The sequence below is a fragment of the Amblyomma maculatum genome, chromosome 1, assembly GCF_055883805.1.
Source record: "Amblyomma maculatum isolate TAMU_Amacu chromosome 1, ASM5588380v1, whole genome shotgun sequence".
Classification (NCBI taxonomy): domain Eukaryota; kingdom Metazoa; phylum Arthropoda; class Arachnida; order Ixodida; family Ixodidae; genus Amblyomma; species Amblyomma maculatum.
Genome location: NC_139344.1, coordinates 116,990,632 through 117,062,720, shown reverse-complemented (window position 1 = coordinate 117,062,720; position 72,089 = coordinate 116,990,632). Strand labels below are relative to the sequence as shown.

The 72,089-nt window shown below is 43.9% G+C and overlaps 2 protein-coding genes across 3 annotated transcripts in view; both read right to left on the bottom strand.

Moving 5' to 3' along the window:
• Nucleotides 1-15,074: 15,074 nt before the first annotated feature.
• Nucleotides 15,075-53,951, bottom strand: Nubpl (NUBP iron-sulfur cluster assembly factor, mitochondrial). Of its 2 annotated transcripts, XM_084588857.1 has the most exons (11): nucleotides 53,807-53,951; nucleotides 49,801-49,954; nucleotides 49,674-49,708; nucleotides 47,790-47,880; nucleotides 35,891-35,930; nucleotides 35,327-35,417; nucleotides 27,882-27,975; nucleotides 27,230-27,436; nucleotides 22,463-22,545; nucleotides 21,391-21,464; nucleotides 15,075-17,399 (listed from the first exon to the last, which is right to left on the bottom strand). In XM_084588857.1, exons 1-11 carry the CDS (start codon nucleotides 53,930-53,932, stop codon nucleotides 17,393-17,395), a joined length of 1,002 nt encoding a protein of 333 aa, XP_084444983.1. In that variant the 5' UTR covers nucleotides 53,933-53,951; the 3' UTR covers nucleotides 15,075-17,392. The 2 variants fall into 2 exon arrangements, with proteins under 2 accessions (XP_084444983.1, XP_084444984.1); XM_084588858.1 differs by lacking the exon at nucleotides 21,391-21,464.
• A 14,476-nt stretch (nucleotides 53,952-68,427) lies between these two features.
• Atf6 (bZIP_ATF6 domain-containing protein ATf6) overlaps nucleotides 68,428-72,089 on the bottom strand; it is an 80,430-nt gene continuing 76,768 nt past the window's right edge. Inside the window, 1 exon segment of the mRNA XM_084588856.1 lies at nucleotides 68,428-71,426. Within this exon segment, the coding sequence (XP_084444982.1) occupies nucleotides 71,137-71,426 (290 nt within the window). The 3' untranslated portion in view covers nucleotides 68,428-71,136.

Genomic DNA, 72,089 nt, shown 5'->3' with positions numbered 1-72,089 from the left:
GACCCCCGTAAGCTACAAGCAGATCAATCAAGGGGAAATGAGGGTGCTCGTTATAATACATGAAGGAAAGAAGCCAACAGTCGGCGAGGCCAAGGAAAGCGTTGGGGATGGTAATTCATGTCTTTTTTTTTATGTTTACTTGGATAATCACAGAAATTAGTAATGTAATCTGTTAAGGAGAAAGATAATTAGACACAAAGTAGAAGAAAAAACAACGTGCCGATGGTGGGATCCGAACCCACGACCTCCGAATAACGCGTCCGGTGCTCTTCCAACTGAGCTACATCGGCCGCTGTCCCCCCTGCTACTTTCTTGGGTATTTATGTTGTCTGTATACGAACCTTGAGAGTGTTCACCAGCGCCACCCTCAGCCATAGCGGCGGACGTGGGACGTCCTTTGTTACCGCCTGCGTCACGTAGAACGTGATCAAGAGCGAGGGCGAAAGCTGTGCTAGAACCCTCTTACGCTACCTATGGCTTCAAGACTGCCAGAACCGAGACCCCCGTAAGCTACAAGCAGATCAATCAAGGGGAAATGAGGGTGCTCGTTATAATACATGAAGGAAAGAAGCCAACAGTCGGCGAGGCCAAGGAAAGCGTTGGGGATGGTAATTCATGTCTTTTTTTTTTTATGTTTACTTGGATAATCACAGAAATTAGTAATGTAATCTGTTAAGGAGAAAGATAATTAGACACAAAGTAGAAGAAAAAACAACGTGCCGATGGTGGGATCCGAACCCACGACCTCCGAATAACGCGTCCGGTGCTCTTCCAACTGAGCTACATCGGCCGCTGTCCCCCCTGCTACTTTCTTGGGTATTTATGTTGTCTGTATACGAACCTTGAGAGTGTTCACCAGCGCCACCCTCAGCCATAGCGGCGGACGTGGGACGTCCTTTGTTACCGCCTCGCCTTTGTTGGCCTCGCCGACTGTTGGCTTCTTTCCTTCATGTATTATAACGAGCACCCTCATTTCCCCTTGATTGATCTGCTTGTAGCTTACGGGGGTCTCGGTTCTGGCAGTCTTGAAGCCATAGGTAGCGTAAGAGGGTTCTAACACAGCTTTCGCCCTCGCTCTTGATCACGTTCTACGTGACGCAGGCGGTAACAAAGGACGTCCCACGTCCGCCGCTATGGCTGAGGGTGGCGCTGGTGAACACTCTCAAGGTTCGTATACAGACAACATAAATACCCAAGAAAGTAGCAGGGGGGACAGCGGCCGATGTAGCTCAGTTGGAAGAGCACCGGACGCGTTATTCGGAGGTCGTGGGTTCGGATCCCACCATCGGCACGTTGTTTTTTCTTCTACTTTGTGTCTAATTATCTTTCTCCTTAACAGATTACATTACTAATTTCTGTGATTATCCAAGTAAACATAAAAAAAAAAAGACATGAATTACCATCCCCAACGCTTTCCTTGGCCTCGCCGACTGTTGGCTTCTTTCCTTCATATATATATATATATATATATATATATATATATATATATATATATATATATATATATATATATATATATATATATATATATATTACAGGTAAGCCATTATCCATATATGAAAGCCCGTGGCCGTATGTTGTAAGCCACTCATAAATCACAGGCCGAGCGCATTGTGAAGTCTCCAAAACATAATGCATGACGACAAGACTGCCGGGATTATAGGATTACCACGGTGAGGATTACAGTGCAAAATTCGAGTGGACGGTTCCCGTCCTTCCTGTAAATCTATCACCGCCACACTAAGCATACTACTGCAGCAAAAGCAACTTCAAAGGACAACAAAAATTATATAGAAAAAAGTCCGCACAAAAACAACCACGTGATGGGGCAGCAGTTTCAGCGCTCCCAGACGACCGATCAAACAACGAAATACGTTTACCTCTGCAACGCTGTCCCGGACGGGGTTTGGCGTTTTGCGATGGTTTCAAGAACTGTTTACGCGCTATAGAAAGGGGGCGGACGCTGTTTTTCACGGAAGGAAGCTCTCCTAAACAGTCACTATCGGGCGCACCGTGCATGATGACGCGTCGCATTTTGAAGTAGCGTGGCGTAAATATGCCATTCCTATTAGGTATGTGTCCTACTCATCGAATGAAGCTCGAACGCTCAATGCTACCCAAGAAAAAAAAAACTCGGCCTTGGGCAAATTTGCTGCGGTACACTTTCACCGCGAAGAAAAATACCATCCTCATGTTCGCTCGCATTTACACCTTACGACAATCGCTGCTAGCGCATACCTGTCTTCTTTTTTCTTTAAGCAAGCTTGCCATAAGGCATTTTATAGAAACTCGTGTAAATTATTTTCCGTGAGGAACCGGAGCAGGCTCTTATCGTTGTCGGTGAGCCATTTAGAAAAGTCCTCTTCCCTTGTTGTGGTTAGTCCCACTTCGCGCAGAATCTATGTCCTTGATGCCCTTGTCACTGCACAAGTCCATAGCAGGTGGCGAACATCCACTTCTGCACTTGGTGTGGAACACCTCGGACATGTGGTTGGTCCGATGTCTACTTGAGATTCCCATCGGCATGTTACCGAAGGGGTAAGGGCCGCCCCAGCTCTTATCCTTCTAAGGGAAACCTCCTCCAATCTCGTTACGTTATGAGGGAGGGGGAATGCATATTTTGTCACCACTGCATAACGCGAAACCCCGTTCGGGGCAGCGTAGCAGAGAAAAGTCAACTTCATTATTTGACTGATCGTCTGGGAGCGTTGAAATCGTCCCGTTACCACGTGGTTGTTTTTGTATTTTGCGGGCATTATTCGATGGATTCAGTCTAATAAGTACATTAAAGCTACGTAAATCGTAGGTTGACGGAAACAATGCAAATAGTCGCCTTTTGAGGCGATCTACAACTTTTATATTGTCACTTTGTTCCTCAAGCCAATAAATAGAGAGACAATTTTTCCTCAATAATCGTTCACATTAGAAGATGAAAAAAAAAAATGCTGCAGACAAAGATAGCCGACTCTCAACAGCCCTCAGTAGATTTCATGGGGCTAGGGCACACCATATTTTGTAAAACCTTTGTTACATTTATTATTCGGCAAGGATAACCGAGGGGGTATAACAATCGCCATTTAATACATAAGGAAACAATTAAGAAACTAATTCCTTTACTGCATCATTCACCAACCTCATTTGTAGGTTACAGGAGATTCATATTGCCGCGAAACCTTCAAAACTGTATTTGTTGTTTTTTAACAGCCGCCGGCATGCGGGCTTATCACTGTGATCCTGCACGGGTATCAATTCTGCATTCTTTGTTTGTTAATGCTCGATGTCGCGAGTCGCACCTTTATCAGTTCCGTTGTAGCGCAAGACGCAACGAGATCTGTCTCGAAGATTCCGGCCACTCGTGTGTCTTTCTACAATGTTCCAGCTTAGGCTGGTAGCAGTTTGCAACGTTATCTAGATTGTTCCGAGCAGCCTTTAAATTGAGCGTTGACGAGTGCGACGGGCATTCTTTGTTCGAGGATCGACGAGCACGTTTGTTGCTATCGCCGCCGCCGAGTTGCTTAGTTCTTTTGCGGGCGCAAGTCAGCCCAGTAAAGAGCTTCTTCAGTGCCATCGACCTTGTCACAATCACGTGACATCTAGCGAAGACTCTAGCCTTGTTCCTGTCGCCCTGGGGGAACAGCCAGCAGGTCACGGAGCCAGTCGCCGACTTCGAGGGCTACAACCCGAACACGGTCTGCTGCCTCACCCCGTTCGACTCCGGAAGGCATCAACTTTGGAAATGGCCCAGTCAACTGCACCAGTCGTCTTCGTGCAGCCCAGGGAGCCCCACATCTTCCAAGGATTGCTCAGTGAAGATGCGGAAGACTGGATGGACCTTTTCAAACGTGTGGCAGAATTCAACGGCTGGAACGACGCCGCGAAACTCCGGCAACTCTACTTTGTTCTTCAAGGACATGCCTGAGTTTGGCTCAAAAATCATAAAGAAGCTATGAAGGATGGGGAGATTTTCAAGGAAGCGTTTTTGACTGCCTTTGCAAGTTCTATCTGAAAGGAAAGAGTTCAGGCCCTCCTCAAATCAAGAGTTCAACTCCTTAACGAGCCAGTCCTGGCGTACGTTTAGGAGATGAAGCGCCTCTTTCGCCGCGCCGACCCTAACATGACCGAAGGTGAGAGAGTCAAATTTTTAATGCGAGGCGTTAAATAGTCGCTTTTTGCATGTCTTGTCTGAAATCCGCCAAAACCCGTGGCGGAATTTGAAACGGAAACGTCTACCATCGAGAAAACGTTGGACACCCGGATGCGCCACTACGAGCGACCACTTCAGCCGGACTACTCAAGCCACTACCCCAGAGCATCTGCAAGCGGAAAAAACCTTCGGGACCTCATCCGGGAGATCGTGCGAGAGGAGCTCCGCCGATTGATGCCACCATCGCAACAACCCCAAGTGGCGACGCTCGCGGACGTCGTCGTGCAGAAGTCCAGCAGGCGCTGGGTGTTCCATCTCAAGAGGCAACAGCGATGAACTACGCTGCTGCATTACGTCGCCCTGCGCCCCGACGTGATGACTTTCCGAACCGTCGCCGCTACCGTCCTGTTCCTGAAAGCTGCCCCTTGGCCCCCGCCCGCCAAGCCTACCAACGACCCCCAAGCCCCAGGAAATGCGACGCCTGGAGGACAGCAAACAACCGGTCATTATGCCTCCACTGCGGCGAGACCGGCCACATTCTGCACCACTGCCCGTACCGACGAATCGGTCTCCGCAGATTTGCAGTCAACGCTCCACGACCACGTCCAGATGAACGACCGCAAGAAATCGACAACTATCTGCGTAGCGGTGAGATAGCGCCACCAAGCCGTCGGTTCAGGTCTCCATCACCGTACAGGGCCCGCTTTGCGTCGCCAGGCTGCAACTACGATGAGAGTGTACGCGGAAGGTCTCCAAGCCCGCACAGGGGAAAATAAATAGAGCAACCTTTGGAGGTGAGGTTGCTCAATGGCGAAAAGACGAACATCCTCCACCGCCGACGACCACTAACGACGACACAGCCATTTCACCGCCGCTCCACACGACGACATCGACGACAACACGACCAGAGTGCAAGCCGGCACCGCCGCCTAGCGAAGTATAAAGACGGTATGCCCCGGTCATGACATGAAGAAACGACAGAGCCGAGATCGAACACCAAGGCCCACGTGCAATGCGAGGACACGAACAAGTGACCTTGAAGTTGATGTCGACGGTCGCAGAGTCACTGCCCTTGTAGACACCGGAGCTGACTATTCTGTCATCAGTGAACCGTTAGCCTCCCATCTCAGGAAAGTTGCAACCACTTGGGATGGCCCGCTGATTCGCACCGCAGGTGGCAACCTGATCACTCCATCGGGATGATGTACTGCAAGAATAACCGTAAATGGGCGTACTTACCGCACCAGCTTTGTGGTCTCGCAGCAGTGCTCCCGCGACGTGATTTTAGGCATGGACTTCCTAAATGAACATAGGGCTATCATCGACCTGCGATCCAAGCTCATCAAGCTCTCTGCAGACAAAGCCATTCCTGCTACGACGACTTCGACACAACACATCGCTCTAAACGTCCTCGATGGAGAATTAACGGCCCGGTCAAGCGTCGCAGTCTGCGTAGGTAGCGCAAACATCGAAACCGCTGAAGGCATCGTCGAAGAAAATATCCAATTCCTCTTGGAACGAGGTGTCGGCATCGCAAGACGCATCGCGAAATTCCGGAGAGGTCAAGCTCAGGTGCTGGTAAAAAACTTCAACGAAGAATACCGGCATCTCAACAAGGGCACGACGACCGCTTTTCTCGACGAATTAGCGGATCTCAAAGATGTATTCGCCCTCCACGACCAAACCCTGGAAGACGCAGCAGACAAATTCCGTCAACCCACATTTGACATCAACCCGGCATTGACCCACAGCAGGAAAGACCAGATTCTCAGTCTTCGTCGAAGCTACTGGGAGTGCTTCTCGTCATCATCGAAGGTACGACAAACACCACTGGCCAAGCACTGCATTTTAACGGACGAACACGCCCGACCTCTGCGCCAAAGCCCCTATCGTGTATCGCCGCGAGAACGCCAAGTCATACGCGATCAAGTTGAGGAAATGCTACGTGATGACGTAATCCAGCCATCGAAGAGCCCCTGGGCGGCACCAGTCATTTTGGTGAAGAAGAAAGACGGCACACTTCGCTTCTGCGTTGCTTACCGTCGCTTGAATAGTATAACTAAGAAGGATGTCTATCCGCTTCCCCGCATCGACGACACTCTCGACCGGCTCTGCAATGCAAGGTACTTCTCATCGATGGACCTGAAGAGCGGATACTGGCAAATTGAGGTCGACGAAAGAGATCGCGAGAAGACCGCATTCATCACACCGAACGGTCTTTCTCAGTTCAAGGTGATGCCATTTGGCCTCTGCTCCGCACCAGCCACATTTCAACGAGTAATGGACACAGTCCTGGCAGGCTTGAAGTAGCAAATTTGTTTGGTATATTTGGACGACGTTGTTGTCTTCTCGTCAAACTTTGAAGACCACCTAAAACGACTGCAGACAGTGCTGGAAGCTATCAAGTCATCGGGACTAACGCTAAAAGCAGAGAAGTGTCACTTCGCCTACAAAGAACTGCGGTTCCTAGGTCACATCGTTAGCAAGGATGGTGTTCGCCCAGACCAGGAGAAAACAGCTGCAATCGCACAATTCCCACCGCCTGCCGACAAAAAAGCTGTGCGCCGATTCCTTGGGCTGTGCGCTTATTATCGATGATTTGTCACAACCTTTTCGGCATCGCCGAACCGTTGACGCAGCTTACAAAGGGTGACGTACCTTTTAAATGGGAAGCGCCGCAAGGATCGAGAAGCCTTTGACGAACTCAAGCGCCGCCTGCAGTGCCCTCCTGCACTTGGCCACTTTGATGAAAACGCCAAGACCGAAATTCACACCGACGCGAGCAGTGTGGGCCTAGGAGCCGTTCTCGTTCAGAAGAGTGCCGGACAGGAGCAAGTAATCACCTACGCTAGCAGGTCCCTCACAAAAGCCGAAGTCACGACCGAGAAGGAGTGCCTCGCGATCATCTGGGCTACTTCTAAGTTTCGTCCATACCTATACGGCCGACCATTCAAGGTGGTAAGCGACCATCACGCGCTCTGCTGGCTGGCTAATTTGAAAGATCCCTCCGGCCGCCTTGCCAGATGGAGCCTACGACTTCAAGAATTCGACTTGACTGTAGTCTATAAGTCGGGCCGGAAGCATTCCGACGCAGACTGCTTATCACGCGCTCCCGTCGACGCTCCCCCGAAGGACGATGACGACGACGCCTTTTTGGGACCGGTAAGTGCCAGCAGTCTCGCAGAACAACAGCAATCAGACCCTGAGCTGAAAGCGCTAGCCGATTACCTAGAAGGAAAGACTGCTTCCCCTCCTGGTGTGTCCAGGCGACATTAATCTTCGTTCGCGTTAAAGGGCCACTGTCCAGGGAAGGCCATTTTAAGCAAAGGAGCCCAGTGTTTCGATCAGGTACCGGAGATTGTCTGTGCAAAATACTACAGTGACACGCGCGCCGCAAAGCATCGAAAATACAATTCAAAGCTCTCATGCTCTCCTTTGCGAAGCCAGCTTCCCAGTTTCCTTCGCTGGCCCGACGGGCCACAGTAACGACGTACGTACCGTGAACGACGTCCATTGGTCCGTCTCGCTGACTGAAAAGAGAAGGATGGGTGTCTACCGCTCGCTGCGCGCTTTTCCCTCGCCACGGCCAGACTGAATCCAGCGGCGCGCGCTCCCTCGGCCGGTTTTTTTTTTCTTTTTCTTTTTTTTTTTTTGCGCTCGCGGAGTGCCACGCCCCACCTCCCGCCAAACGCGGAGGAAGGGGAATTTGTCTTGCGGAGGCTAGACGACCTCGGGCAGGAGAGTGAAAGATCTTTGCGAGGGAACGGAAGGAGAGAAGCATGACAAAATCGGGTGATTGCGGTGGCTGTAACTGCGTTATTAGTTTCTCTTTTCAAAAGCATTTTGCGGCCTTGCGTTCTAGGGGTGAATTCTCACAGTCAACGGGGAAGAAAATATTTTCGACCGGAGGGTGGACAGTGGGCCTTTAAGCAATGGCCTCCTCGTGAAGAACTTCGCACCCATCAGGACTGCGCAACTTCTTGTAGTGCCTAAAAACCTCCGGCAGGAAATTTGCAGGCGTTGCATGATGAGCCCACAGCAGGCCATCTCGGATTTGCACGCACGTTGCGTCGAATCCAGAAGTACTACTGGCCGCGACTGCCTGCCGAAGTTGCCCACTACGTGAAGACATGTCGTGATGTGCCAACGACGCAAGACGCCACCCATCAGACCAGCAGGACTACTAAACCCGATTCCGCCCCCAGACCTGCCCTTTCAACAAATTGGGATGGATCTCATCGGCCCCTTTACAGCTTCGTCTATGGGTAACAAGTGGATCATCGTGACCACTGACTACCTTACCCGTTACACTGAAGCAAAAGCACTACCAAATGGTACCGCGGCAGAAGTCGCCAAATTTTTTGTCGAACAAATTCTTTTGCGACACGGCGCCCAGAAGTGCTCATCACGGACAGGGGAACGGCGTTTACGGCAGCATTGACGCAAGCCATCCTGGAATACAGTCATACAAGCCATTGACGAACAACTGCGTACCATCCCCAGACCAATGGCCTAACCCTCTTTACACGGCCGGCTTAACCACGGTTACGCTTAACCGAGCACGGTTAACCGCCAATCGTGGTTAGCCGTGCTTACACAGCTCGCCGCCAATCTCGGTTACAGCCGCCATTGCCCATAAAGTACAGCCGAAGCGACGCGGTGATCTGCGGAACGAAGCAGCATTTACAAACATTTTATTTATAATGTAGTTTTCAAAGTGCCGTCCGGAAGGCGTCAACAACGCGGGGAAGCCCCGCACGATGGCAGCACCTCATCGACCATCGTAAACATCGCCGCGTTGGCCCCTCCTCCCGCAGACCATACGCGAACGACACGGCGGTTCGCTAGCGCCGACGTCAGAAACAAAGCGTGCTAGATTTATTGGCATCTGGAATACTGAGACGAACATCAGGATTGAATCACTCCTGATCACTGACCAGCGGAAAATTGCTGGCAAGACCGATAACCGCGATACTATCAAGTTTCTGTTCACGACAGCTGCCGCCGGTACATTGCGGCTCACCGTTCTGCTTATACTAGCTCTGCGATTAATGTATCGCCAAAGTTTATCATATCGTTATTTTACGGCAGCAGAATAGGATTCACAATAAAGATGTTTCATGAGTACACCATTTCGACAGCGTTGATCAGTTCCAAAGCGCCGATCGCCGCGGCTTCGAAGAGAAATAATTTAGGCCTATCGACGACTAGGGGGTTACGCACCCCGCCGTAGTTCGCCGCGCTCGCTCGCTACACCGCCGCGGTAAGTGTAACGTACCTCCGCCGGCTCGCAGCATCCCGCGCTGCAAGCGTTGCGAACTTGTGCACTTTCATTATAAAGCTAAGACTGCGCATTTTTTGACGTTCCGCGCTCAGCAACAAGCCGCACAAACGATACTGCAAACACAGGACGGAGTTTAAGTACGCAAACGCTTGGCTGTAGGCCGTAACCGAAGACGCCGGGCGGCACAGTAGACACCAGATATTCAATACGGGCAAACGAGTACACTGCTGAAGCAGACACGCTCGTACACTTCGCACTCGAGTGCCGACGAGTAGCCTCCGTCAACAGACGCCGCCATAACCTCGGTTAACGACGCAAACCGAGGTCGCCAAACTCGGTTTGCGATAACCACGGTTAGGGGTGTAACTGTGGTTTGGTCTGCCGTGTAAATGGGCTAACCACGGTTTCGCGTAACCGCAGTTACGCTAACCGTGGTTAACTCTGCCCGTGTAAAGAGGGTAGCGCCTGAACAAAAAGATTGCGGACATGAACGTCGACGCTGAACACAAGACCTGAGACGCCATCTTGCCGTACGTGATCATCGCCACGGCAGACCAGGAGACGACCAGAGCGACCCCGTTCAAGCTTGTGTACGGCAGGGAGCCCACGACGACGCTTGACGCAATGCTGCCGCACGTAACCAACGAGGGCAACCTTGACGTCGCCGCCTACCCAGCCTACCTGCAGCATATGCAGAGGATCCCGACGACTCGCACAGCGCACTGACAGCCGACGATACAACTTACGACGACGCCACGCAGAGTACAATCCAGGAGACCAAGTGTGGGTTTGGACACCAATTCGCCGTCGCGGATTAAGTGAAAAGTTGTTGCGTCGATACTTTGGGCCGTACAAAATCATTCGCCACGTCGGACCACTAGACTATGAAGTCATTCCCGACGGAACGTCAGCATCACAACGGCGACGCGAACGCCCAGAAATTGTACATGTTGTACGATTGAAGCCATATTACGCGTGTTAAAGAATCTGTGGTGTTTAAACTTTGCATTGTTTATATTTAAGTTGCTTTGTTTTGGAACATCGAGGCTATGTTTTTTTTTTGAGGGGGGAGTAATGCCGCGAAACCTTCAAAACTGTATTTGTTGTTTTTTAACAGCCGCCGGCATACGGCCTTAGCACTCTGATTCTGGATCGCGTATCAGTTCTGTCTTCTTCGTTTGTTAATGCTCGATGTCGCGAGTCGCACCTTTATCAGTTCCGTTGTAGCGCAAGACGCAACGAAATCTGTCTCGAAGATTCCGGCCACTCGTGTGTCTTTCTACAATGTTCCAGCTTGGCCTGGTAGCAGTTTGCGACATTATCTAGATTGTTCTGAGCAGCCTTTCCATTGAGCGTTGACGAGTGCGACGGGCATTCTTTGTTCAACGATCGACGAACACGTTTGTTGCTATCGCCGCCGCCGAGCTGCTTAGTTGATCTTTTGCGGGCACAAGTCAGCCCAATAGAGTTTCTTCAGTGCAATCACAGACTCTTCGTTTGAGTCATCGACCCTGGTCACCACCACGTGACAATATCATCTTCGAGGCAAACATGGTAGATCAAACTGCCATATGACACGCCAAGAGCCACCACAAAGTTTAGACCGTTTAAAATTAACCAAGCGTCCGAGATTTGCGAAACCAGCACTAAAGTATACTGAAATTTCTCCATATTACTATAAAAATAAGCAAGTGTAAACATATCTCAGATTGCATGCAGGAAAATGGGAATGGTTCTTACTGCAGGGCATTTTGGGATGCTAACATGCATCTGCTTGAGTAACAGTAACACCAATATAAAATATACAGAATGACGTATGAGTGTTCCAGCACAAGCATTTCCAATTTAGCAACTTTTATTTATTCATTCATTTTATTCATTTCATTATTTCCCTTCACTTCAGTTTCAATCACCAAATCAGTCTCTATTCATGGAACATAATGCTTAGATACAGTCAACGAAATAATAATCATCATCATCAGCCTGACTATACCCACAGCAGGGCGAAGGCCTCTCCCATATTTCTCCAATTAACCACGGTTCTGTGCTAGCTGCATCCACTTGATCCCTGCGGACCTCATCCGCCCACCTAACTTTCTGCCGCCCCCTGCTACGCTTTCCTTCCCTTGGAATCCAGTTTGTTACCCTAAGCGACCATCGGTTATCCTCTCTTCGCACTACGTGTCCTGCCCATGCCCATTTCTTCTTCTTGATTTCCACTAGAATGTCAGTAACTTGAGTTATTTCTCTGACCCAATCTGCATGCTTCCTATCTCTTAATGTTACCCCTACCATTTTTCGTTCCATAGCCCTCCGTGTTGTCCTCAACTTAAGTAGAACCCTCTTGGTTCGCCTCCACTTTTCAGCCCCATAGGTGAGTACAGGTAAGGTGCAACTGTTGTATACTTTCCTCTTGACCGATACCGGTAAGCTGCTAGTCATAATCTGCGAGCGCTTGCCAAATGCGCTCCATCCCAGTCTTATGCTTCTTGTTATTTCCTTTTCACGGTTCATCTGTGGTTACTACCTGTCCTAAGTAGACATATTCGCCTACTACTTCCAGTGCTTCGCTACCTAACGTAAACTGCTGTTCCTTCCAGAGGCTGTTGAACATTACCTTAGTCTTCTGCATACTGATTTTCAAGCCTGCCTTTCTACTTTTCCTGTCTAGGTCATCAATCATTATTTGCAGTTCATTCCCCGAGTTGCTTAGCAAGGCAATGTCATCAGCAAATCGCAGATTACTGAGGTATTCTCCATCTACCCTTATCCCTAACTGCTCCCATTCCAAGTCTCTAAATACTTCCTCTAAGCAAGCTGTGAATAGTACTGGGGAGATCGTGTCTCCTTGCCTAACACCTTTCTTTATGGGAATTTTGTTATTTTCTTTATGCAGAACTATGATTGCTGTGCAGCCACTATATATATCTTCCAGCACTTTCACATACGGCTCGTTTACCCCCTGATTTCGCAATGCCTGCATCACCGCCGAGGTTTCTACTGAGTCAAATGCTTTTTCATAATCAATGAATGCTATGTATAAGGGCTAGTTATATTCCGAGCATTTTTCTATCACCTGGTTGATGGGATGGATATGATCGATAGTAGAGTACCGTTTCCGAAAACCTGCTTGATCCCTTGCTTGATTGCAGTCTAAGGTTGTCCCGATTTTATTACTGATTACCTTATTAAATACCTTATACGTAACAGACAGTAAGCTGACTGGTCTGTAATTTTAAGGTCCTTAGCATCCCCTTTCTTATGAATAAGGATAATGTTTGCATTCTTCCATGGTTCCGGTATCGTCTATGACACCAGGCACTGCGTATACAGGGTGGCCAGTTTTTCTAGCACTATATCCCCCCCGTCCTTCAACAAATCTACAGTTATCTGATCCTGTCCAGCTGCTTTCCCCCTTTTCATAGTTTCTAATGCTTTCTAGCTCACAGCAATTGGCAATTTTCACAAAACTAAAGCCATGCTGTGCTGGAACCACAAACTACTCTAACAAGGATCAGCAGAGCTCGGAACTGTTTGTTTACTCCTTTGCAAAGGCTTTGCCAGTGCACTCGGATTTCGTCTTAATTTTTGCAGCCAAGGCAGAAAGCTGGGCTAGTTGGTGCGTCATGATTAATTGCCTGTCTTTTTCTTACTCTATGTCCTTACTTCATGACCTAGTGTTTTTAATTAATGAATAATTTCTGCATAAAAGTACCAGCGACTTTCAACCCTTAACGCCAGACTACTGTCGCGCTGCGATCCTGTCGACAGAGAACTCGCCCAGCAGATTCGCACTGTGTACTGTTGATGCTGCATAGCAGGCACAATCGAATATCGTCTCTGGAGAACTGGAGCAAACGAAAAGCTTGAAAGCACTGCAGCACGCCTTTCTTATATGTCAAGATATGAAAAACCCAAAAGGTACCATCCCATTATTTTCCCACTGCCACCAGCCCCAAGAGTAGGAAACTTCGGGGGCAGAAATTGTAGTGACTGTAGACAGGCAAGCCAGTAACAGCATCGATGGTAATGTGTTCCGTTACCAGCAGAACTTTGATTTAATGTCATTATAGTTTTGTTCCCTTTTATGTAAACAAGGGTGATTGCAGCTGGTCCTTTTAACGGTGGTCATGGTACAGCCACAACGCTGACAAAATTGCATCTCGTCATGACTGCAACAAAAGCATCAGCATGTTTTCCCTCTCCTCTCTGCATTTAATACTTTCGCATTGGTGCTGGATTATATTAAGCACTTGTGTCTCACAGTTTACAGAGTAAAACATCAATGTGAAGAAACTCAAATGGGGAGAGATGAGCGCATTTGAGAAAGCGCAAGAAAGTAATGAGGCAGCTCAAGTTAACATAATAGCAAGGTTTAACTGCTAAAACCTATCGGCAAATGATGCTCTATACATCTCATGCCAAGGAATTACAATTTCGGCAGGTGAAAGCAGAAACTGGCACTCGTGTCTACCACACATACCGTCGAGCCTCCAAGGGCACGCCCCGGCTCGATGGTATCACTTGACAGTGCAATGTGTCGGCTTCAGCAGGCTTTTTTTTTTTTTTTTCAGTGGTTTGGCTATCCTATGCAGAGCAAATGAAGTGAAACTTTACATCAGGTGCTGGGTTTCACAACCATTGCTTGTGCTGAAGCCAAGGTGTGCAGAAATAAATACAGGGAACGAGCACATTGCACAAATGCAACATAAAATGCTTGAGTGAAGTGATGGCCACATGTAAATGGTATGGTGGTACAGCTTGCTGGATTAGAATCCAAGCGGATGACTGATTAAAGCAAAGCCATAGTGACCATATTAACATTTGGTGTCCTGCAATTACTTCGCAAAGCTGTGGCACTGATCTTGACATCACTAAAAAATTCATGGGAAAGAGCGATGATGTTGTGTGGTTCCACTTGCACGGTGAACATTTGCAGACACAGGTCAATGATGTCCACTTCATCACTCATTCTGGCTTTACACTGACTAATACAAGTGTTTACCTAAATCTAGGCACTCACCCTCAATGAAACAATGCGATTCAATCGTGCAATCAAGAGAACTTTTATCCCGTCCAGGATAATTATGAAGTCTTTCTTATGGCTGCCATCTTGGTTCAATAATGGTGCTGCTTATAGTTCATCAAAATTGCAAGTATGTTATCTAAATCTGCATTGCAAAAATGGACTTCATATCAACTCTGTTTCTCTGAATGCCAAAGCTGAACCATAGGCAAGAAGTACTGAACTTTTTTCCAGCAAGAAACACAAAGCAATAGAATTCTTTATCACAAGTGCAAAGAAATAGTTTGTACTCTAGCAGACAATGCAATTTAATGCTTTTCATAGCGATACCTCCAGTACGCTGTTCAATACAAAAAAATAACTCTAGAGCCGTCTCATCCTGCGGAGCTTGTTGAATAAGTGCTTCAAGCTCAAAATGCCTGATCTCCACAAGGCAGAATTAAAGAAGGTTAAAAAAGGCACATGACCACGTTTATTTTGCGCCAACTGGCACATGATTTCGAAACGTTTGCCAAAAGCAGGCGAAAAAAAAAGACCGTTGCTTCAATGGCACTGGCAGAGCTCTTTTAATACTCATGCTTTAACTCACAACAGAACAAATAAAGGAACTAGTCCATTAATACAAGACAGAGCACAAATATTTATTTTATAAATTGCCTCTAGAATTCTTTTCATTTTCGTGCATGCTTCAAAAACCTACAAGGTAGCATTTGAGTGCAATGCAAGGAAATGGAGTATTCTAGCAGCTAATGCCATCTTCAGCACCATAATAATGCTTATTGTGATATTGTATAAATGCAAATATGTAGTTTACATGCTGCGTGTGAAACCAAGTTCACATGCTCTTTTGAAAAATAAGCCATGCTCTTTACTCAAACTTTACTTTTGGGCCAGGCTGGCATTAGATCATAACATGTCTCGCACAAGCTTGTTCATATTACCTGACCTTACTGCATAACTCCGTTAATTGCCAGCAATTGTACATTGCATATTCATAATGCACAGCATATTCAGCCATCAAAACTAACCTTATCTGACAGTCCATCATAATGAGCACATATAATACATTTGCCTAATATGAGAGTATATTCACAGAGCACCGAAATGCACACTGAAGAGAATAAAACCAAAGACGTGGCCTTTTCTTGATTTTAGCATTCAGTTATTTGGTCACTTTTCTGATGACTGTCTTTACATTTGACATGCACTTGGCTAAGCAATACCAACAGCACAAAAAAAGCAGATATGGGCTGCTTCAGTAAAGGTGAGCCAGAATTTTCGAAAACCAGGTTTCAAAGCTATAAAAACAGCTTTTGCAGCATTGCAATACTAATGATGGCAGATACCGAGAAACAAGTAAATCATGTTAGCTAGTAAGCTGCATAACTAATTAGATATTAAACTTTTTAACTGTTACCGCTGGGCACCTGATCGCAATGAAAGGTGTGTAACTGGCTTTTAGTAATAAACATCATATTTTAGGATTTTTTGAAACGTGATTACACCCTCGCTGCTATCAGAGGAGATTTTGGCCATCGCATGCCCTTTTCAAAAAAGCACAAAATGAAATGCCCGCGACTACATGCCACTCCGTGGGCCATGTGTCACGTTACCTTCTCTCTCTCTCGTGTGGGCTGAAGCAGACTGCTCTGGAAAGCACCACTGCTATCCCTGGGTGGGCAAGACAGAGGCTGGACAACATGCCCAATCACAAGTCACTAGAATAATTTTTAGCGTGCAGCAATTCTCCTCTCCCCATCACTGAATGTGGACGGTATAAGGCTGTCTCTGCCTAAAGTTACCAGCATAACAATGAGATTTGTGTTGCTCTGTATATTTGTCTGTGCAACAGTATTAAGCTTAGTTAGCACAGCCGGAACACAACATGACATGAAAAGAAACAAGAACAAAAAATTTACATAACTCAGTTTAAGTAGCACCCTGCAGACGTATGCAGGCCATAGAGGGAAGCCCTGGGAGCTCGGAAGAGCACCAGCCTATACAAACTGCCTGCAAATGTTGGTTCTGGCTATCCTGGCAAAGTTTAGCCTCAGCAGCTATGCTCCTTCCATACCAGGTGGTGTGGAGAATAAGACTGTGAATACATGCACCATGGAGTAATACTATAATGGTGAACGTTGTTTTGAGCACACTTTTCAAAAAGCAAGTGCAAAATTTGCTGAGGCGCAGTGCTAAAGATAACCGCATTTTTTTAAATTCTAAAAAGTGATATGGCTGTTACTGACGGCCAGCTACAATCATAAAAAAGTAAAGCTCCTGCAATAAAGCTCCACTCATATTCAGGTCTACCCCTAAGGTTCTTCCACAACAAAAAAAAGTAGTTCTGCAAAAGTGTTTTCTTCTCACCTAAGCAAGAAGCTAATCACAAGACAAAATTAGGTACAAGCTCAAGAATTCCTATCAAAATGGGCTGATTTCAATTACTGTTGTGACTAGTCAACAGAGTACTAATATTATAAGATGTTGCAGGCCCATGACCCTGTTAGGAAGCGTTTTTTTTTTTTCTTTAAGTTGTAGGATCCTACTATATAAACCTTTCATTGCAATCAGGAGGTTCAGAATTTAACATTCAAAATGTTACCACTAAAAATTAGTTAGTTTACTAGTTAACATGATTAACCAGCTTTGCAATGGCCACCAACACTAGCATTATGATGCTGCAGAAGCCATTTCTATAGCTCAAAAAGTAGATTTTTAAAAATTCCAGGTTATCTCAGCTCAAACAGCACATATACAAAACCACTCGCTATTTTATAGAAATTCGCATGGCTTAATTTTCAAAAGTAGGAATATTAGGAACAAATTTGTACTTGTGGCCCCATAGATGGTTAGAACTATCAAAGCACTGCATAGTGCATACAAAGACATGCTCAGACAGTCAGCTTCTGGATAATTTTTTTTGCCATATCCTTGTACACTAAAGCCTGTAAAAGAGTAAAAAGAAAGAAGAAAAGTCATCAATATTCAGGTAGAATAGATCATCCTCATAACCATCACCATTATCATCAGCCAGATCATACCTCTGCAGGATAAAGGTCCCGCCCACATTCTTCCAGTTAGCCCAGTCATGTGCTAGCTGCATCCACTTGACCCCCACAAACTTTTTAATCTGATCCGTCCACCTACTTTCTGTCACCCCCTGCTACGCTTGTTTTCCCTTGGAATCCCCCCCTCTTACCCTTATGCTACATGTAGCGACCAACAGTTGGCCTCTCTTCGCAGGATAGGTAACAGAAGAAACCTCTTCAGGCCTAATTAAAGCACAAAGCACAAACAGTATCAAATGAACTGACATATGGGAATAAGAGCTACTGGAGAAAGGCAACTAAATTATGCCAGACAAAAGTAATATGCTTCGACTTGGCTCACATTTTCTGACTTTGCAAAAGCACATAAATAAAATTTTGCAAGAATCTCTACTTTCAAAAATGTAAGTGATAAAGAAAGCAAGATTGTGCTATGTATTATCCTGAAGAGCATAACCTCACGTCATACACGTTAAACAAACAATGCAGCATAGACATGCTTAAAATTAAGTGTTTGACTGAAGCCCATTTGGTCAAGATGGTGCATGGCAAAAAATGAAGCGCCATCAACCAAAAAAGATGAATGAAATGATGTTTTTGCTCTGAAATGAAAGTGCTGTTCACACTGAAGTTGAAGAAATGCCTTCATTCCCACTGAAGATTTCTAGGTGTACCATGCTCTTTTGTGGGAGTCAAAATGTCCTTTTATCCTTTGGTCTACGCCACTTCAGTTTTATTAGTTCAGCCATTTGGTTAAGAAACCACTGTGATATACCTAGGAATTCTGGGCCAACTTAATCACATATTACTTGAGGTTATACAACTAACTGCTAATAACAGAAATTTTCTCATCCCTTTTATTCCGTACGGCTGTAGCATGAAGTGGACACTTAGACAAGTTTACTCGGGACTAGCATTTCTTTGAACAAAGCGAATCGATGTCATATACAGTATTTACTCGCATAATGCTTGCACCTCCCACATTGGCTATCAGAAATTAGAATTTTTTTTATCGCATAATGATTGCACCACCACAATTATTACTGCCGCGAGAGCCTAGTAGCAAGTGCCATCATTGGAGTGCTAATGAAACTAGCTAGCCTAGTTGTGTGCATGCACTACCAGGCAGTGATAGCGTGCTCAGGCATGTCATTATCACTATAGGTTATGCTCGCTGTGTAGTCTTAGTTCCGACATTTTGTGAGGTATCTCTGACCCTCATTGTCATTACTCCTTCGTTCCATCCGTGTTACCTGTTTTGTTCCACCGTCTACCGTGTTCTTGGTGCCACACTGCGATAGCAACTCCGCTACCAGCAGGCACTTCAGCATCAATGAGTTCTGCGTACGTTACAGGAGATGGCAGCATGAGAAGCTGAAGATGACCAACAAGACGCGCCAGGCCTTCCGTGGTCTAAAGAGGGGAAAGTTTCCCGGCTTTGAAACGCCACTCTTAGAGTACATCCTTGGGTACATCAAGGCCCTATGGGCGAATGACTACGCCGTGTCAACAGAACTGATAAGGAACCAAGTACGCATAATCGCAAGGAAGGAACACATCCCAGTGCAAGGATTTCTGGGCTAGTAACGGGTGGGCCACGCGGTTAATGCTCCGCAATGAAGATAAAGTCGTTGACTTTCATAAATTCATTAGGAATTTGACAGGAGAAAAACTTCTTGCTCTCAGATAGGCAACGCGAACCAAACTCCGCTTAATTTTGACATGCTAGGAGGCAGAACAGGAGAGCATCAGGATGACAGGTGCCAAAAAGCAGAGGTGCATGGTTATGATAGGCGTAACGGTGAATGGCCGGAAGCTGCCACCTTATGTAATTTTTAAGCGCAAGACCCTCTCAAAAGGTAAGCTCCCCCTGGTGTGCACGCACGGGTGCAAGAAATAGGGTGGATGACTGTGGATCTAATGATCAACCTGGATCAAGACTGTGGGGACGGCGACCAGGAGTGCTTCTTTCTGCCGCTCCTTGTCGTGGACAGCTTTCATGGTCACCTCTAAAACTGTTCGGGCCAAGCTGAAAGAACTACGCATGGTCCAGGCTGTTATTCCAGGTGGCCTCAAGTCAATGCTGTAGCCTCTTGGCATATCTTTAAACAAGCCAGTTAACAATAACATTTGGAGGCTGTACGCTGAATGGATGACCAAAGGCAAACGTTCTATGATGCTGGGCAGAAAAATCAGAAGACCGTCTGTGGAACTGCTGTGCAGTTGGATATTGAAGGCATTGGGGCATGATTGCCGCAAACGGGGTCATCACAAGCTTAAAAAAAAAACAACAGGAATTTCGAACACTTTGGACACGACTGAAGACCACCTGGTGTGGGACGACGAGTCATCAGAAACTGAAGCTGAATGTGGAGTAGAGTGCAGCGGTTTTAATGTCGACACAGGCTCGTATCAAGACTTTGATCAATAGGAGAACTGTATGGTCTGCTGTGAACATTATACCATGAAACACAGGGAGTGATGGTAAGGCTGCGTGCGGTAAATAAAGTGCTTTAGCAATTCCTGCTTTTGGTGGCCCTGTACTTTTATAACAAAGGTAAGTTATGCTTGAAAGTAATGTTTTGGTTATATTTACAATAGCTGGCCTAAGATTCCTGATCCACACCAATTTAAATTTGCTTTTAGTGCTCCAAAACACTTGCTTGAAAATTTTCCCCGCATAATTACCGCACTCCTTAACTTCACACCGATATTCCGTGGAAAAATAAGAGTGCAAGCATTATGCGAGTAAATACAGTAATGCATACAGACTCAGAGAGGCATTGGACAAAAAAATAGTTTCCTAACTGCAGCAATGCTGAAGAGCACCGATGTTATGAATAAGTAGGCACTGCTGTTGCATGATGGTTAATGCCGTAGTACCATGCTACTGCTTTCCCACAATGCCTGTTATGAAGAAGAAATGCAGTTTTCTCAGGTGAGAAAGATAGTAGGCCAAGTGTTCACAATGTAGCCTCAAATTATGATTGTTTTCTGCAGTCACTTGTAGCAGGAGTCTGCTTGCATGTCAGAGCTGTGCGTGTGTCCTGTCAAAGAGGTCCTGCAATTACATTTTCCTAAGAGCATGCCCAGGTGCCCACTAATAGACTTGTGTTAAAGGTCGCAAGCTTACCCACACTTTACACTCCACCATCGAAGATTCCTTATGGTCCAACATCTTTGCTTTTTATTAAATTTTTATACAGTGTAGCCGACTTAAAACAATACCAGATATAAGGATATATAGCTTATAATGATCAAATTCTTGGGTTTTATCAGTATTTCCCGTTGCCCCTAGGCCAAAATAAGCCATATATAACGATCGATTATCAGCAGCATAACGGATACAATAGCTTTCTGGTCGGCCGGAAGATGTTTACCATAAAAATTTGTCTGACTTGAGCAAAGTAGAGTTCTGGGCTAGTTGGTAATACATGATAAGTGGGAGGCTTAGCGCGGAACAGACAAGGACAAGAGAGGCACACAGGACGAGCGCTAGCGCTCGTCCTGTGTGCCTCTCTTGTCCTTGTCTGTTACGCACTAAGCCTCCCACTTATCATTTGTCTGACTGTTTGACAAAAAATAATACACTAAGAAGAGAATGATGTAAAAACTCAACATGGGTGCCACAAAAGAAACCTGTGTGGAGAAATCCGCGAGCGGCATTACGTGCAGTTAGGAAATGAGACCTATCGTCACAATCACTGCCTGTCGCCGCAGAAACAGTGCAGCCGTATCATCATCACCATCAACCAATTGTGCATCCGTGGAAGATAGTGCTGACAGAGATGACAGTGCACTAGATCTCGAGATGAAACGGCAGATTCATTGCGATTTTCGGCTGGGTTTAAAAGTTGGAAGCCTCGCGAAATAATATGAGCATTCATACTTTAAGATTTCAACGATCATCAAGGCTTGGGATGTCCTGCAGTTCATCCAGTAGCTGACCGGTTTCATTAGTTCCTGCATGCAAAAAGGACTGCTGCCAGTGTTATGGGAAGCGATTCTAAAAGCGATAGTCAAGATTTAGCAGGTGCTCAAGCGAGCACAAATTTCTGACTGCTTAAAGCATGCTTAAGTTATTTTAAGGCTACTTATGTATCCTGTAATAATGTGTTCAGTACTCTTCACAATTATTTGTGATGATACCGGATTCACTTATCGCTGATAGTAGGCAAGTCTACATGCATGAGAAAATAGGCAGGCATGCTCTATTGTGTTTGTTTGTTTGTTTTTCTTTTTTTTTTTTTGCCAGTTCAAATATAACAAAAAGAGCTATAACGATTCAATTTTCTAGCTTTCTCAATATTGTTATAAGTGGAGAGCATTGTATACTGTGGAAAATTTTCCCGGCTTGTTTTTGGCAAGAATTTTTTCATATGGCAGCCACTAGTTTAAGTTACCAATGATATTAAAACGCTCCAAAAATAAACTATTTGTAAAAGATACTTTTCAGCACAGTTTCTAAAATTCAGGAATGTGGTACAAAGTATCCAACCCTCTCTGAACATGGAATGACATGCTTTGGTGATTCTTTGAGCATCTGATTCTCAAAACGATGGTAACCTTGTCAAATTTGCAAAGTGTTTACTTCAGTCCACAGTTGTAAGGAATCAACAAAAACTGATAAAGTTCCCCAATATAATGATGAAGTCTAATTTCCGCAACCCATACTTGCCACTGTTAGCCTATCGCATCTATTGCTTGCAGTTTTACTGGAAACAGCAGAACGGCGGCCAAGCTCTGTTACTTACGTGAGAAGAAAAAATCGTAAATTTCTGCTGCTACTGCTTCAATATATTCAAATGCTGGCTAAAAGAAAGTTCTCACACAACATATATGCAGCACTGTCAATTGCATTCATATTGTATTTCCTTTAATAATATGTAGGTCTTTTCAGCATTTCATAAAAGCATTTTGAAACAGTAGAGGAAAAAGAAGGAATGCAATTATATACTTGCCTGAGGTGAAGTTGCATTGGACACTACAATCGGTTGGCCATTGTCAGAGCTCTCCCTTATCTCTATGTCAAGTGGAACATCTCCTGGAGGTACAAAAATGAATTATATTCTTTAACTTTATTTAAAATGATTATTTGTAATGATGGTGCTAAATACGCTAGATATAAACATGTGTAACGAGGTCTCATAATGAGCTCATGTTTTCAACATTTGTTTGCTGATTAGCACATAAACAAACATACATGAGGTCAACTTTACACTACTATTTCCCTTTCACCCAAACAGCCCCCACAAAAGTAACATACTTTATGCAGCACGAAGATGCAGGCAGTGCAATGTAAAAATGGCTGTCCACTATTTAGTATGGAAGAAAATGGTTTGCTTTATCCAACAGAAAGAAAACAAAGGTTTGTTAAAATAATGCACCATATACACAAATCATAATATAAGTTTTTTTTTTTTTTTAATCACACTTCTTTATTTTTTACTGAAATAAGGTTTACGACTAGAGGACAGCACGGCTAGCAGTGCTACCACCCTTCTTCATTTTTAACTTCCAGAGTTTTAAGTCTATCTTCTCACTTCCTCTGTAGTGCACATAAGCAATGATTAATTTCAATAAAACCTTAAAGCGTATCACTACCTTAAATAACTAGTTCATTACAGTTTAACTACATCGCATTACTTTGAAAGCATAAAAACAGATATTTAAGAGGCCCAATCTAGGATGTGTTGCTTGATGAATTACATTTGATAGTGAAACAAAGGCTTTCTCAGCCACTTGTGGATGAAATGGATTGATGAACAACCAACCAACAAGAGCACCGGACGCGATATTCGGAGGTCGTGGGTTCGGTTCCCACCATTGGCACGTTGTTTTTTCTTCTACTTTGTGTTTAATTATATTTCCCCTAAACATATTACATTACTAATTTCTGTGATTATCGAAGTAAAAATTAAAAACATACTTAAAGTACCATCCCCAACGCTTTCCTTGGCCTCGCCGACTGTTGGCTTCTTTCCTTCATGTATTATAATGAGCACCCTCATTTCCCCTAACTGATCTGCTTGCAGCCTTGTACCAGGTAGACAATGGCCTGCCACAGCAGAAAATACAGCAATCTCACACAACAATACTTTATGTGACAGAGTATGGTTGCATGGCCCTGGATGTCTCAAAGCTGCCCATAGGCTATGAGAGATGCTGTAGAAAAAAGTGCCAGATTAATTTCAACCACCTAGGGTTCTCTAGCATGCAGGGATATTGCACAGCAATAGATGCTTTTGCATTTTGCCTTCAAGGAAATGCGGCTTCCACGGACAAGATTCAATCCCATGGTCTTAGGCACAGCAGCCAAGTACCATAGCCACTAAGCCGCCAATCAGAATTTCGTAATCACAGCTACCCCTTAAACTGTTTCCTCAAGTGTGAAATTTTAATCCCGCATTAAAAGAACACTGAAGCCAAACTGAAGCTGGCCTAGGCCGATGTTTTACCCATTTACCCTTGTCGAATATACAGAGAGGCCACAAGCACTGAAAAATGAATCTTTTATAAGCCTAAAAGAAGCAAAAAGTACGAACATGTATTGCTGCCCCTGGGCATTTCTGTACTGCTGTGTTGTCAGGTGTATTTTTTCTAGCAATGAGAATAAAATGAAGGATTATGCACCTGGCTGTTAGTTACCATTTCAATCACTGTTGCTAGTGTACTTCTACTACAGTTAGAAGAAGAAAGCAGGACTTAAATATTGTCACGTGGTGGCAACAATGCCATTGGCAACAAATGAGGAGACTTGATCTTACAGGAATCAACTCTTTATTGGGCCGACTTGCACCCGCAAAAGAACTAAGCAACTGGCAGTGGCAATAGTAACATTCATGCTCAGTGGTCGTCGATCCACGAATGCCTCTTCCACTCATCAGCACTCAATTTAAAAGCAGCGAAAAAACATCTAGATAAAACTGCCAACGGTGACTAGCATAATCTGTAACATTGTAGAAAAACAAGCACGTGGCTGGAATTCTTCGCGATACATCTTGAAGCATCTGCCGCGACAAAGGAAATGATAAAGCGGCGTCTCGCGGCAACGAGCATGAACAAAGAGTACATAATCGATTCATGCGCTACAATCACGATGATAAGGCCGCATGCTGGCGGCTGTCGAAAAAGAACAAATAAAGATTTGAAAAGTTTGCAGCAATATAAAAATTAAACAAAAGCAAACCTCAAACACTTGAAATCATCACGAGGATCATGAGATTTAACTGGAGTGGCAGAAAAGATATGCCTGCATCGACTCCAAATTTATCAGCAATGAATCTTTAGCAGCTGAACAAATCCAGCAGCCATGAAAGGCTCAGCCATCGGATTTTATTACAACAAAAATTCACTACAGTTGTTTTCCACTTACAGTGTTGGCCTAATTTCAGTGCTGCCAACCTCGAAAGCCACCTCTCCCCCAAAATGTAACTAGAAATTCCCTAAATTTCCCTAGATACGGTTAAAAATGTTCTGGCGTGGAAAAAAAAGATGTGTAGTTGAATCGCAAGCTCTGTTATTTCCCAGAGACGCTTTTACCCCACGTTGTACCAACTTTGAAAGCTGTAAATTTGAAATGATTCATTTTTTAACAGAACTGTTTATTGTACACTGGGTACACAAGTGGTGATCATCAAATAATAATAATTGAATATTGCAACAAAACAGTACATACAAACAGAAAGGAGAGCTTTTAAATGACGATACAAGATAAAGTGTTGACTATGTCTTTACCTAATAATTTGAAGGTACATTTACAGCTATAGCAGAGTGCAATACACCAATATATGTGTGCATACTGTGACCAAAGAATGCCGCGAATACAAAGAACGGAGGAGGAATGCGACCCATGTGCGGGCAGCTTTGCATACATGTATGAATGCAGCGTCTGTGCGGCACGGCCGGGCCAGGCGCGCGTATCCAGGGAAGCCACCTATCCAGGACGGTCTGCCCTTTCCGCCGCAAGGGGCGCACGCATCGCGACCCGAGTAAGGCTCCGCTATTCTTTTTTTTTTTTTATTGCAATAGCAATACTGTTTTTTAGTAGAGACGGCGCCCTGTCAGCGGGGAAGAGCGCCCGACGCGGCTCGCGTACTGGCCATAGTGACACCGATACATCGCACAAATTGTGGTGAAGAACCGGCGAGCAACGAGCCCTGCTTCACAACGAGAAATAAAAATGACCCATACCCATCGAGAAAACCAAATTTTCCTAGATTATATCAAAAATCCCTTTTTCTTTAAACGTTTAATTTCCCTAGATCTAGGGGGAAATCCCTAGGGTTGGCAATGTGAACCTAGGCATTCACCACTCTTCAAAAAAAACATAAGAACTTGGAATAATTCATGGGCAAATGCATCCATGCACAACTTCTGAAAACAACAACCAAACTTGTCTAAGCAACACAGCTACTTTATTACACATCATGTCACACACATTACACGAATAACACCATGCTTTTCTATGTTTCATGGATGTGTGCTAACAACTTAATACTTTAAATACAGCCGATACACCTTAAGAGCAATGGAGGTTTTAAGGGCCACTGTCCAGGGTATGACCTTTTAAGAAAAAGAGCCCAATGCTTTGATCAAGTACCGGAGATAGTCTATGCAAAATGCTACAGCGATACGCACGCCACAAAGCAGCAAAAATACAAATCAAAGCTCTCTCATCCCCTCCTTTGGAAACCAGCTTCCCCGCTCTCTACATTGGCCCGTCGAGCTGCAAGGCTGATGTCAAGATCGCAGCGACATCCATTTTTTCATCTCGCTGACTGACGGGTGAAGGGCGGGCGTACACCATTAATTGTGTCCGCCGCTCGCTGCGCACTTTTACCTGACCCGTTTCGTTCCCTTGCTTTCACTCCAAAGCAACCTCTCGTTTTCTCTCCCTTTTAGAAGAGAGGTTCGGTGACTCGGCCCAACGTGCACGAGACAGCAAACACAAAGGAAAAAAAAAAAGTCAGCATTCTCCACAAGACGCCCCACCTCCCGACAAACGCGGAGGAGGAAGGGAAATTTGGCTGGGCAAGAGTGAAAAACCTCTAAGAGAGAATGGAAGGTGATTGAAATACAAAATCGGTTGATTGCGGTGGCTGTAACTGCGTTATTAATTACTCTATACAAAAACGTTTTGCGGCCTTGCATTCTGGTCACCGGGAAAGAAAATATTTTTGACCGGAGAGTGGGCAGTGGGCCTTTAAATGACAATCGAGTCCTAGGAAGATCAGCTAAAGCTCACTGACCCGATTTGGGAAGTAGCTCGGGCTACTACAAGTTTTGAAATGAGGACAACCGCAATCATTTGGTTGTCTAACTCTCAAGGCCTGTTTCTCATTAAAGTTTATTCTCCCTCTCTCCTTTTTATAAATGCCATGATTTGGTTTTGATCTCATTAAATAAAGGAATGCATTTCTTCACTTGAGTCAAGCATATGGCTGCTGCAGAAGGCACTGCATAAAAACTGGAAACATGCAGCATGCTTGTCCCTCCTCAGTTGTGTTACCAAGCAATATGGCTGATGCCTTACACTACTAGCAGTGGGAAATATCACTGTCAAGGGTTTTGAATTAATTTGATGCCCTTTTCATATACTGAGCAACATTATGAAATAATAGTCGTTGAAATTTTAGCTGCATCAAGCCCAATATTATAAGAAAATATCATTCTTACTCATCCTCAATACACAAAGCAGCGACGAATACCATCAAGTGTCCACATACCTAATATGTCGAGTGCCATCTCCTGTGCAAGCTCATAGGCACCATCCTTGCCAAATATGTGAGACTCATGACCACAGCTCGGGCATGACAGGTGACTCATGTTCTGCACTAATCCAAGCACAGGCACGTTGACCTTCAGGAACATCTCAGCACCCTTCCGAGCATCAATTAGTGCAATCTCCTGAGGTGTTGTCACTACGACAACCCCTGCAGTGATAGAAAACAACAACACCAATAACACAAGTTTATCGCAGGTGAATCAAAGCATTTTGCCATGCAGTAAGCTGTTGGCGTTTTGACTTCCTCAAGAGTCGAGGTGAGCTTAAAGCAGTGCCACAATGACAAGTGCAGGTACCAGATAAGAAAGCAGACGATTCTGTACGAGCAGAAGAGAACTACTGCTTCTATAGTCACAGGTTTTCCTAGTTGGGCATTTAAAAGTATTTAAAAGTGAGGAGGCTAAAAGCAACTAGCTTATAACTCATCAGCCACTGCCACAGAAATTATTATTAGCTTTATTTGACTGTTCATGAGTATCCCTATACACAAATGAAGCTTACTGCTCATAGTCTGTCTAATGGGCTAGTGTTAGCAGCAGGGATTTTACTTTTGCACAACAAAATATCAAGGCACAAGCAGTCAACAGCATCACCTGACACAGGGATGTTCTGAGAGATGGAAAGCTGCGTGTCCCCTGTTCCTGGTGGCATGTCAACAACAAGGTAGTCCAGTGGGCCCCATGCGACCTAGAACACAAAAGCAACAAGACATCTACGTATAAAATCTTCCCAGAAGCTTAGCCATGCAACTGCATAGCCATACAGCAGAACCTTGATCCGGCTAAGTCGTCCAGACCACACAAAGCCTCAATGCTGCAGGGAATTCCGTTATCAGCAAGAAACCTCCTTTGCACTTAGAGCCAGAGAATAATTTCAATATATAAAGGTTTAACAGTAATAAAAAAAATATGCCAGACAAACAAGCAATGCCCAGCTTCTCTTGTCTATCATGTGTTAATGTAGCCCTAATTATGTCAAGTGTAGAAGCAACCTTAGCTTTTGTCTGGGGCCCTGTCAATTTGTCATAATAGTAGATTCGTTTTTGATCCGCAGTGCAATGTGGAATGAAAATTTTCTTAGCACTTTCAACACCTCAAGTACGCCAAATGTCATGGCCTACTATAATATTCTACAAAATCTTCAAAACTGTACCAGCATGGAAACTTTCAGAAACCAGTTATAATTTTTGTAACACTAATAGTGTCAGATCTCACAGGTGTACTCCCTTGAACAAATGCTAGCCTTTGAAAAGCATGCGCAAAGAAAATATTTGCTGACAAACAGCCTCTCATTATGACACCATACCATGCACGGCCTTCAAGAAGTCGACAGCTATGAACCTTCAGTAACGCAGAGGATCAGTGCTAGATGGCATGCAATAATGATTATGCTTTGAAAGTGATGATGACATTGATTTCTCTATGCCACAAGGCCATCATTATCCAAAAACATACTAAGGCACTAACTGTTTTTTTTTCTACGTGGTGCTAGCAGACCATATTTCAGGCAATTCATCCCTGATGAGCCAAGCAACAAATCACATGAAAGTTTGTGGCCATTGCACTGTACTATGGATCGAATCCCACATCTCCCGCAAATGAGGCATATACTCAAAACATTTCGCCACCACTGTGGTTATGCACAAAACTATACAGCTCGTGCGAAGTGCTGCTCCTCCGTTTTTTAGTACTCCACTGCATGGCCATGAAATGACTAAGAACACAAATATGCTTTCAACTGAAATTTTTGCTCTGTCTGGTTTAGGAAAGAATAACAGCCTGTGGGGCGAGTTGGTGCGTGATGAAATGAATGGTGGTGCAACAAGGACACAAACAAGAAAGAGGCACTATATGCACACAAACACATAAAAGGGCCCACTGTACAAGAATGGTACTTCAGAATAACAGCCTGAAGGGCAAGTTGGTGCATGATGAAATAAACGGTGGCGCAACAAGGACACAAACAAGAAAGAGACACTACATGCGCACAAAAACATATAAGGGCCCACTGTACAAAAGGTACTTCAGAATAATAGTCTGAAGGGCGAGTTGGTGCGTGTCGAAATGAATGGCGGCGCAACAAGGACATAAGCAAGAAAGAGACACTACATACGCACAAACACATATAAGGGGCCACTGTCACGGCCGCTCGATGGATGCGCACTGGGTGCGCATCCATCGCACCCAGTGCGCCGCCGTCAATGGGCAAGCGCGTCCTTGGGGAGTTTACAGTTGCGCCCGCTATTTCTGCTGAGGGCGCCACTGTTCGGAGACACGTCGCCGCCGGGGTCGCCGGCTCTGAGCGCGCGGTTTGCTTCCTTTCTGGGCGCGTTCGCCTCGCATCTGCGTGGTAAACGCAAACTTTTTTGTGTGCGCATGTGCAAGCACGTTAACGTTGAGACTGGATGCGTTTGTTTTTTAAGGCGAAAGCCGTTCTAGGCTCATGGAGCGAAAATCTATGCGCAGAAGCTTTGCCTGTTGTCTGTGCGTCGCATCTGTGCACTGGTGTGCCTGTCGCAAAAGCGGACGTGCAAGAAGGGAGATTAAAAATGAATATGATTGATGGTGATAGGCAATCAATAAAAGTTATAAAAAGACATTGATAGAGGTAATGACTAATGTTAATGACTAATAATGGTTAATAATGGCTAAAATGATTTGTAATGACCAGTATATCAAACTACGACAAGTAATGACCGCAATTGATTAGAAGTTAGTAAAAATGCTTAGCGATTTATGGTAATGACTATAATAGCTAGGCATGACTCATCATTACTGTTAATGACTACGAAATGACCAATATGTGAAACGACGACATGTAATGACAACTGCTGATTCTAAATGAGTAACTTGCTTAGTTATGAGTGATAAGGGCTACAATGACTACGCAGGCAGACTCATCATGACTGAGAAACGACCAATATATCAAACGACGTCTTGAAATGACGTACTGTGGCAAACGATGAGAGGCAAATGATAGGAGAAGGGTAGGCTTTCGCCGTCCTGCGCTTAAGAGACATCTAGAGACCCTCTAATTTTATCCGCTGAGCTCGCTTCAGGCAAAGACAGCAGCGAGGAGTGGAAATGCACTCGCTTCCTCTGAAATGAAAGCGGCGCTGAGGTTAAAAAGTCCAGATGCTGAAGCATAATGCCCTGTCAGCTGCCATTGAATTTGCTACAAGGGAAAGCAGATTGGACTTGTTGGTGATTAATTATCGGTTAACCGTGCAAACAACGTGACGGGAACACAGGAGAAGACGGCACAACCGCGCTAGTTGTGTCATCCTCTTTTCTTGTGCTCCCGACATGTTGTTTAATCTATTTAGTTACCAGGGAGCTGGCCAGTGAACTAGAATTTTTAACGATGTGTTGTGAAGCAGATGAACACAATTAGGTAGCACCAAAAGCTTTTCTCGCAGGTTATGTTGCGAGGACATATCAGAAAAAGCTACGAAGGTTGTTTGTTTTTTTATATAAGCATGCAATTTGTTCTAAATTTTGCCGCGCTAGTCTGAGTGGCCTTGCAAGTAAAGGAGGCTGTGCATACAACATTTGTTTATACTGTTGAGACTGTTTGAGCCAATGCGATAAAATGAAAAGCCACGTTCCACAGAAAATCCGGCGCCCACTCTGTCGGTGGAAAGTCGGAAAAAAACCTCTCTGGTAAGAGGCACTTTAGTTGGTGATATAGCCAGACACCTTTGGCGCTATGAGAACACATGACGTGTTGAATGTGGCAGGAGCTGCCAAACCAGAGAGAGTCAATAAGATGTAAGGGTGAAAGGGGAATTATTGAAAGCGGGACCCTTAGATCCCAAGTCAGGCACACTATACTCCTATAGGGCACGCTCGTACGGCTTCGGTAAAGAGGCGCTTTATATAGCTATGTGTAGGGTGCTATTTCATATAATGTGGTGGCTTAAGGTTGCATTCTAATGATATGCGACAGAGGCAGCAATTACGGGATACGGTGAATAAGCAGGTAGCAAAGTGCAGGCACTTTAACGAGGCTCCTCAAGAAGACTTAAGAACCCCAAGTTTTGTTTATCACTACCAGGTTGTTGCTTAATTTATGCGACATTTGGTAATGGTTTTGAGGCGACATGTCAGTCGAGCAAGAGCCTGTTGCAGGAAATATAGTCAACTGGACCAGTTACAGGTTAATGAAAACCAAGGACAATGGAGGCTTGATGTACCCCGCAAAGGAAGTAATCAAGCTTTGTCAGCTTACGAGCACCTTCATTAACAGGATGATGAAGTCTGAAGAGGTCCGGTGAAGTAGCAAGCTGTGTAAACTTTTGGTTTCATCATTGTTTTCTCACTGTACACAGTACCTGCAGCTAATCTATAAAAACAATGATCGTGCCCAAGCTAAGGCGCTATGCAAGATATCATTAAGTTGCTGCCCCCACTGATAGCGAGCTGGGCTGGAAATGTCAACTCAACAGTGGAGCGATGTTTATGGCTATGGCATACTCTCTCAAGAAAGGTTTTCCGTCTGCGATTGGTAATTTTCTTCCTTTTTTTGTGTGGCCATTAAATAAGCGTACTCGGCTGCTCACTGAATCTCGGCTGCAGTTGCGCTCTGATGCGTGAACATTCTTGTGATCACAGCTAAGAGTTTCACAACAGCAAAACTCGATGCGCGTTCTTCCATTGAAAATTACGAACCAGCAAGAATTGTATGGGTTTGCGAGCAGCCAATAAAAATAGTAATAAAAACTTTCGGCGCATATACGTAGCACCTTCAGGCAGACCGGCTCTATCAAGCGCGCTTACTTTGTCCAGTCATGCAAAATGCGGGAAGCCATGACGGATAGCGTTCTGGCGTACAAAGTTTAATGTCTCCAACTGAGTAGAAGATCCAGGTTACCATCTAGATTTAACCTAATAAGCATCTTCATATTTCCACTGTAAAATTTGTCACAATGAGATAGAAAGGTTGGTTACATGTCGCATTTTCACAGAGGTTGCTCATAGTAGAACATTTTTTTATTGGATAGCGCTGGCAGCTTAGAACAGGTTGACGTCAATTTGTGTATAAAAGCTGTATGCAGAAATGAGTAAATGGAATGCAAAATAACACACGGAATTTGCGACATAGTTAATTAAGTGGTTATTCATTAGGCTACCATGGCAGCTGAACAGCTTCGAATTGTTCACAGCCGGGTCACATTTTAATGTGACGAACAACTGGATCCGAATGCAACATCATGGTAATGCGAGTTCTCCAATCGATTGAACCACCGTCACTATAAGTTTTTCGGGGTACACTCCAGTATACATCCTTGCCGAGCAAGTGCTAAATGCTGACATGGTCACACTAGACATGACAGTATATACTAATTCTTGTTGCCAAACTGTGTGAAGCGGAGCTCTTATATCCTTAAAATAAAAGGCTTCTACTACGCCGACGCCTCCCTCAAAGCGCAGCCAGGCGCTGCTCTCCGCGCGCGGCTGTCCCCGAACGGTGGAGCCGCGGCGGTGGCGACTGGAAATAGGCGCCTCCCGCCGGTTTCGGGCGACGTAGCAGGCCGCACCTAGTGCGCTTCCATCGAGCGGCCGTGCCACTGTACAAGAAAGGTACTTCAGAATAACAGCCTGAAGGGCAAGTTGGTGCATGATGAAATAAACGGTGGCGCAACAAGGACACAAACAAGGAAGAGACACTACATGCACTCAAACACATATAAGGGGCCACTGTACAAGAAAGGTACTTCAGAATAACAGCCTGAGGGGCGAGTTGGTGCGTGACAAAATGAATGGTGGCACAACAAGGACACAAACAAGAGACACTACATGCGCACAAAGACATAAAAGGGCCCACTGTACAAGAAAGGTACTTCAGAATAACAGCCTGAAGGGCAAGTTGGTGCATGATGAAATAAACGGTGGCGCAACAAGGACATAAGCAAGAAAGAGACACTACATGCACTCAAACACATATAAGGGGCCACTGTACAAGAAAGGTACTTCAGAATAACAGCCTGAAGGGCAAGTTGGTGCATGATGAAATAAACGGTGGTGCAACAAGGACACAAACAAGAAAGACACTACATGCATACAAACACTATAAGAGTCCACTGTACAAGAATGGTACTTCAGAATAACAGCCTGAAGGGCAAGTTGGTGCATGATGAAATAAACGGTGGCGCAACAAGGACACAAACAAGAAAGAGACACTACATGCGCACAAACACATATAAGGGCCCACTGTACAAAAGGTACTTCAGAATAATAGTCTGAAGGGCGATTTGGTGCGTGACGAAATGAATGGCGGCGCAACAAGGACATAAGCAAGAAAGAGACACTACATGCACTCAAACACATATAAGGGGCCACTGTACAAGAAAGGTACTTCAGAATAACAGCCTGAAGGGCAAGTTGGTGCACGATGAAATAAACGGTGGTGCAACAAGGACACAAACAAGAAAGAAACTACATGCACACAAACACTATAAGAGTCCACTGTACAAGAATGGTACTTCAGAATAACAGTCTGAGGGGCGAGTTGGTGCGTGACGAAATGAATGGTGGCGCAACAAGGACACAAACAAGAAAGAGACACTACATGCGCACAAAGACATAAAAGGGCCCACTGTACAAGAAAGGTAGTTCAGAATAACAGCCTGAGGGGCAAGTTGGTGCGTGATGAAATGAACGGCGGCGCACCAAGGACACAAACAAGAAAGAGACACTATATGCACACAAAAACATATAAGGGCCCACTGTACAAGAAAGGTACTTCAGAATAACAGTCTGAGAAGCAAGTTGGTGCACAACGAAATGAACGGCGGTGCAACAAGGACACAAACCTGTCCTTGTTGCACCATCATTCATTTCGTCATGCACCAACTCGCCCCTCATGCTGCCATTCTGAAATATCTTCCTTGTACAGTGGGCCCTTATATGTTTTTGTGTGCATGTAGTGTCTGTTTCTTGTTTGTGTCCTTGGTGTGCCACCGTTCATTTCATCATGTACCAATTTGCCCTTCAGGCTGTTATTCTGCAGTACCTTTCTTCTACAGTGGGCCCTTTTATGCGTTCTTTGCGCATTGGTGTCTCTTGTTTGTGTCCTTGTTGCGCCGCCGTTCATTTCATCATGCACCAACTTGCCCCTCAGGCTGTCATTCTGAAGTAAGCTGGACACCAAACGGCCACCCCTTTCTGTAACTACAGGTAGCTGAATTCCGGCTTAGCTTGCCACGCAAATCGAGGGCATCTCCTTTGAGACCAGAGCAGCTACCCCACTCACTCTATGCATGTCTGGGAGTGTCGGCACCATTCGTGGTGAATCGTTAATCTGAAAGAGCTAATTGAGGCTGGCACCCTGCTGGGGTTTTCCAGTGCCAAACTGTGAAAATGGGTTAGCCAGAGAGAAAAAGAGAAAAAGAAGAAAAGGAACGGGAGAGGGCTCGAAAGAAAGCCGAGAAAAAAAAAAAGAGAGAGGGCTCGAAATGGCTTTCCCTCAGTGCATGCCAATGCTCTACACTTGCTTTGCATGTTGTTGCAAACGAAGTTAGATTAATATCGGAAACAAATGCTATATCATCAACAATGGTGTTTGAACTGCCCCAAAAAGCAGCTTTTTTTGGGGGGGACATTGCCCCCACCAGCATTCTTCGTGTGACAACATTATAAAATGTCTGTTACCAAGCTTGAAACATGCAGTAAAGGCACCAAATGTGTGTATTTTCATGTGGAACTACCACCCCCTAACATAGAAAATTACAACCAATGCAACTGCTGACCATACCTAGTCTTTATGGTTGGATGAGTGTGACTAGCCATTAGCAATACTGGTACAAACACCTGTGGCAAGCACAGCTGGAGGTTGGCAGTTACATAAACAGTTAATAGTGACACAGACACTGTGCTTGAAACAGTATATACTATCTATATCCAGGTGTCAAGCATGAAAGACTATAAAAAAGCTACAAAACTACATTTTAACACATAAACAAGTGAATGGCATACAATACATCTCAGCTTAGTGAAAAATGCAGAGCATGTGAAGAGGGCACACAGTTTGACCGTACCTGCCTGAGAAGCTTTTCAATAGCAGACATCACCATGAGTCCTCGCCAAACAATGGGTGCTTTTTCATCAACCAAAAACCCCATGGACATGCTGCATTGTTCAGGCAGAAAAGGGTGACAATATGCACAAGCATCAGTGCAATGAAAGCAATTAGCTAGGCAAGCTAGCTTGACAATTTGAACTTCAAACCAGAAGCATCAGCACAACTAAACAGGTTGCAGCAGAAGGAGGATTACAAACAAGAAAAGGCGAGACTACATTCGCAGTGATCCTGACAAAAAAAACATGGCTGAACTGCCACATTTTAGCAAAATTTACATAAACATAAACAATCTACCACCAGCATTCTTCATGTGATGCCATTGTGAAGTGTCTGTTGCCAGGCTTAAACATAAAGTAAAGACACCAAATATGGTCCTTCATAACACTGTATTGCATTATTTTACGAGCAAGCATCTGGTGAAATAAAACAATTTGATTTGATTTGATTTGATCTAGCTCAAGCAGCCCAAAAAGCTAGGGATTATTATATATATCATCCAGACAAACAAGAGTTATCTTACCACTTAATCCCATAGTTGACCAGAGGTTTCATGAGGTTTTCTGCAAAAAAAAAAAAAAGCAAAAAACAAAATCAATGCTTTTTCCGTATGGAAAGAAACGAAAGCAAACACAAATAGCTCAGCACACCTCAGATTAATAGTCACACATGCACTATGTACAGAAAAAAAACTGTACATTTTCATGTGTACATTTCAAATTCTCCATTTCACAAAAATCACACGAAAAGCTCTAAACGAAAGCTTTACGAATTCATGCACACATCAGGCTGCAATGCTTATAGGAATATCTAAGCGGAATTAATTATTTTCTTTATATCACAAGCTGTGGCTTCCACAAGAAAAAATTAGCTATGAGGGCTTTTAGTAAATCATTTCATCATGTGAGACAAGAACACACTCTGTCCCCCTCCCCTTCAAGCCCTATTGTAGAGCTTCACAACATCCACCTTATTTCTTATTTCAAATGTCACCCTTGTTTTGAAATGAAATGGCCCTATCAAAAAAAAAAAAAAAAAGGGAAGTATCAAATATATGACACATAATGACAACATAAAAAAATTTAGTTCGTTTTTAATGTGCTCAGATTTCTACAACAATATCACAAAGAACCCACAATCGGCCTTATCCTGCACAATGAACTCAGTTCAGTTCAGTTCAGTCGTTCAGTCGTGTCTGACTCTTCGTGACCCTATGGACCATGTCACGCCACGCTTTCCGGTCTCTCACTATCTTCCTAACATCCCATAACTTCATCTGCAGCGCCTCGAGGACGCCATCTAACCATCGCGTTCACTGCCTACCCCTTCTCCGGCGACCCTCAACCTTTCCCAACATCAAATCTTTCTCCAGCGACTCCTCTCTTCTCATCAGATGACCAAAGTAGCTGAGCTTTAACTTTAGAATTTGACCCTCCAATGAGCAGTCAGGGTTTATGGTCAACAATATCGACTGATTTGATCTTCTGGCAGTCCAAGGAGCTCTCAAGAGTCTCCGCCAGCACCACAATTCAAACGCGTCAATTCTTCGGCGGTCAGCCTTCTCCACACTCCAACTCTCGCATCCATACATCACAACTGGAAAGACCATAGCACGAGTTACACGGATCTTGGTTGACAGACTAATGTCTCTGCTCTTTACTAGGCGGTCAAGGCTAGCCATGGCTCTCTTTCCCAGAAGCAGGCGTCTCCTAATTTCATGGCTGCAGTCTCCTTCCGGGGTAATCTTGGAGCCCAAGAAGAGAACATCTGTCACAGCTTCCACTTCTTGTCCCTTGATGCTCCAGGACTTGATAGGGCAAGACGCCATGATCTTTGTCTTTTTAATGTTCAGTTTAAGCCCAAACTTCTCACTCTCTTCTTGTACGCGCATCAGAAATCTCTTGAGTTCCACTTCACTTTCTGCCATTAAAGTGGTATCATCCGCATAACTAAGGTTTGTGGGGCCCTGCACCACATATCTGTAGGGCCCGTAACATCCGTGTCAGGCCAGCCGAAACCTCTTTGAACTTAGCAGCAGGGACGACAAAAGCGGAGGGAGCGGTACGTCTAGTCCTGCGTTTTGACGGCAGGAAGCGGAGGCATCACTTCGTCTATCTGCCCGGCTTAACCATACCAGTTATTCCGGGAAGAGATCTTCTTTCGAGCGAAGGCATTGTGCTTGACATGGGGGAGAACAGCTATCGCTACAGCACCTTCACCCCCCTCATTCCCTTTGTTAGCTCACCTATACAGGAATGCATCGCTCAGCGAGCGAGCGTCCACGCTTTTGTGGCAGACGGCTCCCCCGCGACACTGAATGGTAGCCCATTAGAAGCAATTATCGCATCCTTCTCAGGAACCGGTAGTCAGCGCCGAAGGCTCGTGGAAACTTTACTCCAGTTTTTGGATTGCTTCACAAAAAAACCAGGCAGAACCGACTTGCTTCAGCACGAGATCAAAACGGGTGATGCGCGCCCTTTCAGATGTAACCCGCGGCCATTAAGCGCGCATAAGAGACAGCTTCTCGACAGCACCCTTGACGAGATGATTGATACCGGCGTGGTGAGACCCTCACAAAGTCCCTGGGCGTCCCCAGTGGTTCTAGCGCCAGAGAAAGATGGTTCGGTCAGGCTGTGTGTTGATTATCGCAAGCTCAACTCACTGACGCCTACGGTTGCATACCCTTTCCAGTCGATCGAGGCTGTAATGTAGGCGTTAGGGAACGCAAGGTTCTTCACAGTCCTGGATGCAAGCAGAGGGTACCTGCAGATTGAGGTAGCGGAAGGTGACATTCAGAAGACCACATTCACCTGTCACCGCGGGCTCTTCGAATTTACTCGACTCCCATTTGGTTTGTCTAATGCACCGAGCACGTTCATCCGATTGATGGACATCGTGCTGGGCGATGCAAGGTTCAACTACGCGATGGCGTACCTCGACGGCGTTGTGATATTCTTACAGTCATTCGAAGAGCATCTCATTCACCTGAATTCCGTTCTTGAAAGAATGAGACGTGCGGGTATAATGATCAACCCAAAGAAAGTGTAGTTGGCATCAAAGAGAGTGAACCTCTTGGGATTTGTGGTTGATGATGGCACTTTGAGACCGAACGATGACAAACTGCAGGCAATTCTGAACTACCCCTGCCCGACGGACGTCAAAAGCTTGCAGAGGTTTTTGGGAATGGTTGCCTTCCACAGACAATTCATTCCTAGTTGTTCAGAGCTCACTAGGTCGTTGAACCAGCTGTTACGGAAAGGCTCGAAGTGGGTCTGGGGCAAGGAACAAAACAACGCTTTTGTTGCCTTGGCTCGCGCGACAGTGAACACCGCTAGTTTGCGCCTCCCCGACCTGAACAAGCCGCTTGTCTTGCAGACTGATTCTAGTGATGCCTGTGTAGGAGCGGTTTTGTTGCAGGAACACGAGGGCAAGCTGCGCCCTGTCGCGTTCGCTAGCACCACGCTCACATCGGCGGAGCGGAATTACTCCGTGACCGAAAAGGAATGCCTGGCGATAATGTTCGCATTGTCAAAGTTCGACATGTACCTAGACGGAGCGGTTTTCACCGTGCAGACAGATCACCAGGCGCTTTCGTGGTTAAAGAGGCTGAAAAACCCCGCAGGCAGACTCGCGAGATGGGCGCTGATGTTGCAACGTTACGCATATGCCACTGAGTACCACCGGGGCAGCATGAATAAGGTGGCCGATGCTTTATCGTGCGCACCGTTGAAGGCTGGCAGAAGCGCAGAGGAGGCGCAGACCAGCATTGCTGAAAGCGGCGTCGTCGCTAGTGGAGAGAAGGAGAGGGCGGACGCGAGTGTCACGCCCTACGTAGTTAAAGAGAGAAAGGAGGCGGGCAGAGTTGCCGCGCTGTGCTGCGAGAGAAAGAAGGCACAGCAGCTGGTGGCGGCGACTACTCGCCTGCCAAGAAGCGAGGCAGAGAGAAATCTGTCTTGGGGAGTAGCGGTCAGTAGGGAAGAGCTAACTGAGGCCCAGAAAGCAGACGGTTTATGCCAGCAGGTGCTGACAGAGCTTGCGAGTAGTGCAGCTTGCACCGGGAACGCTGATGGCAAGTACGACGCGTATCTGCTGGGCGATGATGGCTTACTGCTCCGCTACATCCCCCAACTTGACGAGGAAGAGGCGATTGCATCCCCCTTCCAAGTCGTGGTCCCGAGGAAGTTGCGGAAACGATTCCTCCAGTACTTCCATGACTCAGCGCTGGCAGGCCATGGCAGCGGCAGTAAGACTTATGACAAGTTATGCCGTGTCGCGACCTGGCCAGGTATGAGAAAGGATGTGCTGGGTTATGCCCGTACATGTCCTGTTTGCCAGGTAGCCAAGCCTCGGGCGGGGAAACCCGCTGGCATGATGAAGCCGGTAGTTAGCAACTACCCGTGGCAAGTGGTCGCGTGCGATATCATGGGACCCCTCCCTCGCTCCATGCGCGGACACCAATATATCCTGGTAATAACGGACCACTATTCCAAGTGGGTTGAGGTTTTCCCCCTTAGGAAGTTTGTGTCAGAACGGATTTGGGAGAACCTGTTGGAGACATTCACTCGTTTCGGTTTCCCTTCCGACCTGATTACAGACAATGCTTCGTATTTCACAAGCAAAGTCTTTGTTGATTCCTGTCGGGCGCTTCAAATCCGCCACAGGAAAACGAGTCCCTACCATGCTCAGAGCAACACAACCGAGAGAGTGAATCGGAATGTTAACAGTATGCTGGTCGCGACGACCGAGCAGCACAGAGATTGGGACGCACGGCTGTCCAAACTGGCTTTCGCCACTAGAACAACCGTGAACAGGTCGGTGGGTATGACACCTGCTTACTTGAATTTTGGGAAAGAGATCCCTTTTCCGCTAGAGAACGCCCTACTTGACGCGGCGGGGCCCGCGCCCCCTCCGCTTACGCAGTACGCGGCAAAGCTCCGCGAGCGCCTTGAGGCAGCGCAGCGCGCGGCTCGTGAAAACCTCGATGTCGCGCACATGGAGCAAGCGGATCAGTACAACAAAGGTCGTCGTCACGTCGTTTTCAACACGGGCAACTTGGTACTGAAAAGAAATCACCCGCTTAGTAACGCAGCGCGTGGTTTCGCCACGTCGCTAGCGTACAAGTGGGTTGGACCGTTCGAAGTTATGGCACGGACTACGCCACTCACCTAACAGCTGTGGTTGTTGGCGAGCGGTGAAATCGCTGGTCCGGTGCACGTCGCAGACTTGAAAGCTTACCACCTTCGCAAGGACAATAACTGCGAAGCGGGGGAAGCTCAAAGCGATGCAGCGATCTCCCCCAAAGTAAGGCGTACAGGTAGCAACCCGGTTCGCAACCGACGCAGCCCCCCTGGACGACGACCCCGCACCACCTTGGACGACCCCCTGTGAGATTAAAGATGTTCGTTACACGGCCCGCTGTGTATTTGTCGTGCGCATCCCTCGGGCAGAGGAATCGCCCACAGGTTGTTGATACGTTTTCCAGCAATCTTCACTCCAGCTGAAGACTCGTCCAGACCAGCCTTCCTCATGTTGCACTCTGCATATAGGTTAAATAGGCAGGGTGACAGTATGCAGCCTTGTCTCACTCCTTTCTCAATCGGAAACCAATCAGTAAGACCATGCCCAGTTCTGACTGTGGCCTCTTGCACTTCATACACGTTCCCGAGAAGACAGATGAGGTGCATTGGAACTCCCATCTCTTGGACAGCTTGCCACAATCTGCTGTGATCTACGCATTCAAACGCTTTCGCATAATCAATAAAACAGAAGTAGATGGGTTTCTGGAACTCTCTTGCTTTTTCCATGATCCAGCGAAGGTTGGCAATCTGGTCTCTAGTTCCTCTGCCCTTGCGAAACCCAGCTTGCACGTCCGGAAGCTCCCGATCCACATACTGCTGCAGCCTACCTTGGAGGATTTTCAACATCACCTTGCTAGCATGCGAAATAAGCGCGATCGTGTGGTAGTTGGAACAATCTTTGGCACTACCTTTCTTTGGAATGGGGATGTAAACTGACCTCCTCCAATCCTGTGGCCACTGCAGGGTTGTCCAAATTTGCTGACATAATGTATACGGAACGTTAACAGCATCGTCATGGTTGAGGTTTTGAAGCAACTCAGCTGGAATGCCAACAATTCCGCTAGTTTTGTTCTTAGCAAGGCTGGTTAAGGCCCATTCAACTTCACTCTTCAGGATGCCCGGCTCGAGATCAGTAATCACAACCGCCTTATGTTGGGTTTGCACATCCGCGTCTTTCTTGTACAGTTCTTGTGTATTCCTGCTACCTCTTCTTTATTTCTGAGGCTTCAGTGAGGTCCTTGCCTCGTTTGTCCTTTATCACGCCCAGCTTAGCACAGAAGCTTCCTTTGATATCTTTGATTGCCTTATACAGAGCTCTTGTGTTCCATAATTGGCTGTTGTCCTCAACTGCCTGGCACTGTATGTTCAGGAAGGCATTCTTATCTCTTCTTGCTATTTTCTGAAAATCCGCATTGAGAACCTTGTATCTTTCTCTTTCCCCCATAGCTTTTGTCATCCTCCTTTCCTCAGCTATTTGCAAAGCCTCTTCAGATAACCAGTTTGCTTTCTTGCATTTCTTTTGCTTTGGAACTACCTTAGTAGCAACTTCTTGCATTATATCACGAACATCAGTCCACATCTCTTCAGGCTCTCTGTCTTCTAGATCTAGTTCTTGAAAGCGATTCCTCACTTCCACAGCATATTCTGATGGAATTTGATCCAGATCATACCTGAAAGGCCTTCAAGTTTTCTGCGTTTTCCTCAATCGAAGCTTAAATTTGGCAACAAGCTGATGATCGGTGCCACAACCAGCCCCAGGCCTTGGTTTTACTGCTTGTGTAGCGCTTCTCTATCTCTGCCGGCAAAGAATATAATCGATCTGATTCCTGTACAGACCGTCCGGTGAAGTCCATGTGTACAGGCACCTCTTGTGGAAATGAGTATTCGCTATGGTCAGGTTTTTTTCTTGACAAAACTCTACTAACCTCTGCCCAGCTTCATTTGGCTCACCAAGACCGAATTTGCCTGTTATTCCGGATATTTCTTCACTCCCCACCTTAGCATTCCAGTCTCCAATGAGAAAAAGGACGTCTGATGATGGAGTGCGGTCTAAAAGGCATTGCACGTCCGCATAAAATCTCTCAACGTCAGCTTCTTCAGCAGTAGTGGTTGGTGCATAGACTTGGATAACTGTTAAGTTGAAAGGGTGACCTTGGATATGAAGTGAAATCATTCAGTCGTTTTTGGGGATGTACCCTAGCACTGCTTTGCCCATTCTTCTGTTTACTATGAGAGTGACCCCATTCCTTCTCTTGGATTCGTGCCCACAATAAAAGACATAATGGTCTCCGGAATTAAATTCTCCCATTCTGGTCCACTTGAGCTCGCTGATACTCAAGATATCAATGTTCAATCTGTCCATTTCTCGCTTGACGACATCCAGTTTATCTTGCGTCATAGATCTTACAATCCATGTTGCTATGTGGTATATCTCCTTGCAACATCGGACTTTCCGGTCGCTTCCCGACACATCCACAACTGAGCGTCCTTTTGGCTTTAGCCCAGCCGCTTCATTCGTCCTGGAGCTACTAGGAATCGCCCTTTGTTCATCCCCAGTAACATGTGGGACGCCTTCCAACCTGGGGGGGGCTCATCTTCCGGCACCATATCATTAATGCTATTGTGACTGGCCATAGGGTTTTCTTGGCAGGAAATACTGGAGTGGGTTGCCATTACCTTCTCCAGTGAATCACGTTTTGTCAGAAGTCTCTGCCGTGACCTGTCTATCTTGGGTGGCCCTACACAGCAGAGCTCACGACTTCGAGTTTCACAAGCCCCTCCGCCACGACAAGGCAGTGATCCATGAAGGGGCCCAATAAACTACCTAGAAGCTAATTAAACATGAACAGTTAGTAAATCTTCATGATGCTTGAAATGATAGTTTTCCTAATCTAACACAGTTAATTACTCACTATGACAGCTACAACTTTTTTCCTACTTGTGCTATGATGTTGAAACATTGAATATATTCTAATAAAAGGAAGATAAGCCTCACTGAAACTTTTACCGAAATTAATGCAACGGATCAAAAGTTTACCCTTTAGACCCGTACCACCCCTTAGAGCCCCCAGACCTCCCCTTCTCCCTAGCAGTAAAGAAGTGAGTGACGGCAATTCAAAGACCACTCTGGACCACACGGTACATAGCCGACCTAGTTCAAAAACAATTTCCCTAATAATCAAAGGTGCTGAAAGAGGTGTGCTGAAAGGCTAGCGCAAACTAGCAGAACACAGAAGCACTGAGTCATGTCGTTTGTGTTAGTCTTCAGGTGCTTCCCATTTTTCACTCCCATCCATTATGGCCCACATGACCACAGATGGCCCACATCTCTTTTCACAAACAGAAAACAGATGATAGACAACCCTGTGAGGAATTTTTCCCACAATGGGTTCTTCCCATTAAATTCTCCTAATTTCTCTTATTGCGCATAATCCTTTTTATTCCTATCACTTCCGCATCCTTGACAGATGTGCCATTCAGGCCTAGGCAGCATCTAACTGCAACATTCTTCAGTGTCCACAACTTCCACTCGAAATGACCAAACAGCATTCAAGCTGCATCTGCCCTCATTATGATCATGTGACACAGCTAACTTCAATCCTGGGTGTTTCCACATAAGATTGAACAAAGGATGGTCGATTGACCTTCTATATTTATTTCAAAATTTTATATATTGTTGCCTGATAATTGGAAAGAAGAGATCTACACTTGGTTTTGCTGCCAAAAATTTTTTCGAGGCACAGGAAATTAACAATGACGAAGAAATGAAGTGCCGTGATTATCGTGTCTGCTGTTTTGGCCAACTTTGGTTATGAATTACACAAAATATATTAAAGTTAGGTAGCTGAAAATAGTCTGACTAAACATATGCATGTTTTCATTTGTATTCAATTAATTTTTACTTTCCTGCTAGTGTAGATGCTTTATTAAAATTTCTCAAAATCGGTCCAAGAAACGATTTTTGACCTACTTTGCAGGCTTTTATCTCAAAAAAGGTTTGTGGCATAGCAGTAATAATTCCACACTATGTTTTCAGCATAGTTATCTATCAAACAGCCAAAGCTTATATTTATATAAGATTTCAATACAGAGATACAATCACACTAATTTCAAGAAAACAGTGAACAATGAAAATTTCTGAGGACAATTAAAAAAAACATTTTTGATATTTTTTAAACTTTGTCCACATATTCTCTTCTACTCCAGCTTTCAACGTCACTAAAAACATATTGCATAATATTGATGCACTAGTAGTTATGGCCAGTCCTATAACAAGACCTTTGCACAAAAATTGGCAATTGTTATAGATCCGATTTCTTGCCTGCCAAGAGTATAAAATGGAAGCAGGATTGGATTTCAGGCCCTTAAAGAATACTCAGCAGTAAGGAAAAATGCTGATAAAACTTAAGACGCTAATTCTGAGATGATTTGGTCACGGGAACGGCCATGAGTGCGAGAGTATGCGCACCCAGTCGTTTGTTTTAAGAGGCGGCACAGTGTGAGCTCGTTTTCTCATCTTCGGACTGACAGTTTGAGACATTAGTACCTGTCGGGTGACTGTTCAACTCATGAGCACTGGAGCTTCAATATTCTATCCACCCTTTGTTCGTACCGAAACCAGACGCTGATAAAACGGGGGTGAAGGAAGCGAGATTAGAGCACTATGGGGGAGCTTTGAGCGCCCGCTTCACCCACGCGAGCGATAGCCGCTGACGCATGAGAAACTGCTGCGCCAGATGTGATAGGTGGAAAGCATGAACGTGGTGTTCTAGTGGCAAAGTGAGGTATAGAAAACCAAAAAAAAAAAAGCAAAACTATTGGATGCTTGCGCCTATCTCAGATGAAGGCATCCAGACGGCCTGAACTGGGCCTTTTGCTGAGCGTTTGATCTGCTGTTCACACTTCATGCTGCCACACATAGCCGGGACTGCATGGAAAAATCTGTGTGTACAGGGATGAAGGCAATGTGCACTGTCAAACCATTTGAATAAACGACTGCAGCCTAGAAACACTGCATTTTAATGAGGCAGTTGTCCGTACCCTTCACACTTTTTCAATTTCACTAAAAATTTGGAATTACTTTAATTTATTTGGAAAATTATATGATTATTTGTAAAATTGCAGGCCAATAAATCATTATTATTATTGTTATTATTATTATTATGCTGCTTGCTCGTTGAACTTCATCGTTTCTTTGTGTAATCCACGTTATGATGAAGGTGATTGCTAAAAATGTCTGTGTGTGCCCGATGCCACAGTGCATCGCGAACTTCACGCGTACAAAAGTGATTCCGAATCATTCATTGCGGTGTCTGTCGCAGCTATTTTGCAACATCAAGATAAAAAATGACTAGATACAATACTGTTACGGTGGAGAACAATGAGGCCGAAGTGACGCACTCATGTGTGGAAGGTGAAGAGACAGAAGTGCATTGAACGCTGGGCCCTCACTGCCTGGCTGTTTGGCTGTCTTTCAATGTATGTATATTTAATCCTCCTTTGTAAATATATTTTTTCTGTTACAATATTATGTCAAAATTTAAAAATCGCAGGCGATTCACAAATGCTGTAGAATCTTCAGATCTGCGTGGCGCACTATGCCTTGTGCAAGGGCCTTATTGAAGTGGCCGCAATTACTGGTGCAACAAAATTATGCAACATGTTTTTAATGATTTTGAAGGCTGGAGGAAAATACCTGGACAAAGTTTAAAAAATATCAAAAACGTTTTTTTTAATTGTCCTCAGAAATTTTTTATGTTCACTGTCTTCTTGAAATTAGCGCGATTGTATCTCTGTATTGAACTCTTATATAAATATAAGCTTTGGCTGTTTGATAGATAACTATGCTGAAAACATAGTGTGGAATTATTACTGCTCTGCCTGAAACTTTTTTTGAGATAAAGGCCTGCAAAGTAGGTAAAATTTTGTTTCCTAGACCAATTTTGGGAAAATATTAGAAATATCTACACTACCCAGAAAAGCGAAAATTACCTGAACACAAATAAAAACATGCATATGTTTAGTCAGACAATTTTCAGCCACCTAACTTTAATATATTTTGTGTAATTCATAACCAAAGTTGGTAAGCTCAACACTACAACTCTTCGTCCATAATTCCCTGTGCCTCGAAAAAAATTGTTGGCAGCATACCCAATTACCCAATTGCAGATCTCTTCTTTCCAGTCATCAGGCAAATTAAAATTTTGAAATAAATATAAAAGGTCGACAGACCATCTTTTGTCCAATCTTACGAGGAAACACCCTCCTAAATACCCTGAACTTGGGGTGGAAAAAAGGTAACCGATAAAAAATTGGTTTCATCCAAAAATAAACAGCCTTACAAGTGGTTTGCTCACACTAAACCATGAAAATCTCCATACAATGCTGTCATAGCTTTCAAGTGTGCCACTATCATTCAAGTAAACCTAAATAAGTCCTCTCTCAGCACTGCATTCCTACATCTCCTTTCAACATCATTACCTCCTCTTTGCACTAGTACTATCACTATTTTAAAATTATAGACATAGACAATGATTTTGAAGCATTTCTGAGTTGCCAGAGCAGTCATGAATGGGGCCTATAAATGCTAAGGAATTTAAACACAAAAATGTTATTTTAAATGTAACAACCTTCATGTCAAACCCTGGAATTATAAAGAAAGCAGCTACACCTAGCAATTTCAATAAACCCACACCAAGCATCCAGCAGTGCACAAAAAAAAATATTAAGGTAAACCTTTTCAAAAACCCCCACAAAGCATACTCTGCACTGCTCTGTATTCTCACATGGCCACTCATAAAAGTCAAAGCATCTCCAATACAAAACTGCTAGATATTCAGCAAAATAGTTCAGCAGTGTTCACTACCACTGAAAACTAATGTATTCGCATTTAAAATCGAGTGTGTGTTTGCCATTCAGTCAAGCCAAGCATATAATTTGGTGTAGTTTTTTTACTGAATTATGTACCAATCTAGAGGTGCATAATTCTCTTCAGGTCGCCCATTTTTCTGCTACAACCATAAAAAGAAACAAAACTAAGTACCCATAATAAGGAACACAACCAAAGCAATAAAAAACATGAAACGTGCATGAATGTAAACATTAAGCACTCTAAAGCATACCCAGAACAAAAATAGTTCCACGGCGGTCGCATGTCAATGGCATTTTTTATTCTAAAGCACTATGGCAAATCTAATAAAAGAATCAAAAGAATTAACTGTATGCTAAGCATGCAACCTGCTTTGGAGCTATGAGCAAAAGCAAACATGCAAGCTACATCGCACAACACTGAAACAGCACCCATGAAGCTTATTGGCATTTGAAAGAAAGAAAAATCCAACGCACGTTGTGTCAATTCCGGTTCGCCACTCAGGTTCATCATGCGTGGGATTGATGGCCCATATACGTCTGCATCAAGCAGCCCGACAGTTGGCTTCTAAGGAAACCAACAAGACCATACAGAATAACCATAATGATGAAGTCCCCACTCAACTGCGATCAAACCAAAATATTCTGAATGTTTCAAAGATGTGCTTTTAACCAAACAAAAAGCACTTCTACCGGAGTTTAACATTGTGAATAATGATTCACAAAACCCTAGGAGAAGCACATAAGTAATGCATGCACTGTCAATGTATAAACCTAAGTGGCTTAGAAATTTTGTTCTATAATGCAAGAAAGAGATGACTTTAAAAGCAATTCAATTTCCAAGCAACAAATCTGTGAACATAAAAACAAAAATCCCTGAAAGCATGCTAATTCAAGATGACAAACTTTTATTCTTCTGCACTTTCACTCAGCTTTAAGTGATAACAAGCTGCTGTCTTCCTTATTTTTTGCCAGAAAACAAAAAGAGAAAGCCATATGGCACGCCCTTTTCAGCAAGCAAAAAATTTTCAGATCACCCTACTGTAACTAGCGATATAGCAACAGTGCTCATCTGTCTGCCTAAAAAAGCAGCTATACTATATTTCTTTCATCATCACATACCAGTGATCACTAAGCATGGCTTGGTTTGGTTGATGGAGTTTAAAATTGCAAAGTGACTCAGGCTATGAGAGACGGCACAGTGGAGGGCTCTGGAAATTTCGACCACCTGGGGTTTTTTAAAGGGCACCTACATTGCACGGCACAGGGGTGCGTTTGACCACTAAACATGCTACAAAATTTTGGCCGAAACATAAGCTCTGCATTTAAGGGTACAACACGACAGCGTTACGGCTTCTGTCAGCAGCTTCCCCTTGCACAGCCTCATTCGCGTACATGCACTTAGCTACTCGTTTAATCACTAATCCCTTGTGCCTTATTATCGAACCCATACATATTCTTTAGCATACAGTTATAAGCTACCCATCATGTGAAAGACCGCAAGAACAGATTTAAAGCCCTGCTTTAACCAAGCCTCAAGAATGTGCCTGCATGGCCTAGAAGCAATGTGTCTGACTCAGGGTCCCAGAGTCCCACAGGATTCAATTTACCTTCATTTTTAAAGTTACCTCTCACCCTTCCATTTAAAAGGACTTAACTAAGTTGGAACCTCCTGCCAACCCGACCGTGTCATGTGACCTCATGACATCACGACCACCAATCAATCGGTGCCCAGCCATGTCACCTGCAACTACCACCTGCCAGAGGCAAGCTACTTTTTTACAATGCTAACAATGCCAATGCTAGATTTTCCAGAGAATGGGGCCTTTAATTCTATCATGTTAAAATATATCTTTGTTTTTACAATTAACAATGGTACTTATATGGCATGATCCTATTTAAAATGAGCTTTCACCTTATCTTTGCTCCATGTATATTTCAGCCCCTGAAGAATAAGCTCTTACGCTTAACCAAGAAAAGGCAACAACAGAATAAAATTGAGCACGTTTCTGCAGTCTAATTCTTCTCATCTTTTACTAGGAAAAACATCACATTTTATTAACCATGATTAAATATCACCGCCCTCCCAATATCCACACAAACAAGAATATATACCTAACCCAGAAGCACACTGTACACTACTCTGGCTGCGTTTGACCAATAGATGATGGCACACACCAGCAGAAAATAAATGCGCATGCCTGAAAAGCCAAAGACGTCTTTCTAAAACACAGTGCTTCACGTCAAATCATTTTTGCCTTACAGGCTCACACACCCCAGACTACGACATGTGCTCTAAGTAGAAGACCTATGATAAAACAGTTAGCAACAAACAGTCAAGAGCAATATTTCATTACCCACCGACTCATCCAGAGACAATGCCAATGCCAAGTTGACTGCAAAGAAAAACGGAACGCCACAAGTGCTTCAGCAAAAATGAGAATATACAGGCACAATAACCAATAAGTTACACAACAATATACCTCACCTGCAGTTGTGGACTTTCCCACACCACCCTTCCCAGATGCTACCAGAACAACATGCTTGACACCAGCAACTGGGAACTTCTTTGGAAGGCCTCTCGAAGCTCCTTCCCGATTTGGCTTCGCTTCCTTACCACTTGAGTCACTTCCACAAAGACGCTAAAAATAGTAAGAACATATTTTGTCATTTCCTTTTCGTATATCGTAAGCCACACATTGGTGCAAAAAAATCAGCGCATGTATGGTTAAGTACCTAACAGCCCTCTTGAAAAGAAAGCTAATGTTTATATACAGTAGCTGAGCGGCCCGCAGTACTTTTTCTTCCGACATTCTTCTGGTTTTATGAAAACCCAGTGTTTTTCATGCGTTCTTAGTGTTTTGGGCTGTCTCCTACTCATAAATAACTCGACGAGACAACATCAGTCAACAGTCAGTGCTCGTTACATCTATTTTGTCTCGCTTGTCACTTTTTGCACTGTTTTCTATGACCAATCACAAAATCCCTCTACTTTTGAAGCATGCAGTTACTTGGCATGGGCACGGAAGTTTTCAGTTCTTTTTAACAAGTCCTCCCATCATAAAACGAACAAAATAAAATATCTGTGCAGCGGTGTAATTCTGAAAGAACTATGACACATATAGCAATTAACAGGCCCCAGGCACATTAAAAAGTTATCATTTTCATAATTGGTTTAATTCCTTTATTAGAAGAGGGTTTTGAAATGTTCCCAAGTAACGTTAAGTGCTGCCACATGAGAATACTTCTTCAGCTAAAAACAAACTAAATAAGCTTAATGTGCTATTACAAGCTCACGTAATTCAGCCCTTCCTAGTTGTGTTCAGCTGTTAAAACTAAGTTAGCATAAAACAATTATTCAGTAAAATTGAAAGATAACAGGACAGTAACAAAATAGGGTATTATACAATTAGAGCAAAGTGATTCGCAAGGTAATAATAAAATAAACTACAATAAACAGTACTAATAAAATACAAGCTGGGAGTTTTTATGCCAGCCCTTGCTGACTAGCAGTCATGTAGTCTGGAGCCGTTGCATGATAAACGACAGTTTCTTTGCATGTCTTCAGCATTCAACAAACAAATGCTTTTGTTCACTAGCAATTATTACATGTGTCCATTTGGATAGTTAATTATGTTAGGATAGCAAAAATTTAAGCAAGACACAGTAATACACATAAAGTAAACAAAAAATGAATGGGAACCAAGAAGAAGAGACACCCACATGACACAGACAAGTATAGACATTCAACTTTATTTCAAGAAGGTAAATCAATAATACTTAATGAATACAATGTCACTGCAATTTAATTCTGCAATCAATGACAGCAAATGAAAGCCAGAATTACTGCATAGGTACAGGTGCATTTTTCCAAAGACAACTAAAAAGCAAGTGAATGTCTGGTATGTTATCATGCTACATATTACATTAAGACTGCAATAACAATGAGAAACAACATACATAAGCTCAAAAACAACAAAATCATTAATAGAATTTGCAAACAAGAAATTATGCCACATAAGCCCAGAGCCCCATCAAAAGAGTGTATATACCCGGGGAAAATGTGCCATCAAAAGCAAGAAAATGGTTTGGTTTGGTTTATACAGTTTAACGTCCCAAAGCAATCCAGGCTATGAAAGACACCATGGTGGAGGGCTCCGGAAATTTCAACTACCTGGGGTTCTTTAACGTGCACTGACACCTCACAGTATGTGGGTGTTTTCCTTTCATCTCCATCAAAGAGAGGCCGCTGCAGCCTTGGTTTGATCCCATGTCCTTGGGTTCAGCAACCGAGCACCCTAACAACTGAGCTACCACAACGGGGCCCAAGAAAATGACACAAAACCTTTTGAGCTCAATAAAACCCAAAATTGCAATACACAACACATAATCCACCACAAGACTGCAGTAGAAACCATAGTAACAAAGTTTTATTTGGTAATAAGACATAAACAAGATTTCAGAAGCCACCACCTTAGAGTAGCTTTAGGCAAGTATGCAATGACGATAAGCCTTATAGTGTGGAGGTTCTGCTTAAAAACACTGCCGAGACACAGAGGATCATAAGCATAATGCTGTGTGCCCTGACAACTTAGGCAAGGTAAAAAATGAGTACAGAAGGCATTAATTAAAACAAGATTGTTCACTACTTACTAGAGCAACCAATATTTTTCTTTTGTACTCAGTCAAACCAATTAGCTAATTTACCAAGCTTTGAGTTTGGAGAAAAACTTTCCTTTAAAATCTCTAGAGCACTCAGGAAAATATTGAACTAAAAAAGTTTCAGCTTGATATCAGTCAAGGGTTACTTGTGCATGCAAAGCCACGTGTGTTATATGAGAAAAGGTCTACAAGATCTATTTGTTAGCCAAAGCATCACAGCTTGAAACAAGTGCTGCCACATACTGAGATGCCTGAACCTAAGTTATGCATCCTACAAACCCACAGGAAACATCATGACCATGAACAATGGACTCTGGTGCGACTACGAACTCTTGAGCTATACTTACTCAGCATAGCTTTGATATGAGCCACAGAGTTGTATTCTCACCTGCATAGGTCACTGCAAAAGCAGCAGCAGATAACTTTGAGGCAAGTCAGAGCAAAAGCCTCTATGTGAAATATCAAGGGATATTGGAACAATGCCCGACCCTAATCATAGCAACAGTAGTTCTTGTTATGTTTATAGGCACAAGAAACTAGGAGCTGAGCACAAGTAGTAAAGTAAGGCTTCCTATGAACTCTGTCTCGACGGAAATTACAATGATAACCGACTGAGCAGGACCTGGAGCTTTCAGAGCAATATTATTTGTGCTTAAAGCTATCCATCCAGGGACTAGACAGAGATAAAAGAATCAAGAATCACAGACATGATTGCTCGCTAAAAGCAACCCAGGTGAACAGCAAGCAGTCAAAATGATATACAAAAAGTCCAAGGAATATGCTAGTGTATGCCACAAATTATTAACGTGGAAAAACGGGCTAGTTGGTCTTGGTACAATGAATACATATTTTCAGCGCGAAAAACGCAGAACGAATAAGAGAGGACGAACGGACGAACGCTGATCCCGCATCTTTCTTCATCTTTTTTTTTTTTTGTTTGTTTGTTTTTTGTTTTTTTTTTTTTTTTTACTATTCATCCGCCGCAAACTGACGTAATTAATCTTGCCACAAGATGCTAAAATCCGCACACTTGATTTCAACAGAGTTCCAACTTTAGTCGGGCAGCGTAAGGGGCTCACAATACGGATGGCACAGAAGCCTCAAGAGTGCCTGGTTCTTTCCTTTACATAACTGAACCAACATATGTAGCACGAGTGTAACGCACGCTTTAACCGTCCATATGCTTCCCCTAAAATCCCAAGCTACGTACCAGGGCAGAAAACTTCTAAACTTCCATTGCACAATTACCGGCGCGCTGTAAAATGCTTCTCTCAACTAAACCGCGGTATCCTCACAGCTCAAATTTCGCACAGAAATGGCATTTTGTCGTTAGTATTTTTTAATACCAAATTTATTTGGAGTACTTGCCTGATTCGATCAGAAGTAGAATGTTCCCATTGTATGCGGCGGTAGCGGCGATGCCGGTACCATCGCTGGGACAGCGATTCGTCTTGCATCGCCGCCCGACTTCTGATCGAATCAAGCAAGTACCCCAAACAAATTCCTGTGCGAAATTTGAGCTGCGAGGATACCGCGATTTAGTTGGGAGAAACATTCTACAGCGCGCCGGTAATTCGAAACACCTGTAGGTATGTAGTACTTTCTTTTCGGGTTTTTACGGCACTGAAGCTACTAGTGCAAGCAATGGCTTCCACAAGCGTGCAGTCCTCACGCGCTCATGGACCAACCACAAAGATATATAACCTGAAGGCTCGTGATCATATCTGCTAATGCGGTTCCGGAGAGAGCTCTGTGAAGTATCACGGTGACCACGCAACACAAAGCCCTCAGGCTCCAAACGAGCCTACCTATTGTTAAGCCACGGTACATACCAATGGTGCAGTTTGACAAACTGAGTACAAGCCAGAAACCCTGCTTTCACTTCCTACTACGTAACTTCGCAAACAAAGCGGTCTTGCGAACAACTGAATTGAAAACCAACACCTTCCAGCCGCCATTTTTAAAACAGCTTTGCCAGCAGTGTTGCCAAATGTCGGTGAGCAAAAGTAGCTAGATGGCAACGTGAAAGTCGCTAAAAGTAGCTAAAAAATCTAGCAAGGAGCTAAAAGTAGCTAGATTTTTTCCCAGGAATTTTTATTTTATATTTTGGATATATAACACATTTATTGGTAGCCCTATTATTGTAAAAATTAAACACAGCTTTCAAGGCATGGTTTCCTGCAGGCGGCTACGCATGACAAGTGCTAACTAACGAATAACGAATGATAAATGTGCCCAGGTTTCGATTCCGATAATTTAGGCAGACCTAGTTTTCACAAAGCGTTAAGGCTTGCGCGCTAAGAAAAGACGAGCTGCGAATGCATCACTCCTCTGTAAACACGCAAAGACTGGACTTTTATCTACTTTTTGCGCGTACACAGAGGCCTATGAACGGAGAGTTATGAAAGGTTTAATGACTGTCCAGGCGATATCTTCAGTCCGCGACTCGGCGTAACTCGGACCGGTGGGCCTCTTGGTCTCTTTCATCCGCTCGGCGCCGACCGCGCATGATCCGCAAAGAGAGTCGAATCAGACAGTCGATTCCAGGCGCCGTATGTTCGCCGCGCAGGGAACGTTGAGTTTAATAGGAATGTGTACACACATGCGACTTCGATGCTCATCGGAGCGCTGCGCGATAGGCGACACCAGTCAGAAGCTGCGCCAGCGCATCAGCCGCATCGCCTCGCCTCTTTACTTTTGAGCATTTTTTTCTTTTTCCCGCTGAGGCAGACATGGAGGAAGCTCCATGGCAGCACTGTGCTTCATGGAGGCAGAGGCGGCGAGTCTCAACAGTCAACACCCTCGAAGTGGCGCCTTGTATTGCATCCTCCTCTCTCTTTTCAGGTGTTTCCTTCTTTCTCTCAAGATATCTTTGTCTGGTCTGCGTCTTGTTTAAAAACTACCAGATGGCGCTGTGTGCCTGACGTCAGTTTCATCATGTCTAGCGTCTATAAGAAGAGTTTTCACGTCAGAATAGTAATTTTCTGAAATTTAGCCAGATTTAAGCCATATTTCACCAAAATAGCTAGATTTGTAGCTAGATTTGAAGCAAGGAGCTAAAACAGCTACTCGTAGCTAAACTAGCTAGTTGAGTCCAAAAGTAGCTAAATCTAGCTACCAAGTAGCTAAATTGGCAACACTGCCAGTTTTGGAGGTGGCGCCAGCGCCGGCGTATCCGCCGAGAAAGCGCGATCCTCTGGTTCATGCGCTGCCGCGAAGGCTGCGGTGGCGCTGCGGTCAGCTTGGCGATGCAGCCAATGCAGCCACGCGATCGCGCGCGTGTGCAGGTTCGCGCGCGGTGTATGGACGGTGCGGCAGCGTTCCTCTGTTCGCGGCTGCCAGCGTGATCTCTCGTTTATGGCAAGATGTGTTGCGCTGCTTAAATGTTAATGTGGGTGCCTAACTTCGTCGAACAGATGAACTCCAGCGCAAAAAAAAAAAAAAATCACAGTATGTCCCTCCTAAGCAAAATTATCAAGTTTTATGTTCTTACCAGGCAGCACTTCTATGTTAAGGCCAAGAACTGTAAGCGCAACGCTAAGCAGGGAAGAATGAACGTGCTGAAACTTAGGAGGGTGCTCTAAGTTGCATATTTATTCAAGGTCGAATGTAATATTTGTTTTTATTTAGCGGGAAGTGATATCCTTGCCTCCCCATTTCTTAGTGCCAAGAGATGAATGCAGTGTTTGTAATCAATGTTTAATGTTTTTTTTCTTCTAATTACACAGAAGCATGTGTAAATGTATCTGTTATTTTGAATTACCCTGAATGTTATGATGTGCAGTACATTGCTATTTTGTGACTGCCGAAGACTTGACGCGTTTGAGTTGTGGTGCTGGCGGAGACTTTTGAGAGTTCCTTGGACTGCCAGAAGATCAATTCAGTCGATATTGTCGACCATAAACCCTGACTGCTCATTGGAGGGTCAAATTCTAAAGTTAAAGCTGAGCTACTTTGGTCATCTGATGAGAAGAGAGGAGTCGCTGGAGAAAGATTTGGTGTTGGGAAAGGTTGAGGGTCGCCGGAGAAGGGGTAGGCAGTGAACGCGATGGTTAGATGGCATCCTCGAGGCGCTGCAGGTGAAGTTATGTGATATTAGGAAGATAGTGGGAGACCGGAAAGCGTGGCGTGACATGGTCCATAGGGTCACGAAGAGTCGGACACGACTGAACTGAACTGACATTGCTATTACTACGATGTGCAATAAATTTATGCTATGCTTTGTTTTGCTTGTTTGGATCCCCAATCACATTTTTTAGGAGTAATGCTGATACTTCGTATTCTTGAAACTGAAGGAGGTGGAAAACATCGACCAAAGAACAGCCAACCTTTTTTCTTTCATTTATTACCCCTTTTAATTTTCTTCTTACATATTATTTTATCCCCTGGGGCAAACAACGTTGTGGGAAAAAAAAATGCGACCGCATGGAGCCGAAACATCCTTCCACCCTCATTCTCTTGGTCTGTCTTCTACTTTCGACATGCACTATCTTGACCAGACGGGACTCATTCAAGACCCTTTAATTCCTGAAACTGAAAGGATAGATACGCCTGTATTCTACACACCAGAAGTATTTTAGTACCAACCGATCGTTTTTAATTGTTTTGTTTGTTGGGTTTCATGTGCGAAAATTACTCGGGCTATGAGAGACACCGTAGTGGAGGACTACGGAATTTCGACCACCTGGAGTTCTTTAACTTGTACTAACATCGCACAGCACACGCGTGCCTTGCTTTTCGCCTCCAGTGAAAAGCGGTCGCCGCGGCCGGGATGCGCGATCCCTCATCCTTGGGCACAACAGTCGAACGCCCTAACCACCGCACCACCACGGCTTAAAATTGAATTCTGTCAGCCGTAATCAGGTTCGACTAGAGTTTAATGAGCTAAACCATTACCTGCAACATCATTGAAAGGCCGACGCGTTGCACGCACGGTAGGCATGCGTATGTTCAAGTACCGTGGCTCAAGGCGAGCGGCGCGTACCATGCATCGCACTACGGCCAACAGCGCCACCTACACCCGGCTTGAAATGGAGGAGCGGCTTCCGTCCGCCGTTGGCGTCACCTCCCCCTTCTAGCCACCATACCACAGACATTAATTTAGGGAATAAATATTGAACGCGCATATCTGAGAATTATAACTGTAAACTTTGTTTTTAAAAATATATACGCAATGGGCTCGTAAAATGTTACGCTATTGCAAAGACATGGCAAAGATTAACGTTGGCAAAGATGGTCACTAGTAGCGCTAGTAGTAGCGCCATGGTAGGAATTCGTGGCGCGAGATTCACAAAGTACAAGTTCGTGCTACAAATTTTGTAAAACGAGAGCTCCCAACCTTTATTTTTTTTTTATTTTTTTTTTTGCCTCATGGCACAAAGGAATATGGCGTCATAGAGGAAACTGGGCGAGGATTAAATAAGTAACAGCGCAAATGCATGCAACAAGACACAAGGGAACACAACGTGACACAAGCGTCGACTTCCAAGTGAATTTCATTTCTGGGGGACATACAAGGTGAAAAGGAAAGGTAGTGATAAACAAGGGGCCGATAACAACCAGCATGACGATCGCTCGCGCAAACACGGAACTGACGAGAGAAAAACTAAAGGCTGTGGCTAAAGGTACGTCGAACGGACCCGATCTAAAAGATTTGCCGATGATTACGTTACTTCCTAATGCGAAATTTGAGCTCAGCTCATCAGCTGTTTCACCTTTTCGATAGACTGAGGCAAGTAAAACATGCATATTACATTACATACAATTACATACTTTTTTTTTTTTTTTTCACACATATTCCTTCAAGAAACACTCCACTAACAGTTCTTGACTGTCATGTAGGTTGCGGAAGGCAGCACGTGGGCCCATAGGAACGTCGCACGGCGAAGAGAGTGTACGAGCAGACCGCGAGAGCGCCAGATCGACCACGGCTGCAAGCGCTGCTTGAACGTTTGGACTGAAAAGTACCTACACGGATATGGCAAGTTTCGGGCGCAATTCCGTTGAACCCATCAAAGTTCACCTGCGTTCTAGGCAGAATCCCCTTTATTGCCCTGCGCATGCGATGCCGGCAAACGCCTTATTGTTTCACTCAGCTTCGGGTCTCCGTGTCAGCGCGCACATGCGCAGTGCGGAATCTACCCTTCTCTCCGCGCTGACACGCACATCTGCTGGGATGCTGCTACCCTCCTACTCTGCAGCAAGCGCAAAGGCGGAACACCTGTCACCACAACTGGATTGGTGCTGTTACGGCGCATGCGCAGTAGCGACTCCGGCTCGGCGCGGCGACCTTGGTTTTAGATGGCACAGTGAAGCTTTCGCATCAAAAATTGCCTGTGGTGCATAAGGTGGCTGACAGCTGTATGAAAACTGTTCCGCTGGCCTACCTACATTTTTTGTTTGTTTTTTTTTTACCTTTGGCTCAAGTCCGGTAGGACGCTGGTTATACATACCACGATACATACAATGGTTTCACGTGGTCTTCTGAAAGTCGCATAAGTTCTACAACATTATTCAGAATTTTTTGCAGCATTTTACTGCATGCCTGGAACTATACTGAAATAGAAAAATTTTATTTGGATGGAGAATTTTTATGCAAAAATAAACTTGAAAATAAGTACTTCAATTTTTACACTACCTGAAAAAACAAACATTTATTTCCAAAGTAACAATTATAATAGGGTCAGAAACAGTGGTGGAATTGGCAACTGGCTTCTTGTAGCGTCTTTTGTAGCAGAAGAAATCGCAGTTTGTAATAAGAAAAATGGCATTTTGCAGCCAATATTTGAGCTTCTGTAGCAAAATTTCAATTCTCCAGATGGTTAAATAAAGAAGGCTTGTTTTATTTCTGGAACCAATTGCTCAGATGTTTAGAACGACTATAGCCATGCAAAAACACACTTCATGCTCAAATGCAGTCTGATGTGCAGTTCTTTCCTTAAAAGGCCCCAAATTAAGCTAACAGAAGATTTTGCTAAAAACAAAGTCGTTTTAATTCAGAGGGAAGGCATAATGGAGATATGCAACTACACTATAAACACTGTAGCCATGGAAAGAAGTAGCCAGCTGTCTTAATATAAAAACTCAGAATAATAATAAAATAATAATAATAATAATAATAATAATAATAATAATAATAATAATAATAATAATAATAATAATAATATAATAATACAATAAATATAATATAAATATAAAATAAATAAATATAATAATAATCAATCAATCTTTATTTAATGTGCGCAAGAACAGCCATGTGGTCTTCGTGCTGCAGCACAAATAAAAAAAAAGAAACAAAATTGAAAATGCACAAACATGTTTACACACACACAGAGAACACAAAGAAGAAATAAATAACACATGAAATGAAATTGAGACAAAAAGTATCACGGAAAGAAAGCAATCAATGAGTAGCATCACTTATATACACAGTCAGAGAATTGTTGAGCACATCACGAAAAAAAAAAAAAAGGTAGATAGAGAGAAAAAAACAACAAATAACTGACACTGATTATAGTAATATAGAAATACATAAAATATACAAAAAATATACATAAAATATATAACAATTCCAGGCGCAACAAGTGCGTGGTACATAAAACACAGGCTAGAAATACAGAATAATGCAATAAAGAAATAGAATTGAACACGGGACAGTAAGATTTGAATATGAAGTTTAAAGTTGAAATATAAGTAAGAAATGGATAAAAAGCAGTTCAAGATACAGACAGCATTGAGCAGGAGAAAAAGCAAAAAGTGAAGTAAATACAATATTTTAGGCTAGAAAGTGGGAGTTATATGTGATAAAGTACTATTTAGAATATATATAACGCTATGAACATCCAATATAAATGAACAGAGCAAGTTTTGGAAGATGTCAAGGTGAGGACAAAGAGTTAAATAATTACTGCATTCTGTTCAGAGGGGAATGGGAATGAATAGACGGAGAAACTTGAAATGGTCTGAATTCCCTCCTGCTCTTTCGCGCAACGTGCAGTAGGATGTACTCTAAGAGCTGAGGGCACATATAGTGGCCATGAAGGAGTTTGTACAGAAAAATGATATCAACTCTGATACGACGGCAGTGACGAGAAGGAAGATTCAAATGGGCGCTCCTGGTGGAGTGAGAGGAGGAAGTTGCGCAAGGAAAGCGATAATTCATCATCATCATCATCAGCCTGATTATACCCACTGCAGGGCGAAGGCCTCTCCCATATTTCTCCACTTAACCCGGTTCTGTGCTAGCTGCATCCACTTGTGCGAATTTCTTAATCCCGTCTGCCCACCTAACTTTCTGCTGCCCGCTGCTACGCTTTCCTTCCCTTGGAATCCAGTTTGTTACCCTCAGCGACCATCGGTTATCCTCTCTTCGCAATACATGTCCCGCCCATGTCCATTTGTTCTTAATTTCCACTAGAATGTCGGTAACTTGAGTTATTTCTCTGACTCACTCTGCACGCTTTCTATCTCTTAATGTTACCCCTACCATTTTTCGTTCCATAGCCCTCTGGGTTGTCCTCAACTTCAGTAGAACTCTCTTGGTTAGCCTCCACGTTTCAGCCCCATAGGCGGGTACAGGCAATATGCAACTGTTGTATACTTTCCTCTTGAGCGATACCGGTAAGCTGCTAGTCATAATCTGCGAGTGCTTGCCAAATGTGCTCCATCCCAATCTTATTCTTCTTGTTTTCCTTTTCATGGTCCGGATCTGCGGTTACTACCTGTCCTAAGTACTACTACTTCCAGTATTTCGCTGCCTAATGTAAACTTCTGTTCCTTCCCGAGGCTGTTGAACATTACCTTAGTCTTCTGCATATTGATTTTCAAGCCTACCTTTCTACTTTTCCTGTCTAGGTCATCAATCATTATTTGCAGTTCATCCCCCGAGTTGCTTAGCAAGGCAATGTCATCAGCAAATCGCAGATTACTGAGGTATTCTCCATCTACCCTTATCCCTAATTGCTCCAATTCCAAGTCTCTGGATACTTCCTCTAAACAAGCTGTGAATAGTACTGGGGAGATTGTGGCTCCTTGCCTAACACCTCTCTTTATGGGAATTTTGTTACTTTCTTTATACAGAACTATGGTTGCTGTGCAGCCACTATATATATCTTCCAGCACTTTCACGTATGGCTCGTCTACCCCCTGATTTCGCAATGCCTGCATCACCGCCGAGGTTTCAACTGAGTCAAATGCTTTTTCGTAATCAACGAATGCTATGTATCAGGGCTGGTTATATTCCGAGCATTTTTCTATCACCTGATTGATGGTATGGATATGATCGATAGTAGAGTACCGTTTCCGAAACCCTGCTTGATCCTTTGCTTGATTGCAGTCTAAGGTTGTCCTGATTCTATTAGCGATTACCTTAGTAAATACCTTATACGTAACAGACAGTAAGCTGATTGGTCTGTAATTTTTAAGGTCCTTAGAGTCCCCTTTCTTGTGAATGAGGATAATGTTTGCATTCCTCCATGGTTCCGGTACCGTCGATGACATCAGGCACTGCGTATACAGGGTGGCCAGTTTTTCTAGCACGATATCCCCCCCCGTCCTTCAGCAAATCTGTAGTTATCTGATCCTCTCCAGCTGATTTACCCCTTTTCATAGTTTCTAGTGCTTTCTTGACCTCGTCCTTCGTCACTGGTGGAACATCTGACTATTTTTCCCTACCGCCAATCTCATTTCGGTCCTGACTACTATTTTGGCTACTGTAGAGATCTGTATAGAACTCCTCGGCTACTTTGACTATCTTGTCCATATTAGTGATGACGTTGCCCGTATTGTCCCTTATCGCATACATCTGGTTTTTGCCTATGCTCAATTTCTTCTTTACCGCTTTAAGGCTTCCCCCGTTCTTTACAGCATGCTCAATTTTCTCCATGTTATACTTCTTTATATCGACCACCTTACGCTTATTGATTAGCTTTGATATCTCGGCCAATTCAATCTGGTCTGTTGGATTGGAAGCTTTCATACTCTGGCATTTCTTAATCAAATCTTTCGTATCCTTAGACAGCTTACCGGTATCCTCTCTAACTATCCTACCGCCTACTTCTACCGCGCACTCAGTAATGATATCTCTGAAATTATTGTTCCTTGCCTCTAGGGTAATGTCGCCATCCTCAGTTAGAGCTGAATACCTATTCTGTAGCGAGATCCTGAACTCTTCTGCCCTCCCCCTCACCGCTAATTCGTTGATGGGTTTCTTTCTTACTAATATGTTGCGTTCCTTCTTCAGATTTAGGCTAATTCAGGACCTCACCATCCTGTGGTCACTACATTGCACTTTCCCGATTAACTCTACACCCTGCACAATGGTGGGGGTTGAACACATTATGAAGTCGATTTCATTTTTAGTCTCTCCGTTAGGACTTTTCCATGTCCATTTCCGGTTCTTCCGTTTGCTGAAGAAGGTATTCATGATTCGTAAGTTATTGCGCTCTGCAAACTCAACTAGTAACTCCCCCCTGCTATTCCTAGAACCAATGCCATAGTCACCTACTGCCTTATCTCCTGCCTGCTTTTTCCCTACCTTGGCATTGAAGTCGCCCATTAGTACAGTATACTGCGTCTTTACTTTTCGCATTGCCGATTCTACATCTTCATAGAAGCTTTCAACTGCCTGGTCATCATAACTACATGTAGGTGCATAGGCCTGTACAACCTTCAGTTTATACCGCTTATTAAGCCTAATTATGATGCCTGCAATCCTCTCATTAATACTATAAAATTCATCTATATTACCCGCTATATACTTATTGCCAAGGAAACCTACTCCTAGTTGTCGCCTCTCTGGTAAACCTCGATAACACAGTACATGCCCATCCTTCGGTAACGTATATGCCTCATTCGGCCTCCTAACCTCACTAAGCCCTATCACATCCCATTTCATGCCCTCTAGTTCCTCTAACAGCACTGCTAAACTAGCTTCACTAGCTAGGGTTCTAGCATTAAACGTTGCCAGGGTCAGTTTCCAATGGCGGCCTGTCCAGCGGAGCCAGGCTTTCTTAGCACCCCCTGCTGAGTCACAGGTCTGACCGCCGCCGTGGTCAGTTGTTCCGCAACCGCTGGTGACTGACGGCTGGGGTTTTATGGAGCTTATCATAGGAGGTTGTGGCCAATTACTGCACCAGGGTGGCCAACTCCTGCTCTGGTGAGGGAGTGCGTTGCCGGAGGTGTTCACCGGCATCAGGTCGCACCCCAAACCGAGCGATAATTAAATATCCGTAAATTTTTTTTTGTACTCTGTCAACCTTGTCCAAGTTCGATTTGCAAGTGCCATTCCAAACAACCGACGCATACTCCAAGAGTGGCAAGCATATGGACAGGTACAGTTTTAAGAACGGAAATGGAGTACGGAACTCTCCCGAAAGTCTGCAAACAAATCAGAGTGTGCGCATAGCCAGCTGAGTAATGCGCTTAGTATAAGAGGAGAAGCTGAGGGTGTGGTCAAAAAGTACACCAAGGTCATTAATTTCATCAACACTGTCCAACAGCACAGAATTCACAGAATAATGGTAGAGAAAGCTATGTGTTTTACGAGTAAAGAAGACAACCCTAGTTTGGAAGAATTGAGGGTAAGTCGATTCTTCGCACACCAATCAGAAAAAGCAGATATGTTCGATTGCAACAACAAGCAATCTTGAAAAGAATGTATTACCTCGAAAATTTTTATATCATCAGCATAAAGAAGAAACGAGGAGTTCTTGATCGCCGAGGAAACATCGTTAATAAAAACGGAGAAGAGAAGCGGGCCTAGTACAGAACCCTGAGGAACTCTACTGGTTGCATGGTAAACGAAAGAGGTCTGTCCATTGACACTAACAAAGCAGAAATGATCAAGGAGATAGTTACGTAGGAGGGCTACGAGTGAGACTTCAACGCCAGAGAGTAGAAGTTTTTCAAGAAGTAGTGAGTGAGTAACAACGTCGAAAGCTTTTCTCATATCACAGTACACAGTGTCAACCTGACCCCTCTGAAGGACTGCTGCAGAGGCATACGTCATAAACGTGACTAGGTTGGTAGAAGTAGAGCGACCCGACATGAAGCCATGTTGATTCGGTAGTATGATATGTTTGAGATGGAAGGAAAGTACGTTGTGCAAAGCTAATTCGAAAAGCTTAAAGGTTGCACATAGAAGAGAAATCGGACGATAATTGGAAACATCAGATTTGTTTCCAGACTTGAAGACAGGAAACACGCGTGCCATTTTCCACACGTGAGGAAAGGCAGCATTTTTTAAACAGTTATTAGATATGGCAGTCAGTACTGGTACAAAGATATAACTGAAGGCTTTTATTATGGCAGCTGGAATGCCATCAGTTCCAGGAGACAAAGATGGTCTCAGAGGCTTAAGACTCTCAGTTACCAACTCCTCGTCAAAAAGAATGGAATTAGATAGTGCACCAGATGGGAGGCAAATGGAATCACAATGTGGATGTCTGTAAACGGAGGAAAAATGTTGGGCAAAACTGTCGGCAACATCCCGAATTTCCGAACCCTGAGAGTCAACTAAGCTGATACTCAAATCTGATTTAATGGAACGCTTGCGAACGTAACGCCAGAACTGACTAGGACGATTTGAGGCACTCCTCTCTAAAAACTCAAGATAGGAGTCGTAGTCCCACTTGTATAAGCGCTTGCAAAGAGAACGCACACGGCGAAACTCATCTGCCCAATTGTGAAACCCAGGGCGTTTTGCTTTACGATGGGCCCGTTCCTTGAGTTTTAACGCCGTTATTAGTTTCCTTGAAAACTAGGAAGGGAACTTCCTACGCATAGGAGTATGCAAAGGTATGTACCGACGCATACCATCAAGAACTATTTCTGTAAAGCGACTGACTTGTCCGTCAGAATCATTAATGTCATTTAAAAGGAACCAGTCGACGGAAGAGAAGAAATTGAAAAGACCGACATAATCACCACGTGCATACGCGAAACGGGGCAAATTCCTCACCCGATCTGAATTAGTAGAAGGTGAGGCAGAGACTGCAGTAGTAACTAGAAGTGGAGGGTGAAATTAGTCACAGTGAGTCAGCGGTATGTCTGAACTCTAGACTCGAACACTTTCAAAATTCGATAGACAGATGTCAAGAATATTACCACAGCAGTTTTCAATGAAATTGTGTTGCTGCAAAGAGTTAAAGGCTATAAAATAAAGTAGAGCGTTACACTTACTTAATATGTAATGATTGTTGTGAGAAGAAATAAATGAGTTCCAGTTGATGCCAGGAGTATTAAAATCGCCTAAAATAAGAAGTTTGTGTTTGCGATGACAGGTTATAACATTTTCGATTGAGAGCAGAACATCATCATAGGCTGGAGGAGGAAGATTCGGAGGAATGTAGAAAGCTGCAAGTAAAAGATTTTATGTCGATTTAAATTGAGCTCAAGCCACACACATTCTTCAACAGCTTCCAGATCGGAACGTCGAACACACTTCACAAAACTGTCAATAGCAATGAGCACTTCACCTCCTCTTTGTTTTGGTCCTGTTTCAGGGCAGTCGCTACGAAAAACAGAGTAATTATTTGGAAAGAATTCATTGGAAGGAATATCACTTGACAGCCAGGTTTCGGTAACCGCAACAGCGGTATAACAACAGGACAAAACGTTAGAAAAAAATTCAGATCCCTTAGTCCGAAGACCTCGGGCGTTTTGATAATAGATGTCCAAATTAGGGGCCACTGCAATTTTGCGTCAGTTCTGAGGGATGAAGCATATCGTAATAATAATAATAATAATAATAATAATAATAATAATAATAATAATAATAATAATAATAATAATAATAATAATAATAAAATAATAATATAAAAATTCAGAACTGTCGCTTTTTAAAACTGCAACTTTAAGGCACTATTTCTTCTTTTGCCTTGATGACTCCAGCTTGGACAGTGCCGCTGCGAGCCTTTCCTATCCATTCTTGAGAAGGGCTTCTCCACTCTCAACGTCTGCAAAAATTTTAGACGATGCCTTTTGAAAAAATTCTCAGCATTGGTGCTCATATTCCTGCCCAGCCTTCCTGTACACTTTCCTGATTCTGACCTCTTCTGGGTGCCCTTATCCTGTACTTTAAAGCATTGAAGGACTCTGATCAGGGTAACATCGAGGCGCCTTTCTCCTTCAAGACCCGTGCTGATTGGAGAGAAAACAGGGGAGAATATTTTTGCTGGTCCTGGGGGGGTGGAGATTTTTTTTTCCCCTCGACAGAGGCGCGCTGCTGGCGCTACTCAGTCAAAAGGTACGATGTGCGGGGATGTAGAGTGAGCGCCGATTCCGTGCGTTTGTAACCTTTGTTTTTGTTCTTTTTCTTCCGGTGGTTTGGTGGGTGGCTAGTTAATCAAAGCGACGCAGGGACTCCGAGTCTTGAGTCTGCTTCTTCGCAGCACAATGCAGGGATTGTGCGTATGCTTTTCTCATTGTAATAAAAACATCCAAGGGTACCTACTGACCATATGCGGGGCTGCAAATATATTGAGTACCTGCGTATGAGTTAAGCTGCGAAATTATACAAGCTGTTCCACATAATGGGTTGAACTTAAGGTACAAAAGCGGCCAACAGAGTTCAATGCGCGTGCACAGAAGCAGTCATATCCTTAACGCTTCCTCCGCTGCTACTCAGGCCCTCGCAGCCCACCTCACTGGTACGCGTGCACGCACACGCACACACATGCACGCGCACATGCACGCACGCACGCGCACGTGCACGCAAGCGCACACACACACAAATGAGCGGCCAGCCTGCCAGCCTCTCCTTTCACCTTTCCTGCGCATAAAAAAAAAACAAAAAGAAACATCAGCAGGAAATGCAGAAGTGGCGTAGACAAACATCAATTTTGTGTCACGTGATTGTTTGCCTAGGACCTGCAAAAATATTCTTCCGCCTTGAACAGTGTTGCCAGCAGATGTCAGTTTTGGTTTCGCGACAGTTAGGTCTTGCTGTCAAGGCAGAAAGCCGGGCTAGTTGGTGTGTCATCATTAATAAAAAGACTAGCGCATTTAACACGGACACAGACATAGATGAAGACAGGACAAGCTCGTCCTGTCTCATCTATGTCTGTGTTCGTGTTAAATGCATGTCCTTTTTATTAACGGTCTCGCTATCGGCAGAGTTATTCAGCAACTTTTGGCACAGCCGTGGCACAGAAGTAGGCAGAAAATAGATTTTGTAGCAGCATGTAGCAGGATTTCTGATTTGGCGTAGTTCGGCGCAAGTGGCATAGCAGTTCCACCACTGCAGAAGAAAGCCCGCATTCTGGGAAATACGGAAGAGTTTCATTGCTGTAATTTAAAGGGACATGGATATGGGGGTTAAAAAAGCTCCATCTCCAATGTTAAGCAACTGCTATACTGTGTATAGCAGTTGCTTAACATTGGGCAGTGGTATGTGCCGCATGTATTACTCCACTGAACAGTGCACAAAATCAGTTTATATTTGAGTATACCAAACAACCCAGAGGCACTGAAACTCTAGAACTTGTAATTTGGCCTGATGGCTATCTTTTTATTTAAGCAACCAAAAAAGCCTTAACAGCGGACTGCTTCCTGTCGTGTAAAAATTGTGTGCACCGGTTATTGCAAGCTTGCAGTATCAGACTATAGAGGAAATACCATTGAGCGTGCATGCCAAATACAAGTCCTCAGAAATGAAACAAACATTTGCAAACCATTTTTTAAAACTCATTCCTGTGCCTCACGGTGACCACCGGAGCTGGGCTCTCGATTGAATTCTGCCTTCAAATCTCCCAAGGCATGTGTGATGTCGCTGGCAAACAGCTGTCACTGGTAACGGAGCATTTGGCTCCCTTTCACCTCATTCCTCAGCCGTGAAGTGGTGCGAGAGCAGAGACCAAAAAAAAGATTGGACAACAGAGCCAGATTGGCTGAGTGATGCATCTGAGCGTGGAATACGGCGTTTGTCAGTTCTTTTTATATTTTGTTCTTATCTAGATGTGCAAGCTGAGAGCAATAGGTTGGAGGCTGTTTTTAATCACCAGTATCTCAGATGCTACATGATAGAATTTTTGAGGGAGGAGGATAGGAGATTGCATATTTATCAAAACCATAGGCTTTCTTTACCCTCAGTGAGCACCCTTTCAGTGCGCCTTTAAAAACACTCCTTAGAAGAGGAATATTCGTAAATTTATTTTGAAATAGATGCTTCAGCATTCTTAAGTAAAATTTTTAAGTTATGACAATCACAAAAATTAAGCAAAGTGTATATTTTCAGTTTTCAATGGAACAAAAACTGCCAAACAAGCAGATTCAAAAGTTGGCCTACCATTCCCCTTAAAGGGTCTTAACAACCAGAATACAACTGTGAGAGATGAAGGTCAAGACCATGGATGGCTGCTCAAGAGAACCTTTTCATTCACTGCCACTAATCTCCATCTCACACAACAACTTCCACCATACCTTAAGTTTACAAGCATAAATGAGAATCCACATGTACTAAGGTACACAGCTTTATTTTGTGTGTAGAAAGGCTTCATACAGCACAAGACTAGGAAGCGGCATTGCACACAAATGCACACACAAGAAAATTGCATGAAAAAATATAAATACCAGAGTAGAAAAAGTATGCACAGCAAGCACATGGCAGAATGTGAACAGAAAAAGACACCAACTTGAAAGTTTGCATTCAGCACAATCTCAAGAGCATAAACGCACAGGAATCTAGCAGCAAGTTATGCTCCTTACAGCTCCAGTCATCTGCAATTAAATGACAAAAACACACACAGAAAAACAAACAGGGCCAGAAATTTATTTCACTGACCTTACAAAGAGCGAGTGCAAAATAATAATGCACTGTTGTTCTTTGTCAAACACTCTTAAATCAACAAATCCTATAAGCAGATCTACCGAGTGCTAGGCAAGAATGCAAGCAGATCATGTAGTGAGGAATCAATTATGTAATTCTTTTTTTACAAATCCACTATCTGCTGCACATATGCGCTATGTATGCATGAATGCACATGCATAAATGAATGATGTGGAATGAGATGCAAGACTTAAGGTCTTATTATGCCTTAAAACTGATTGGCATAAGACATAACTACACTTAAATATGTTATTGAGATGCAATGCTGCTGCCTACATAACATTAAAATTTCAGCAAGCATAACAAACACACAATGGGCAATGAACATTTAGTAAATTATCATGGTTTTCAATACATTAGGCTTGACAATTTTTGCAGCTTCACAGAAGCCAAAGTTTGCCAAACGGGAGTATACTTTTTACTTTTTGCTCTTGCTTCATTGCTGCGTTAAAACCCTGGAAAAAATGATGTCAAGGAAAGTTTTTCTATATTAACACTTTGATGTATCATTATATATATATATATCTATAGAGAGAGAGAGAGATAATTTTTTTATATAGACCTGGCCAAGCCTAGCCAAAATGTCAAAATAATGCTATGCTTACATATATCTGCATATTATAAGTGACCAGGTGGTACGTTGTCATAATGCCACACATTCATATGCTCTCACTTTATGCAAAGAACTGCTCTTTCATGTGCTCTTGAGTGCAAGAGAACGAAATGAGCTGAGAAGGTGACACTTTTCTACCTTTAAGGCAACACATTACATCAAACCGGGGAAAGTAAAGAATTGCCCAAATGGCATAAAAATTGCAGTTATTTACATATATACAACACTCTTCACAATACTTTTTCTCCTTGGGAGGCCTCAGTATTGATATTAGAGCAGAAATTGCATGAAGCCCAATTGCAGGAAAATGAACAGTAGTTGCCAGGTAACTGCTGGGCACTACAGTGATCCTGCAGTTCTTGAATGCACAGTTGGGAATAGCTCGATCCCAATGCAAAAATGTATGTTACATTGCTCAAAGGGATAACTATGTTATTCCATTCAGCAAAAGATAAAAAAAAAATTCTGGAATGTGATCAAGGTGCACAGTTCAAATACTCCCAAACATGTAGTACGTAATAAACAACATGCAGGGGATACAAAAACCCAATTTCGTGATTCTGAGAACCAGTAGCTATGGTATGATCAGTATGCTACCAGACTGCAACTCACATGAAGGTTTGCATATCAATGCAAAGGAACAAAAATTTGCCACAGGATTCATAGTTTGCCACCATTAGCCAATGGAATAAAAAGAAAGCACAAGTGAGACAACAGGCAACAGAAATTTATAACCATACACTGCAATTAAAGGATGAAAACAAGGATTAGGTTCCTTTAATGAGCTATCTTTGCCACAGTGAGCTACATTTGATAGTAATTCTTACCCTTTGCGCACAGTCTCACACTGTATATGGCCTGATTAAAGTATTGCACTAAATATGGCATGTAATAATCAAAATTCTGGACAAAATATAACTTTTAATATGTAACCTTACACAAGAAATAAGTGATCAGAGAAGAGTTGTACATGAAAAATCGCTCTTCTATTGGTCATCGCACTCACCTCAAACTGTGGTGAGCATGATGATTGAGACAAACTTAGCCACAATAAATGCTCAGCGAAATACCACAGGGGGTTCTAAAGTAAATTAGCACTATCTATCACCGAGTGCCAAGGGCAAATTACATCCTATGATCCTAAAATAAGCTGTTACCATGTTCACACTGCAAGGCATTGTGCATTCTTAAGCACTAGCCTTAGCAGTATGGCAACAAATTAACACAGTATCATAATTGCTACTATAGAAAAAAAAAATGGCAAAGACTGTCAACCTATGCCTGCCTGCACTGTACGCAGGTGCTGAAGTTGTTACTTTTTTGTTTACACGAGCCCTGCAATATTTTCTCAACTGCCCTATAATTGCGCTTCTGCATTTAGTCATTGACAATGACAAACTACAAAAACACCTGAAACAAATGCTATGAATGAAAAAAAAGTGCACAGCACACAGCCCTGCCCATCAGCCCTTTGCACACTACACAAAACAGGCTTGTAGAAACACACAAGGCAAAAAGCACACCGGCAGGCATTTGTCAGAGCTCAAAAGTTATACTCTGCAATACCCTTCCACTAATGCACAGTTAACAAGTGGTGCACTTCCTTTCTATATTCAAGTGCACTAGGCAAGAGAGGCTGCAATGTTTTCCTTGAGCATAACCATTATCAAAACCAGCAGGAATAAGTTAGATGCTAACTACCACTACAAAGAAGGCGGTTGCTGCTACTGGCCATTCCATCGTGTGTGGTTTCGCAGCAGTGGCGGCTGCTGGGCCGTTCCATGCTGGGAGACATTACGACGGTTGGAATCTGGTCCTGGCCTTGTCTCGGTTTGCAGTTGGGCATCACTCAGCCTACTAGTACCAGCAGCCTTTGCCTGGGTTGTGTTCCGCGGGTGCGGCTGTCTCAAGTGGGGTGGAATGACCGATTCCTTGACATAAACAATCTTGGTGCTCATGACTTCACAGTCTATTTGCACCATGGGCACGTGTTCTTTCACCATGTGCGTAGACTCTGAAAGTACAATGAGAAATGAAGATGCAATAACAAACAGCAACAGCAAGCCACCACCACGCTTGGACCACAAACGTAAAACATATTAGAAGTTGTGCACAAGAAATTGTACACTGAAGGTGCACTGCAATTCATAGCCTTCAGCGTTTATGGGAAAATCACTCAGTCATGTTTTTCTATTCTTTTTTTTTTTTAGAAATGCTTTCTAAACCACCAGTTTTGGCGCTAACAATCGTCAGCAGCCCCATTGCCAGAGTAAATGGCAAAAAAAAAAAAAAAAACACAAAAAAAAGTTGTGTTTGTTGGAAAAGACTGATGCAACAGCTCTGTTGGACATTGATCAGCCAGCCACTAAGAAAGGGTTGCATTGCAAAAATCATGGAACATGCATCAACCATGGAGGACACAAAAGTTGCCAAGAAGCTTTTTGATGAAACCACACGACCAACAACTTAGCATAATGAATGCATATTTTTCAGGACAGTGGCGTTATGGTTAGCAAGGCCCACCATTACGTGAGGCAAAATAAACACTGCCAAAAAGCAACACTTTACTGACTGCTCTAGAGGCATTTATCATTCAAGTGAGGTCACTATGAGAGTAAATACAATAAAAAAAACTTCAATAGTTTAAACCCTGTTAATTCAAAATCTCGAATAATTC

What these genes read in the sequence shown, in the direction of transcription:
- Nubpl (XM_084588857.1), bottom strand. Translation starts at nt 53,932, where the DNA reads ATGGCGGCTGGAAGGTGTTGGTTTTCAATTCAGTTGTTCGCAAGACCG. An exon ending in GTCAACTATGGGATTAAGTG is followed by an intron (nt 35,418 to 35,890) that starts GTAAGATAACTC and finishes TGAACAATGCAG; the next exon opens with CATGTCCATGGGGTTTTTGG. An exon ending in GATGGCACTCGACATATTAG is followed by an intron (nt 22,546 to 27,229) that starts GTATGTGGACAC and finishes TTGTACCTCCAG; the next exon opens with GAGATGTTCCACTTGACATA.